Consider the following 72,089-nt stretch of genomic DNA (forward strand, 5'->3'; position numbering starts at 1 on the left):
GCAGACAGAGGGAGGGACTGGGACCCACTTTCCTGGATTTATTAATATAACTACAAATCTGGCTGGAGTGCTTTCTTTGTGAATTGCCCTACCTTTGTAAACAATGGCGTCTGAAAAGCAACACTAAACATGAGGCTGGAAATCACATTAGGACTTGAAAGGATTTGAGGCAGTTTTGTTACACTATTACCTGACTTCTGCTGCAGTGGAAATTTATATTCCACAAAGAGTTTAGCTATAGAAAACTGAAGTGATGCAGTGGATGGAATTGCAGCCATAGCAACAGCAGCTTACAGTTCAGCCTCACACTATGAAATATAGGCACCACAATTCCCACGTTGACATCACACTTAAAACCAGATGCAGTGATATAAAGACACGTTGAATGCTGTTGCTTGTTGTACATTTTACCCAACATAATATTGAAGACCCTGAATTTAAATTTTGTTAGCCATCTTGTACTTAACAATATATCAAGTTTCTGTAAAAATAAGAATAAATTATTTTGTATGCTTTCTTTTCGCCTTTCAACATGGCTGCTTATGAAGCAAGCTCAGTTACACTCTGTGTAGTTGAATGCTCAATGTCTGATTTTCCTTTTAGATATTTTTAAAGAAGGTTTTGCAAAGCATTTTCCCTCCAATCTGAGTGAGGATAGGATAGCTTGAGGACAGATCCCAGGAAGTTTTCCATACGGTTCTGCTCTGCCATTATTAAGTAGACTTGGCTGCTATATACATTTCCATGACAAACCTCTTTGTTGTGGGGATGGGGTGTGTGTGTATCTCTGTGTTGTGCAACACTATCCAGGTAAAGAAGTAATCCCAAATCAGCTCACATAACCAAAAGCAATGTTTGTATCATACACAAGGAGACAGCTTCAGTTTCAATGATTCACATTCAGGATGCTGAAATATACAACATTAACTTCTACTGGAACTCACACATTTTTATGATATTGGTGACAGGATTCCCTACACACATATACATCCTTCCTTTACCACTTTCTGAGTCAGGAATTTCCTTTCCTTTTAGCCAAAGTGCAGAGACTGGCATTTCTTTTGCATAGCAGAATAGTTCACTGCTTCCACTATGCCTGTAGAACAGATTGGATTCAGTGCTTCCTGTTCTGTTTCGTTGTATCTCAATTCATTTCAACATTTGTGAGTCAATGTTGTTTTGATCTATTCGCAGTTCTATTTATATTCATTGAGAAGTTCTACTTTGCTCAACAGGAATAGTTCAGGTTGTATTGTGGCTTCCCTTCAGGTATTTTGCTGCCTGAGGCCAAGCAAAACTGGAATCTTAGGCAGCCATCAAGGTGTATAGTTCAAGGAAAGTCAAACTATTCTACCACTGAGGAAGAATATCCAGCAAGTGCCTCTCTCTATCCCTGGTAGTAAGAATGCAAAAATAGAAAATCCAATAAAGAACAAGTTGTGGCCTTTTCTTAACATCCAAGATTTGTTTTTTGAGGCACTCTCCTCATTCTTCTTAAAAGTAACCAGCCTATCTATAGTCTGCATGATCTGCACTCAATACAGGTAGTCCTCAATTTGCAACCATAATAGAGACAAGGATTTCCATTGCTAAGCAAGGCAGTTATTAAATGAGTTGTGCCTGATTTTTTTTTACTCGTTGATTAATTTTCTGCACTGCCAATCTCTCTAATGCAATGACTGCAGATGGCTTTTTATGACCTTCTTACTGTGGTTGATAAGCAAATCATTGCAGTGAACTGAATCACTCAGTTGTTAAGTAAATCCAACTTCCCCCAATGTCTTTTCTTGTTGGAAGCTGGTTGGAAAGATCACAAATGGCGATCATGTGACCTCTGCATGCTGCAACCATAGTAAACGCATGACCTTTGCTGAGCATTTACATTTTGATCATGTGACCTGGGGACATAGTAATGGTGGTTAAGTATGAGAATTCAATGGTTTTGCCAAAACAGTATGTAGGGCAGAATCCATGGTTTTACTCAAAGAGTAAGAAGCAGAACTCCAAGATACAAACTGCCTATTTCTTTCATATAAGTGTACCATTGTCTCACTACCAAAAAAAACCTGTCCATGGAGCATTATGTTCCCTTATACTCTTCTCTTCACTTTTCAGTGTGGTTTGTTTTGAAAACTTCTCTGATTTTATGCTGTAATAAGAGCTAGTTTTGGTCTTGCACAGAAATATTTCCTTATGAATGATAATCTGAGACTCATTTTTTTTTTCAAAATATTTCACTCTTTGCCTTGGTGTTTCCTAGATGTATTTCATCCAGGTAGCAAGAAAAAGATGGATATGTTTACTAAATACTTTCATGATGGAGATAGTCTGGGCCAATGTACATTATTTCACTGCTTTGTTGCATTTCTGTTAGCTAATTTCCATATTGAATTTAAACATTCAAGAAATAGTTTTATACTTGTCAGTTCTACAAAACTTTACTTTAGGAGTTATGTTGCTTCTGTTATGCAGACTATCAGATTTTTTTTAACATGCCATCTTAAAATCCTTTTTCTGAATGTAGGCATAAATGTTTAAAAGAAATAAAGCATAAATAACATCAAAGCAAAAATATATGCATTTTTCATTACAGTAATTTGAATGTATTCCCCCTTTGCTCCAGAAAATATTTGTCACTTGCTGTTGTTCTGTTGTTTTTATTAAATATTCTGCAATATTTAAAGTGCTTCATGATTTGGGACCTTAAATATTAAAGAGCGCCTCCCAATGTATGAATAATTTTTATTAAGCCATCATCCAATTCCATAAGGATATATGCAAATTGTAGAAGTGTGTTTTTTTGTACACCAGGTTGTTCCTATTACAACAAGGAATGGGGTAGCCAGTGCAATAGGTTAATGTCAAAGGATGTTTCTTTCCTCTGCTGTGCTATTTAAACATAGACACACACACACACACACACACACACACACACACACACACAAACATAAACAGGGAGAAGAAAGAAACAGAGATAGGAACATTTTTTAACCCCCAGTCTATTAATATTGGTGGATATAAAAATGTTGTTCAGTGATAAAAATAATCAGAATTTATTACATATTTTTTTTAAAAAATTCTTTATATAAGAAAACTTTTTGTGGACACTTGCGTATTATTGATTATATTGGGTAAGGAAAAGGAGGGTAGGATTTTTAGTTTAGGTCAACATATTCTCTTGGCTGAGACTACCATCATCAAAGAATGGTGAAAAAAATCTTTGAATCATCCCCTTCATCATCATTATCTTAATCTTCATTGATCATCAACATCGTCATCATGCTAAAGGTAATCTGAAAAAAAATAATAAAAGTATTGCTTATGACTTTGCAAGTGAAAATCTAAAATTATTACATTGTATTTTTTTAATTAATCAAAAGTACTTTGGGCAGTACTTTTCATTAGTGTTCTGTGCTGCATTGTTTTAATTGCTTTAAATTAAAATGGCTTTAATGATTAATGATTAATCATTATTGATTAGTTGTATTAGGTTGCCTGTACAGTTCTGAGAGTCACTTTGAAATGATTTAAACAAAGGGGAAAAAATATCAGCCTGAGGTTTTATTTTTTAAAATCATTTTATATGATATTTGACACGTCTTTAGGATAATCAGCTTATTGTTTTTGCATTATAAATGAGAGCGTCTATATCTTTACAATAATAATTTGTGCAGATCTCCTTGAGCTATAGTGAATAGTTACTGAAGCCCTAATGTTAAAGGTAGATCTATTTTTTTTCAACTGCATTTTAACATAGGAAATGAAAGTGCACAAAATTATTTGTACACCATGATGAAAGAAATGAGCTTTTCCTAGCGTAAAGTCAGTTTCTAGGAAGAGATATGGTAGAAACGTTCAGTACAAAACGGATTAACTGAGTGAAATAATCTTTAATCTCTATCCACTTTTTCTTCCCCTAGGGAATAATTGAAACCTCTTGCCAACTCAATCTGGCATACTAAATATGATAATATGGCCCAGATTCTGGGTGTGTTGAGTTTATAATTGTTGCTAAGACCCAATGAAGCTTATTGTTTATAATGGACTACTCAAAGCTACCTGACTACATCTCATCATCCATGGTAGATTAAGTGTACTCATCCTTTTTTTATCTCTCCCTCCTACGTACCTCCAGCTAGTTAAGTAAGAAGGGAAAACTGTACTGCTCAGATTAAAAATAGGAGAGAAAGCTATTAAAATTGTAAATTTAAAATACAGTGAAAGCTTCCCTTCCCCTAGTGCCATATTTAAATCAGGTCAAACAAGTAAATATTTTGTTGCATAAACATATATCCAAAGTGATTCAATTAGCATGTCGGTATATCAGACAAAGCTATGCTATAAATAATATAATAGATTGGTTATTTGTGTCCTTTCTTTCACTATAGCAACTGGTGTTTGAGATTCAAGTTCTTTAAAAACTTAAGAGGATTCTCTCCTTCATGTGTTTCTAACACCAATTAAAAGAATTTAGAATTACAAAAGCCAATACGAATGATTTTTAGATATTTAAATGGTATAGTAAAGATTCTTTTCTAAGAAATGCTGGTATAATTTTGGTTTTTAAAATATGCTTCTTGAAGTTGAAGAAGTGAAAAGAGAGACATAGCAAAGTAAGAGTATTAATATTTTAGATAATATTTTGCCAATCAAGTTTCTGAACCATTTGGATTAGGTATCCCTTAGGTATTGGTGGAGTCACATAGAAATGGGAATTTAACAATGTGGCTACATTGTGTATAACATCTATGTTCTTCCTACCCTTTTGACTTGTTTATTATAATTAAATTTAGAATATTTTTGTATTTTTATGGTGTTATTGTATGCCAGCCAGATTCATGTTGGATGAGTGGCATATAAATATCATAAAGAGATAAACATGGTACTGAGGAACAGCTAAGATCTTTAGAACACTAATAGTGTTTATCATCTAGCTAAATTAAATCTTTTGGTATGTCTAGTTGCTTGTATTGCCATATCAGAAAAGAAAATTGAAGCTGGAAATGTAGAATTACAGTAGAACAGTGGTGGGATTCAATTTTTTTAACAATCGGTTATGTGGGCGTGGCTAAGTTGGGGGTGTGGTTTGGTGGTCATGTGACCGGGTGGGCGTGGCTAGCTGGTCATGTGACCGATGGGCATGGCTATCTGCATAGGGACTACAGAGGGCTGAAAAAAGTCATTTCTGACTGGTCCTCGCACTTTTGACCGGTCCTCGCACTTATGACCATCCTCACATTTATGCCCGTTGAGGCATTCTTAACAACTGTGTCACTCATTTCACAACTGCTTCTCTTCATCATGGTGACAAGATAGGGCAAAAACGTAAAATGTGAGGACAGTCGTAAGTTCGAGGACTAGTCAAAAGTGTGAGGACCAGTCAAAAATAACTTTTTCAGCCCTCTGAGTAGTCCATATGCACAAAAGGACTACCCAGAGGGCTGAAAAAAGTGATTTCTGACAGGTCCTCGCACTTTTGACCGGTCTTCGCATTTATGACTGGTCATCATTTATGCCCATTGTAGCATTCTTAACAACCGTGTCACTCATTTCACAACTGCTTCTCTTCACCATGGTGACAAGATAGGGCAAAAACGTAAAATGTGAGGACAGTCGTAAGTTTGAGGACTGGTCAAAAGTGTGAGGACCAGTCAAAAATAACTTTTTCAGCCCTCTGAGTAGTCCATATGCACAAAAGGACTACCCAGAGGGCTGAAAAAAGTGATTTCTGACAGGTCCTCGCACTTTTGACCGGTCTTCGCACTTATGACTCGTCATCATTTATGCCCATTGTAGCATTCTTAACAACCGTGTCACTCATTTCACAACTGCTTCTCTTCACCATGGTGACAACATAGGGCAAAAACGTAAAATGTGAGGATAGTCGTAAGTTTGAGGACTGGTCAAAAGTGCGAGGACCAGTCAGAAATAATTTTTTCAGCCCTCTGAGTAGTCCATATGCATAAAAGGATACAGCAATAGAGAGGGATGAAGGAAGGGAAGGGAAATTAGAGTAGGAGTGAGGGTAAGAGAGGGAGGAAGAGAGGAGGAGAAGGAGAAAGGAAGAGGAAGTAGGGAGGAAAAGAAGAAGGGGAGGAAGAGAAAGTAAGAAGGAAAGCAAAGAGAGAGGTGGTAGGTTTGAGGAGAAAGATTGCTGTACAATAAAAAAGATGAAAGGGAAGAAAGCCAACCCCAAACAAATATAAAGATATTAAGATAAAGAATGAATTGTTAAACTTTAAAGAATAAAAGAGAACAAATATGAATAAATAACAATAATTAGAAACACACATACAAACATACAATGTATTTTCTTTGAACAGAGTATTTGGCCGGTTCACAAATTTAAACGGTGTTTAGTCATTTCAATTAAATTTACAATTTCTATATTTCCTTTTTGCCATATTTATTCCTCATCTATTTTTGTAAAAAACCAGTATTACCCTTCATCTTCCTCTCTAATCTTAATCAAATTCAATTTTTCCCTTCTATTCTATATTATACCCCTTCCCATTGTCATCTATTTTTATATCCATCCTCACATTGGTTAATTATGTAATATTACAGTTGTTTAATATAAATTCAACATTTTAATATAAATCAATTAGTTATATAACTACCTTTTTGTATATTAATCAATATGAACATGAATATTCCAATTATTTCCATGCAATCCAATTTCTTACAAATCAATTAATTATATTTACCAATAATAATAAACCAAATAATTTCCCCCATATATTCCTCCAAACCACAACTTAACCATTTTTGCTTTCAACACAATATACAATGAATAGCATCTCAATTATTACAATTCCCTAGTTAAATAGAGCTTTTTTTCTTTTGTGTTTTAAAATCTTGAACTCTCCTCTTTTCCCCTAAATTTCCCATTGTTTGCATCTACCTTTTTTGGTGAGGAAAAAGAAAAGAAATCTGCTTGCCTAATTTTCCACCGCTGCAACAACAGCAAAGCCAACAGCCTGCTTTACTTTCTGTTTCATTTTTCAGCATAGCTGGGGTAAAAAAATCAGCACTCTTTGCAAGCAAGCAGCAGAGCCCTGAGCAAAACAGCTGAGAGCAAATCAGCTGAGAGTTGGGAGCCGATCTAAGCAAGGGATAATTAGCCTATGCTGAAGCTCCGCAGGCCAATAAAATTACAAAAAAACACCGAACCGTTTGTTAAATTGCTGGCTCGCCCGCCCCTCGCCCACCACTATTTATTGGCAATAAATAGTGGGGCAGAGGGGCGGGGCAAGGGGCGGGGCGAGCCAGCAATTTAACAAAGGGTTCGGCCGAACCCCCTAGAACCGGCAGAATCCCACCACTGCAGTAGAACCATGGAATGTAACAAGGAAACACTAAGGAGGAAGTAGATGTTATAACCTAGGAAACCAAAGTGAAGCAGGAACATCAGTTTGGTCCAATCTTTTGGACTTTCTCATTTCTAACATAGTCTTAAAAAACTAAAATGATGCTTAAAGACATGGGCATCATCATATGGAATATACAGAAATCATGTTGGGCATATTATGTTTTCAGGACAGCAAAAGTGTGAGATAAGGTTGTATGTTTTCTCCATATTGAGTCAACCGATATGCTAAAATATATATTAGGAAAATCTGGATCCACCCTGAGTCTTCGGAGAGGGGCGGCATACAAATTGAATAAATTAATAAATTAATAAGATTAGTGTGGTTTCAAATTTGGATAAAGAAACATCAGCAAACTGTTATGCTGATGACACTATCCTGATAGACAAAATGCAAAAGAACTATAAGGTCCAGTAATACAAGTAAAGGAGTACAGCGAAAAATGAGACTAAAGTTAAATAGATGGGTGGATATATAAATTTGATTAATAAATAACTTTTTTATATTGTACATTTTTTTGTTTTATTTACTGTTCTTATTGATTCTTGTTTGCCACTCAGAACTGCCTTTGGTGAGATTGGTGGCTATCTAAATTTGATTAATCAATAAATATAAAGAAGACCAAACTAATGGCAACAGTTCTTGACACTTTTAAACTTATGTTTCAGAAGACTCATGAGAATACAATGATAGCTGAGAAAACAACCAGATGGATCATTGAACAAATCAATCCAGAGTTCTCATTTGAGGTCTAAATGAGCAGATCACAATGATCAAATTTTGGATATTATTTATTTATTTATTTATTATTGCGATTTATATGCCACCTTTCTCCCTGGGGACTCAAGATGGCTTACAAAATGACAATTTCCAATACAAATTACAGTGAAATAAAAATTAAAATCAGCAACCCTATTAAAACAATTTAAAATTATAACAGTGTACCCCCAAACGGATCAGTTAAGTTGATGGAAGAGCCACATCTTCAGCTCGCAACGGAAGGAAAGAAGGTCGGGGGCTATCCTGAGCTCCGTGGGCAATCCATTCCAGAGGGTCAGGGCTCCCACAGAGAACGCTCTCCTCCTGGGGGCCATCAGCCAATATTGTTTGGCCGACGGTACCCTGCGGAGGCCCACTCTGTGAGAGCGCCCAGGATGATGGGAGAGTGGCTGGACATGGTCCTGCAAGTACCCCGGGCCTAAGCCTTGAAGGGCTTTATAGATAAGCACCAGCACCTTGAAATGAATCCAGAATGCCACTGGCAGCCAGTGCAACTCATGCAGGAGAGGTGTTACATGGGAGTATCTAGACGCCCCGTAACTACCCACGCAGCTGCATTCTGGACTAGCTGGAGCCTCTGGACGCATCCCAAGGGCAGCCCTATGTAGAGGGTGTTACAGTAGTCCAACCTAGAGGTAACGAGGGTGTGAGTGACCGTGGCGAGGGCATCCCGGTCTAGAAAAGGGCGCAACTGGAGCACAAGATGCACCTGTGCGAAGGCCCCCCTAGTTACGGCCATCAGATGGTCATCCAAGGACATCCGAGAATCCAGGAGGACACCCAAGTTGCAGACCCTATCGGAGGGAGCAAGAGTCTCTTCTCCAATCACTAAAGATGGAACCTCCAGATCCCGGGATGCCAGCATCCACAGCCACTCAGTCTTGGAAGGGTTAAGTCTAAGTCTGTTCTTCCCCATCCAAACCCGCACCGCTTCCAGGCAGTGGGACATCACAGAAAGGGCATCCCTAGGGTGGTCAGGGATGGAGATATAAAGCTGGGTATCATCAGCATATTGATGATACCTCACCCCAAAACCATGAATGATCTCACCCAGCGGTTTCATGTAGATGTTAAAGAGCAGAGGGGAGAGAACCAATCCCTGAGGCACCCCACAAGTGAGAGGCCTCCAGGAGGATCCCTGACCCCCCACCCAAACAGACTGCAGATGACCAGAGAGATAGGAGGAGAACCACTGTAAAACAGTACCTCCTAACCCCATCCCCCTGAGCCGCTGCAGCAGGATACCATGGTCGATGGTATTGAAAGCCGCTGAGAGGTCAAGAAGGACCAGGATGGAGGAACAACCCCCATCCCTGGCCCGCCAGAGATCATTTACTAGGGCGACCAATGCCGTTTCCGTGCTGTGACCACGCCTGAAACCGGATTGGGGTCGAGGTAGTCTGTTTCCTCCAGGAATTGAGGGAATTATGTGAAGAGCTAGCATTCTGGATAAATCTGCAGTGCTGTGGAAAGAAAGAGGAAAAGAGGATAACTAGCAGCAAATTTCATGAACTCAGCAGCAATAGGCACACTGCTAAATATTTGAAGGTCCTGGAGAAAATATTTGTGATTGATGAGAGTTGATCCTGACTTGATGACACAGAACCAATCAAGAGAAACTTGGATTGCCTAAAATTTAAAGGGCAATATATCCCATTAAAACAAATATTTATTGCACAACCTTGGTCCAGATGAGTTAGCAGAAGCTAAAACCCTCCATTAATGTATGGAATGTATTTTGGTTAATGTTAAGAATTTTAATAAACAAAAGTTATCACTGAGGCAAGGATTAATTTTGCAAAAGAACTCTAGAAAAGTTGTTTTAATGGAATTGAGTTGGAATATGACCTACCAACAAATGAATGTCAAGTGATTTTAAAGAATATTAAGTACCATATGTTTCTTATTTATATATTTATTTGTTGAATCAAATTATAAGAAAACTCAATTGCTGCAGCATCTCTAGGCAATGCACAAGAATAAATGAAGGGAACTTAAACCAGAAATAGATAGGAAAAAATGTAATAATGAAAGTATGAAGAACTCACATTAGGAAATAATATGATTGCACAATACACCCAAATAAGTCAAGCAATATCCATCAATTCAATTTGATAACAGAATAGGGTCTCAAACGACTCTTTCCTGAGGCCTGCTGTAAGAGCCAAAATTTCAGGCTTTCCTAAAGGATAGTAAGACTAGGGTGATATAAACAGGCAGCACTAGATAAAACAAGACCAACCCATCACTATCAATATGTCTTACTTTAAACTAGCTGTAGCTTCAGATGATCTTCAACAGCAGCCCTATGTAGACCATAGTCTTTATGTAGAATTCATTTTATTATCTTAAAATGAATCTATTTTAATCCTCGTGGTACAACAGATCATTTAGTGACAGTTCAAAGTTACAACATACCTCCCAAAAGCCACGTACAACCATGTTTTGGAGATAAGAATTTTACAAAAGTTACCTGCTCATTTGCACTTATGAATGACTAGGCAGCTTCATAACTTTGCAGAGATGCTGAAGCACACACCTCTATCTCTCCCTACCCCATCGTTGCCCTGCCAGGTCTCTGGGAGACAGGGCCTGCTTTGCTCTCCTGTTCCAGCCCTCACAATGCCTTGTTTACCTTCTAGAGATCTGCAGAATTCAGTATTATAGGCCATTCTTACTGGTCCATCTGGAGCAGCCATTTGCAAACTGACCTTGGCAAAGCAGCATTTTCCCCACTTTCTGCCTTTCTGCATGGTCTCTTTAACTCAAAAGAGGATAATGAGCCACAGTTTGTGCTTTGCAGTTTCTATATTTACTCGTGAAAAAAAATTTCAAATGGAAGGGGGAGAAACAAGAGCAGTGAATGGAGAATAGATAATGAAGATGTTAAGAAGAGCAATGCAGACGGACGGGAAAGAGCAGCTTTGTCTTCCAGGTGAGGTTTCAAACAAGGCAAAGCAGGTCCCTCTGCATCACTCTTTTAACACTTAACCCTTCATTGTCCTGTTTTGAGTTAAAGAGGCCATGCAGAAAGGCAGAAGATGGCCTATCATACGGAGATCTCCAGATCTCCAGAAGGTAAGCAAGATGTTATGAGGGGTGGAGATGGCTGTGGGGACCCCAAGGAAAGAAAGTAGAGAACAGGGGTATCTCAGGGGGTGGGGGAGGCCCTGGGAGGCTCAAGGCACCCCATGCACATTTAATGACCCCTACATTCAACCCTACATTCATTTAATGTATGCATTGGGTGATCCAGGATGAGAGTTCTTTCACTTAAGTTTCAATTAACATACTTCCACCTTACTACCAAAATGGGCACTCTCCATTACTGTCTTAAGTCGAGGATTACCAGTAATTGGACACATCACTGTATGTTTTTTTTTTTAAAAAAATGGTGGTTAACCTCTATGAGATCTGTTGTGCTGTCAATTTTTAGCTTAATATCCATAACTTTATTAATATATAGTAAAAGTTACTAATATAGTAAAATTAATAAGATTAATAATATTTAAATATGTAATGTACTGTAATTTGACTTCTATACCAACATTTAGAATTAACACTTTATGAACAACTCTGGAATTATTGAGCGTAGGACAAGCAAAAAAGATTTCTTGAACATCTGAAAGCTAGATTTATGTCCTGGAACTGTTATTTATTTTCTTTGTGTTTATTAATTTTCTTTGTGTTTATTAATTGGATTTCTACTAATATAATGAGAAATTTAACAAAATTATTATATGAGTTTTATTGGCATGTTTAAAAATCTACATAAGTGGTTTCTTTATATATAATTTATTCCAATTTTGTTGTTATTTCTTTTTACTATTTAATCTTCCTTCCTTCCTTCCTTCCTTCCTTCCTTCCTTCCTTCCTTCCTTCCTTCCCTCCCTCCCTCCCTCCCTCCCTCCCTCCCTCCCTCCCTCCCTTTCTGGTATATTAAAGAAATAAAAATAAATATATATTTTATAAGAGGTTGAATAAACATATGCACCTTTATGAACATTTCATTATTATAAGCAATTTTGAGGTCATTGTATACTTGCAGCTGGTAATTTAAATAATAAAATGCAACATTCTCTGTTGTCTGTATACTAAATTAAAATTTCCCTTTTGTGACGAAGTCTAGGAAACTTCTTTTCTTTGATTTTATGTATATCAAACTTAAAGCAGAACTAACAGGCAAAAACTGAGGGAGATTTTATTTGGCACAATAATTTTAAAATTTCTACCATTAGGTATCTTTTTCAAAACAATTTATTCACTGAGAAAAGTTTGAATTTCTAATGAAAGTATAGTCCATTACAAAGTATTCTGTAATAATTTCTAGATTATACAATAAAGACACATCTACATAAATAAATAAGCATCTTTACCTCCAGAGATTATTTTATGCATAATAAAAGATACATAATTTCAATCATTCTTGTAATAACCACCATTTCAGAGAAGTCAAACAGGCAAGTCTATACACAAACAATAAGCATTTGTTGTACAGTATGTATAAGATAGTGAAGCATATTGACAAGGCTATACATGAACATAGCATTCTTCTGTAGTCCAGTAGAACTTTGCAAGGAAAATTGTGATGTGCAAGCTAGTTTTCTGGAAAGTTTTTCTTTTATAAATAAACTTTACAGAAATATTTGCTAAGCTATTCTTCTGGACATCCACTGAATTCTCCAAGACAGAACTTTCAAATAACTCTTTTAGGAAATAGAACTTATTTTTGCTGGTTCACTGGCTATCTTCAAAGGTCTTGGATCATGAAAAGCATAAAATGGCAAAAGCATCAAAAGCATATATATTATTGACCTATATTTTGACCCCAAATATACTATGAGGTATGAAAAATGACTTTAGCTGGACATGTGCCTTGAACTATAGAAAAGCACATAATAATTTGAAAAAGTCATTTGAATGGAAATTCTGAAAGACAAAGAAAAGTTAAAGTCCCTGAAATTGTAATATTCAGGATATACCCACAGATTATTCCCATGAGCAGAAAAAGAAATAGGAAAATTTAACTGAGAAACAAGGCAATAAAATATTCTGAAAACATAAAAAGGTTGTCAGGAAGATGAAGGACCAGATTTAATGGAAGGGGCATTGTGAAGGACATTGCAAGAACACAATGGGTATATTTGATGCTCTGACACATTTCATGAGAGGCCATAGAAATCAATAATATTTTTCAACACATATACATGGATTGCTTTTCATAAGAAGGAAGCTAGGATGAATTAGCAGGTGTAAGAGACCAACAGTAATTAATATACAGAAAATAATTCAAAACAAGTTAAGATAATTTTAACTGATTATGCATGCAAAATAGGGCTATGCATTTTTAGCACGTGTTATCTGAACAGTTCTTAACAATAGGTACACATTTTTAATTTTAGTCTTCATTAATGTTTATATCATAACTGAATGAATGTGAAGAGGACAACATAGATGTGTAAACAACATCAGATGTTTCTTCTTTTCCTTTTTTTTAATGTATGTGCCAGATACACCAACTAAATTCCTTTCATTTAGTTAAATAATTGTTGCATTAACAGCTCTTTTAGTGTAGATTGCCTGAATCCACTGGATACTTTTCCTTCTTGAATTGGCTTCTTTTCATAAAATGTAGCAGGTTTTCATAAAATGTAAGGAATCCAACAACATCTAATCCTGCTCTGCATCCCCTTTTTCCTACAGCATCTTCAATATGTCATCCAGCCTCTGTTTAAACACCTCCAGCAGAGAGAAGTCCACCGCCTCCCAAGGGCAGTCTGGTCCTTAGTTGAATAGGTCTTACTGTAGGGATTTTTTTTTTCCCAATCAAAATCTACTTCATTGTAATTTAGCATGCTGTTTTTTGTCCTGTTTTCTGGAGCAATTTTGAACAATTCTGTCCCATTTTCTACATGACAGAAGACACTTGAAAATAGCCACCATATATTGCTACAGGCCAAAAAATACAGCATCCCCAATTTCCCTTCCAGACCCTTCTCATACTGTTTGTTTTCCTTTGGCATATTGTAGTCTGTCAGTATCTTACTTAAAATGTGATGCCAGAACAATCTAGATTCTGCAAAAGTCTAGATGTAGCTAATATAGATGTGGCTAGTGTGTGTGTGTGTGTGTGTGTGTGTGTGTGTGTGTGTGTGTGTGTGTTCCACCATAACTTTGGAATGCCTTGAGCAATTTCAACCAAACTTGGTATACAGATGACTTACTCTCTGGAAACAAATACTGTGGGGGTAAGACACCCCTAACACCCCTTGGGGTGTGTGTCGTGTTAAGATACAGCCTGTTGTGCCTTAAAATGGCTTCTACTGTACTGCCTTAAAATGGATTCTACTGTGCAGCACAGTGGAGTTGCCATGGTAATGGCTTCACAGTACTCCACAAGGGGACTCCCTCTGGTAAGGGGGAAAATCCAACATTAGAAATTATGTTTGGTCCGGACATTTTCAACAAGGCTTTGATTATTCTTGGGGACAAATGTGATCAATAAAACATTACTGCAACTTGTCCTGACTACACCACTACAAGAACGACACAACATACTTCACGCAGATTATATACGAGAAAAGAACTACAACATCGAACAGATTAGTTCATATATCGCGAACAAGAAGCCACTTCTAAATCATGATCAGAAAAAAAGCATACCAAATGATCATGCATCAGCTAGCAAAACAACAAGGTGATATCATTTTACTTGACACTTCTGGGGACAGAGGGAAAACATTTTTAACTAATTTAATTCTTGCCAAAATCAGGGCTCAGGGTGAAGTTGTTCTTCCTGTCTAATACAGGATTGGGATAAATAAATACCTGGGCAATGCCAGGTTATCAGTTAGTATAGTATAAAGAAGAAAATTGACTATGTTTTATCCTAACACTATAGTTTTTTATACTCCCTATGGCTGAATTTGCATTTTTGTTGATGTTTAATCCTGTTGGATCATATTCAGTGCATGATTCACAAGCCATACATTATTTCTGAGTGTACTTATGGACAGTGTAACATATACCAATGTGTTATCTTGCTAGGTTTACCTCAGAGTTCAAGCTTGTCAAGGTACTCCTAAATCTTAATGCTATTCTTTGAAGTGTTTGTTATCTCTTTGTGTCATCTGCAAATTTGATAATCATATTTTCTATCCCCCTAATTGATGTCACTTATAAATATGCTGAACAGCAGAGTCTAGACCAGTCTCTAGCAATATATCATTCAATACTTCTATCCTGCTTGATATAAAGCAATTGATGTACACTCATTGGGTACAATTGTTCAGTGAACTTTGTACCCATTAATGTTGGCATACTGTAGCTGCATTTTGACATCTTTTACAATTGAAATTCATGGGAGACTTGGTTAAATGCTTTGCTGAAGTCATGGTATACTATGTTGGCTTATTGCAATTTATTCTTCTGAAGCCCATTCTGGCTCCTGCCAAGAAATTTCTTGGCAGAATGACTAGAATGGAGACCCTGTGGCTCTCCAGATGTTTCTTTAATAATTGTCATTACCCTTAACTATGGGTTTACTACAGTGCTTGGTATTGATGAAAATTTGAAATTCAACAGCATTGGAAAACCACAGGCTCTCCCTGGTGACAATAAGAACTTGGAATAATATTCTGTCTTTTGCAAGTGGAATAAAAAGTACACAGATATTCTGTTTCCATGGATTAATGCAACATGATGGTCCCATGAATTTGGGGTAAGTTGGAAAACCAAGATTGGAAAGATTTAGTTTAGTGTAAAAACACATAGAATTATAGAGATTTAGAATTCTTTAGAATTGCTATTTACTTCTATTTACTAATTTCAAATTTTATTCTAATGCTTTAATAATTGTAATGTACTATCAACAAAGATGCTTAAAGTAAGTATACTAAAGATTATTTTACTTTGAAAATGTATTTCATTATTCCTTAATGTAATTACTGCTACTTTGAAAAATGAAATTTTATGCAATTTCTAGTACCTGCTTTAATAGTTATCAAACTATTTTACTAAGTGATAAGGTTATTTTCCAATAACATTGCTTGATTTTTTTTTTCATGTTAATGAATATAGTATGGGTTTTGTTTTTGGAGTTTGTTTGCTCTTTGCCCTATTTATTTTAATGTGTATTAGATGTTAGGTGATTTATGCAATGATAAAATTGTTTCATATTTACTATCCATTATATTATTTGTTGGAATTATTGAGCACAGCAGGCAATTTAGGAAGAAAAAATATTACTGTTACCTATAGCTTTTACAGCTAGAATTGTTATTTCAAAAAAGGTTTTCCTTCCTTGTCTCTTTATCATGGTTCCCAAATGAAAGCATTGTTTTCTATTGTTTTTAAAAGCTGGATTGTTTTCAATTAAAGTGATAATTTATGATTTCATAGGAAAACAGATTGTACTTCAACTGTTTGTACTTGAATGAAACAGCTTTGATGATTAAAAAAATAAATGACTGCCAACTCTTACATCTCTTACAAAGATTTACAGATTTTGGTTCTTACACTTAAACAATTGGAAAGATTAAACAAATGGAAGATTTTGTAACTTGATTTGTAACTAACTTCCTACTGATCAACCCATAGTTTTAATAGGGAAAATCAATGAGATTCTCATATTTTAAGATGAAAATCAGGATAGGTTGACTTCTACAAACTGAAAAATAAACCATAAGGCATCTTAATAAAATGACACGATACTTGCATTAAGTGTAGCTAGAAATAGTGTCTTTACTCCATGGCAATATCATTGGTACAAATCCTTTGATGAGTTACACTGATGAAGAAGTTTTAGAAAGACTTTTATCTTTCAGTAGGTACTAATGTTCCATGTGTATTTAAAAACTCCATACAGTCATTCAAGGAATATACTTACAGACAGACAGACAGACAGACAGACAGACAGACAGACAGACAGATGAATATTATTAGGTCCATGCACTCTTTAAAAGTAAAGCAGAAGTACTCAGAATTTTCATGAAAACAGAAGCATTTGGTTATTCTATTAAAAAAGGCTCTTTTTCCCAAGAAATCTGAAAAAAAAAGGTTAGAAAGCATTTTCAAATAATTTTGAAGCTTTCACAAACCAAATAAATGTTTAAAGAATGGATAATTACTTAGAATCTTCTCCTCAAATGGAAACTCTCTCAAATCTTTTCAGAAATAGCTCACCTGGTTTAGAAAATTAATATGTTTATATTCCTCAAAAAATCAAGGAGAAAGACCTTTGGTGTCCATGAGGAAGCAAGTCCCAAAGCCTGGTTTAGACTTAGAGATCTTAACTAAATAATGTGTATATATACATACATACATGCATATATGCATGAATACATACATACATATATACATACATACATATCAGTGATGCTATTCAGACGATTCTATCCGGTTTGGGCAAATCGGTAGTGGCTGCTGCGAGAGGCTCTGCCCAGGTGGGATCCCATTTTTGATGCTCTGCGCATGTGCAGAAGGTCCTGAGAATGCATAGAGGTGGCATGTGTGCACGCTCCCATTTGCAAACCAGTAGCAAAGGTAAGTGAATACCACCTCTGATATACATACATACATACATACATACATACATACATACATACATACATACATACTCAGGCTCTAACTAAAAATGTTATTGAGTTCTCTGGTAATACAATTTCAACTGAATATGAAATCATACTTTGAGTCTTTTCATATTTCTTGGATATCTACTTTCTGAATGAAGATGCTGAAATAAACCCATCATAAAGATATGAACCGATGCACTTGTGCTTTATGCATAGCAACAGGGGCATACAGCCAATCCATGCACCTGTGTCAATGTGTTTAAAGCAGATCCTATAACTTTTCTTTAACATGAAGACCTGAACTGCATAAAACCATGGGTTATTATTATGCCTGTCATGTCAGAACTTTTCAGGACTATTCAGAGTGAGGTGAAAGCATATTATGTAGCACTGTAGCATCTGGCCTCCCCTGATATTCTGATTTGCCAAACACCATTTGCCTGAATACAAAACCTCAGACAGCAATCTGTAGCCTTAGAAACACCCATTCACACTCATATCTCAAAGGAAGGATCCTTTCAAATTGAGGGCCTGTTATTTCAGGTGCTAAACCTTTTCTCCTCAGTCCTGGCAATTCTCTGGGCAATAACAAATCTGATCCAGGATAATAGAAATACAGAATGCCATGAAAGATGGGAGATGAGAGATATTGCCTCCTTTAAGAAACAAGTTTGGTGTAAGACTTTCTTTAAACTCTGAAAAGATTAAACTAAATGCTCCAAGGTGTCCTTTTTCAATTTCATTCAATTCATCGACTACGTAATATGGACTCATCGATTTTTTTTATTTCAAGTGGTCCAAGAACACTTGATTCTTATAGTGTGAATGAGGCTACGAGACAGTTACCTATGACATACTTTACATGTATATATGTATGTATGTATGTATGTATGTATGTATGTATGTATGTATTTGATTTTCAGTGCTGTCCAATTTGTCAACCAATTTTGGTGTCTCTGGAATCCAGCAGCCCAGGCAGAGAGGTTACAGAACAGGCAATGGCAACTCTTCCCTAGAGCACAATTTCAATTCTTGTTTGTGGAGCAGGCAGGGCCGGATTTAGATTGAAAGAAGCCCTAGGCTATTCCACTTATGAGGCCCTTTCACCAGTGGTGGGATTCAATTTTTTTAACAACAGGTTCTGTGGGTGTGACCTAGTTGGGGGTGTGGTTTGGCAATCATGTGACTGGGTGGGCGTGGCTAGCTGGTCACATGACTGTGTAGGCGTGGGTAGCTCGTCATGTGACCGGGTGGGCATGGCTATGTGCATAGGGACTACTCAGAGGGCTGAAAAAAGTCATTTCTGACTGGGCCTCGCACTTTTGACCGGTCCTCACACTTATGACCATCCTCACATTTATGCCCGTGCAGCTTTCTTAACAACCATGTCACTCATTTCACAACTGCTTCTCTTCACCATGGTGACAAGATAGGACAAAAACATAAAATGTGAGGATAGTCGTAAGTTCGAGGACTGGTCAAAAGTGCGAGGACCAGTCAGAAATAACTTTTTCAGCCCTCTGAGTAGTCCATATGCATAAAAGGATACAGCAATAGAGAGGGATGAAGGAAGGGAAGGGAAATTAGAGTAGGAATGAGGGTAAGAGAGGGAGGAAGAGAGGAGGAGAAGGAGAAAGGAAGAGGAAGTAGGGAGGAGAAGAAGAGGGGGAGGAAGAGAAAGTAAGTAGGAAAGAAAAGAGAGAGGTGGTAGGTTTGAGGAGAAAGATTGCTGTACAATAAAAAAGATGAAAGGGAAGAAAGCCAACCCGAAACAAATATAAAGATATTAAGATAAAGAATGAATTGTTAAACTTTAAAGAATAAAAGAGAACAAATATGAATAAATAACAATAATTAGAAACACACATACAAACATACAATGTATTTTCTTTGAACAGAGTATTTGGCTGGTTCACAAATTTAAACAGTGTTTAGTCATTTCAATTAAATTTACAATTTCTATATTTCCTTTTTGCCATATTTATTCCTCATCTATTTTTGTAAAAAACCAATATTACCCTTCATCCTCATCTCTAATCTTAATCAAATTCAATTTTCCCTTCTATTCTATATTATACCCCTTCCCATTGTCATCTATTTTTATATCCATCCTCACATTGGTTAATTATGTAATATTAGTTGTTTAATATAAATTCAACATTTTAATATAAATCAATTAGTTATATAACTACCTTTTTTGTATATTAATCAATATGAACATGAATATTCCAATTATTTCCATGCAATCCAATTTCTTACAAATCAATTAATTATATTTACCAATAATAATAAACCAAATAATTTCCCCCATATATTCCTCCAAACCACAACTTAACCATTTCTGCTTTCAACACAATATACAATTAATAGTATCTCAATTATTACAATTCCCTAGTTAAATAGAGCTTTTTTTCTTTTGTGTTTTAAAATCCTGAACTCTCCTCTTTTCCCCTAAATTTCCCATTGTTTGCACCTACCTTTTTTGGTGAGGAAAAAGAAAAGAATTCTGCCTGCCTAATTTTCCAACCTTGCAGCAACAGCAAAGCAGTTTCAGTTTCGTTTCTTTGCAAGGAAGCAGAAGAGCCCTGAGCAAAACAGCGGAGACAAATCAGCTGAGAGCCGGGAGGCCAATTAGCCTATGCTGAAGCTCCGTGGGCCAATAAAATTACAAAAAAAAAACACCGAACCCTTTGTTAAATTGCTGGCTCCCCCGCCCCCCCCGCCCCCAGAATCCCACCACTGTGTAGGCCCCTCTTGATCTTGAGGCCCTAGGCTGAAGCCTAGTTAGCCTATAGGAAAATCCGGCCCTGGGAGCAGGGTTCCTGAAAACACTCTACAACTTGGAGATAACATCTCACTTCCCTTCCCCTTCCTACTCAAAACTCCTCTCTTGGCCCATCCCAATTTTTGGTAATGCAAGCCACATTGGCTGTCTCAAACAATGGATAAAGACAAATTAGCCTGGAATTCAATGGCAGCAATCAGAGTCCAGGACATGAAGCATTTGGTGAGCTAACTTTGAGGGCAGATCTTCAGTTTTGGACATCAGAATTACTTCCAGCCAGTGAAGCAAATGTTTCCATGTGCAGCCAACCCTTAGGATCCTGTTGTATTTTGGTTGTGATATTCTTGTCCCTTCTCTTCAATACCTCAGTCCAAGGCATCACTTCACCAATAGATCATATTCACCCAAACAGCTATCACAATTACTCTTCTGAACTGCAGCTTATTTGCCCCTTCCCCCAATACAAACACAAGTACTCCAGGCAAAACAAAAGGCATTTTATTAAGATTGGGGAGGGGGTTAAGACTGTGTAAAGGGTTTCTGTGCCCTTTACACAGGGCACAGAAACAAATGATACATACATTTGCTATATGTGATGTGTCAAAAAACAAAATATCAAACAATGAAAGACATTGATTTGAGATGAGAAAAGACAGGTACCCTTAAAATATGTTGTATCTACTCCTTTCTCACCCAGGTTTATTTATTTAACATCTAAAGGATTTTAGAATTCAGACCTGTTATTTGATTGACTGTCCCTGAAAGAGCTAATTGTTGCACATCAAAGGAAATGACTTTGACTCAAAGGAAAAAACCTGCTTTCCTAAGCTTCACAAAAAAGCATGGATGCCATGCTAAAATGCTAATATAACCTTTATTAAAATACTAATAACGAAAGCCTAAAATTCTACATAAAACTCCTAGCTATTCCCCCTCAGGCCATTCCTGATCCTGGTACTCAGCAGCCATTGGTAGGGTCTGGCTGCCATTATAGCCCCTAAAATACATTGTCAATAGAAATGCCAGTCATGGAACACAAAGTAAATGCTATTGCCCAATATCTCAAATCCCTCCAAGTCAGGCACCATCCGAAATCAAAAAGACCTCAAGGAACCAGAGCACCAACACCAACAGTTCATGAAATTGTTCCAAATAGGAGATAGACCAGATATGTGGTATCTCAGATAGCAGAAGTAGGATCACAAGCAGTCTTGCCAACCTTATCATTGCTGACTCGCTTGTCCCCCTGCCATTCCCAACTTTAGCTGTCCATAGCTCCTGTTTCCAGGTTCTCCTCAGCATCCTGAGCTCTCATGAGGCTTCACACTGGCTACCATGGCCCTGATCCAGATCCAGGACAGTCTCCTCTATCATTTATTGCCCCCCCCTCCATCCTTTGCTGCTCCTAGTGGTTTGACATTGTTGTCTTCTTCCTAGGAGTGTGAAAAAGTAATCGGCCTAAAGTCACCCAGCTGATTTTATGCCTAAGGCAGGAGTAATGGTCTCCTAGTTTCTAGTCGGGTGTCATATCACCAAACTGACCCTCAGTCCTTAAAAATTGTTTGTATTTATTTGTTAAATAATACTGCATGTAAAAAAATGATTTACATAATAGCTTGTACATCAAAGAATTCTGCACTGAACTGCAGGGAACTCTGAAACAAACATCAAAGGTATTACCTATATTATTGGAGATTTCAATGAAAAAGTGGGAGAAATGGAAGAAACAGGAATCACAGTCACTTGATGAATAAAATGAGGCAGAAGAAGATCTGATTCAGCTATGCCATAAATAACAGCTAAGCATAATGAACATGTGGTTTGAACACCCAATCAGCAACTATACACTTGGACTTCACCAAACGGAGAACATTGAAACCAAATCGACTACATATTACGTCAAAAGAAGTGGAAAAGTTCTATCCTTTCCATGAAAACTTTTCCTAGTGCAGACTATGAGTCAAATCGCAAACTGTTAGCTGAAAAGGTAAAGTTCAGGTGTTGCCAATGACCACCTATGATTCAGAAAGTGTATGTTGAGAAGATTCCTCTGGATATGCAGTTGAAGTTAAGAACAGATTTGAACTGCTGAGCATCACAGAAAGACAAACAGATGAGTTATGGGAGGAATTTAGAAAAAAAAGTAACAACATATCACTGAAGTAACCCAAGAATATATCATATACAAGAAACCACCGAAATTATCCAGATGGATATCAGACGCTACAATAGAGGCTGCAAAAGACAGAAGGAAAGCAAAAACCATTGGTGACAGGGAAATAATGCAAAGACTAAATGCAAAGTTCCAGAGAGAGGCAAGAAAAGATGAAGAAAAGTACTGGGCTAAGCAATGTAAGAAACTGGAATAAGCAGCCATGAAAAGTCATACCTATGTGAAGAAGGCCAGAAACCCATTTATGGCAAGAAAGGCTATGGTTAGAGGATGTGATGGGCAGGAATTGTATGACCAATAAGCAATCAGAGAATGATGGTGGGAATATGTAGAACAACTTTACACAAATGAAAAACAAGGCCAAGCCATAAGAGGAGAAGCTGAATCTACCAGAAATGGAACCAGATATCCTGGAAGAAGCAGCAGTGTGGGCCTCAACCTGTTGCCTAACTGCAAAGGCCCAGGAGCTGATGGAATTCTTGCAGAGTTGCCGAGACCACTGACAGCAAAAGCACTGACAGCACTTTGCCAAAGTGTATGAAAGTCTGGTCAGTGGCCAAAATAATGGAAAAGTTCAGTGTTTATCCCAATACCAAAGAAAGGTAATACAAATGACTATTCCAACTACCGAACCATAGCCTGAGTAAAAATTCTCAGGTTATGGTTTGGTGAGTCAAATTCTCTGGAAGATAATCCAGCAATGAATCTAACCGCTAAGAGAGAAATGCCTGATGTACAAGCAGGATTTTGGAAAGGAAGATGAATGCATGATCATATTGCCAATATACATTGGATGGTGGAAAAAGCAGAGGAATAACTACTGTATTTTTTGGACTTTAAGATGTACTGGTGTATAAGACGTATAATAAGATTTTGAAGAGCAAGAAATAAAGTTTTTGCCCTTCCTGGCCCCCCAGGAGCACTCTGCAGGCCTCCCAAAGCATCTGTGTGCCCCATTTTTGTGAAAAATTGGTCCATTTTTTCCCTGTTTTTCACAGAAATGGGGGCATTTTTGCCCTCCCCAGCCCACAGAAACAATCTGCAGGCCTCCCAAAGCCTCTGCGCACCCTGTTTTTGCAAAAATGGGATGTGCAGGGCTTCAGGAGCCAAAAATGGTTGTATTCGGAGTATAAGACGCGCCGGCGGGGGGGGAGGTGTCTTATACTCCAAAAGTAAAAGACTTCCACATGTGCTTCATTGACTACACAAAAGCCTTCAACTGTGTTGACCATGACAAGCTCTAAAACTGCCTTTAAAAACTGGGAATATCACCACACCATATTGTGCTCATCTAGTCATTGTACTCTGATGAGGCAGCCACTCTGGAAACACAAAATGGTTCAGAATTGGAAAAAGCACTTGACAAGGTGGCATCCTGTCACTTTTCTATTCAACATGTACACAAAAATAGTTATGAGAAATGCACATTTGGAGGAATCTATCATTGGGGTTAAAATGGTAGGAATATCAACTTTCGATATGCCGATGATACAAAATTGCTTGTGGAAAGCAAAGAGGATCTGGAGTGGCTAATCTTGAGAGTCAGAGTTGAAACTGAGAAATTTGGACTGCACCTTAACATCAGAAAACAAAGATAACGACAACTGCAGAGAACACAAGGTCAGAGTGCAGATCGACAATGAGAACATCAAAACAGTAAAGGAATTCATCTTCCTGGGCTCCAAAATCAACTGAGCCCTGAGATCAGAAGGTGTTTAACACTTGGAAGAACTGCAATGTCTGGCATGGATAACATCTGGAAGAGCAAAGACATCAGCATCACAACCAAATGCAGATTAGTTAGTGCAATACTTTTTCCAATTGCTACTTATGGCTGCAAAACCTGGACTCTGAAAAAGGCAGATAGGAAAAAGATGGACATCTTTGAAGTGTGGTGCTAGAGGCAACTATTACATACCCTGTAGAGCAGGGGTCTCCAACCTTGGCAACTTTAAATGTTGCAAAGCTGGCCGAGGAACTCTGAGAGTTGAAGTCCACAAGTCTTAAAGTTGAAGTTTAAGTCCACAAGTCCAGAAGTCTTAAAGTTGCCAAGGTTGGAGATCCCTGCTGTAGACCGAACCTCACCAAAAATATCACTTGAAGCCAAGATCGCCAAACACAGGCTATCTACTTTGGTCATGTCACGAGAGCTGACTCACTCGAAAAGTAAATCAAGCTGGGAGTGATCAGTGGTAAGAGAGAAAGGGCTGCTATAGTATCTCCTGGCTGGACACTATAAAGGATGACATTGGATGACCATGGCAGATGGTCAGCTTGACAGTCAAGCATGGAAAGTGCTGATCCATAGAGTGGTCAAGGACTGGACATGCTTGAATGGCTGAGTATGACGATGATGTATTCTATTCTAAATTTCAATTGGTCATATATTTTATTTCCTTCTCAGTAGTGGTTTATTTTAGTTGGCATCTCATTTTACATTCCCCCCTGCCCCAAATATATAAAAAGTACAAATGTAGCACCTTTGTTTCATATCTAATGTTTCTACTTTTCTCAAAAAGCTTAGGGCAAAGGATTTCTGGGAGCAAAAAATCTCAGCACCTTTTAAATCTATCTTTCTTAGAAGAAGAGTAAAGATTTTCTTTTATTTTCTTTTTTCCTTTGAAAGGGATTTTGATTTTCTAATCTAAGTCTCACTACAGTATTCAGCTGTTCCTTTGACTTTTTCCTGACAATCCAGGGAGGAAGATAACTACAATAGATAACATGCAATGCTTTGTTTGTTTGTTTGTTTGTTTTGCAAAAGTAGCAAACAAGAAGGACCTGGGTCTTTTTTTTTAAAACAATATAAAACAAAGCTACCTAGAAACAAGAAAAGATATGAGAGATATCAGGATCCTAATCCCTACTGCTTAAGTAGATTCTCTAGCCAATATAAACGGGTGAAAACAGCTGTCGTGAGCATAGCAGCCTGTAGCATCAAACAGAACAGTCCCAGTCGGATACAAGAGCACAGCTGTTGCTCTCTTTCCAATGCTGGGAGGGACCTGACCAAATGCCAGCTAGAGATGTTTCCGAAATACTCTTCAACTGAAATTCTCCATGGATTTGAAGTTCTAAATTACCTTGTCTTGTTTTTTGAAGTAGAAACAATGCTTTAGGAAATTTCCATTGTTTATTGGAGGATGGGAAAGAGTAGATTTATTTATTTTTTTTGTATAAAATATGTCAGATTTATTTCCTAAGATCTCTAGGTAGAATTGAAAATGGTATCTCAAACCCTGAAACCCACTGCAAACAGAGATACAGTAAGGTTGCAAAAGGCAGCAATCTGTTTCTTCTCCTAGTGGTGAAATGAGCATCTTGTCTACCATACTTGAGAAGGTTTTGGCTCTTGGACCTCCTTTCTAGTATTGCCTCAGGATGGAAATAAATAAAGATTCCTTCCTTCCTTCCTTCCTTCCTTCCTTCCTTCCTTCCTTCCTTCCTTCCTTCCTTCCTTCCTTCCCTCTGCCATCCAATAATTAAATAACTTCTTGTTCTTGAATACTTGGGCATTAATGCAAGTCAAAAATACTGCCTGGCATTTTGATACTATCAAGAATCTTTTAACTGCAATTATCTAGGCTTGGTTTAGAGGAAGGGAGGGATTTCATCATTAGGAGAATGATGAAATCTTACTGTATATCTGTTGGAAAGGGGTTCCAGGGTTTGATATACCATTTTCAATTCTACCTAGGGATGGAAGGAAGGAAGGAAGGAAGGAAGGAAGGAAGGAAGGAAGGAAGGAAGGAAGGAAGGAAGGAAGGAAGGAAATATGTATCTTATCCTATCCTGAAGATTGTTAAAGGTAGCTCCTTTTTATTTCTATTCAAATTTCAGTTTTCTGTTCAAGTGAAAAGCCTGATAATATACCTTTAATCATTCCTTAGTAATAACAAAAAAGTAAATTGACCTTTCTTGTATATGTCTTACTAATTTTTTATTCAAATATCAGAAGTAGCCATAATAATGTATGTGAGGAGATATTCCAGTGAAAATAGGAAATGGATATTTTGTTTCACCAACATAAGAGTTTTGTAGGCCAATGATGTTTAATCAGCCAAAGACCATCAATATGATACTTTCAGCCCTTGTGTACTTATTTTATGCAACAATTTCATAAATTTGGATATAACTATTCAAAACCTGTTATTTATGTTATCAGCATAACATGCACCAAAATTGCACAGTATTTGCTACTATACATCTTTTCCCCTTTTCTTTTCTACGCTCTTCTTCCTTTCAAACCAAGAATGGGACCAAATTCAATAAGTTGTTCTTTCTTTTCTGTCCTTTCGGAAACTTCTATACTTACTTTTTGTTTTAAACTGATTCACTATTATACCATTAACTGGGATTTGTGTACATGCCTCTCTGATTTCAATCTGTGGAAAAAAGTTAAGATCTATTAAGGGGAATACAAAGTGGGGAAAAGGTTGTAATTAATAAACAAATACAAGAAATGGTGGTTATTTGCATTAATGAAGGCAGCTGAGACAGTTATAGTGCTTTCACTTAAATTATTGAAAAACTGATGATAGAGTCATATTTCATCTGTGTTTTTAGGTTCTACTCAATAGTAAAAAAAAAGAGTTAAAGATTCTGTTTTGCTCTCATTGTACAAAAGCAACTATGACTAATAAGAAGAATAAGCATCCCCCAAATAAATTGAATTCCGCTATGCTGCAGCACAGTTTAGCTATATAATGTTTAAGGCACTTTCCACAGCTATGCCCATCTCTCTTTATTTCTACCTAGGGAAATTACGTTTTCAAAGGATAAGACAGTAAATCTCTAAATCTCCATATTTACTCAAGTCTTTGCCTCTGCAGGGCAAAAGCTGCCAGACCTATGAATTTACAATGTTTTTATGTTAATGATATCCTCCAAGGAGTAACTCAAGATGAAAAGACAAATTAATTTATCCAGTTTTATCTGCCCACTAAAGTTTATACTTTGTTCTAGGAAGCAAATTCAAGGAATCAAGATTGTATCATTCAACTAGAGTGACTAAAATTTGATCAATGATACACAATATTCTTGAACCAAGCCCATTTGCTATGAGGTTGAGGAGACATATTGAGCTTCTCAAAATAGTCCTTCTTAGACCTTCAAAAAGAACAGAATGAGTTACATCATTTCCATTTTGAATGTTTTGTATTTCAGAGAAACTATTTTAATGCAATGATTTGAAATAACGTATTGCTGCATGAAACTTCAGATAGAGTGATCTATTAATATTTCACCAAGAGGCAACTGCAGAGCATCAGTGTATGTTTTGCAAGAAAACAAATCTTAGAAAGCAGTCTATTAAGAGACCTTGATAAATGCATAGAACAGGTTTTGTTGAAAATTATATGCTCATTTTGGAGTTTACTTTTTCCCAAAATTCTTTACTGCTTCATTGATTACTTGGATCTACTCTTATGAATTTTAGCAGACTAGTGATGAGTTTGGGCAAACTAAACAATCTGTTTGTCTACGGAGTTTTATCACAATTCTCTAGCTTCTGCTCTACTCTCTTCAACAATCACAAAGCTCATGAAGTGTCTATTCATGTTGTTAATAGGAGGGATAGGGTAAAATCCTCTTAGTGCATTGTCCACTCTGTTCCAACAATCTCTCTGTCAGACTGCTTGGTATGATTTCTCATATAGCTATAGATATCTTCAGACGTCTGATCTATAAGAGTTTAATGACCATGATAGGACATTGGAAGCAGTGCAAAACGTCCTAAATTCTATGGAAGTTTTTTTCCCCCCACAAAATAAAATGGACATATTTGGTCTTTATTTTAACCATTAGGTAGAAGGGTGATGAAGTTAATTTTCCTTTAAATTCATAGGAATTCTATGAAGTTATAGGAAGCAACATCACTTATTCCCTGTTTTTATTCTTATAAATCTAGAAATATTCCTGGTTGTCCTTGATGGATTTTCTATTCACTGAGGCCACACTTAACCTCTGGAATGGGAAATTGGCTTTAGGGCCTAAATAATTCCAATTAATTTTCCATTGAATACATCCTATATAACTCTACCAGACCTTACTGTATTTTCTGGTACAATAATTTGTTTTAACCTTTCCTTATTTCCTTTAGTGGGATAAGTAAGTATTTTTAAAAGTATTTTTTTCAGATTAGGATTCCATTTTTAATTGGGATTGCATCATTTTCATTTTTCTGCTCTGTTCCAGGTATCACAAGAGATTTTTCATTTGGGGGATGAAGCAAGCTTCCATCGTATGCAGATAAATGCACTGTTCTTTATTTTTTCCAGGATCTAGAAAACATTATTGGGGTTGCAAAACTCTCTGGAATCAGAATAGCCTGATGAAAGTGAATATATTAATATATTAAATATATTAAAGTTAAATCAGTTAAAATTTTGCTTTGCAACTCTTTCTAAAATTATCAGCTATGGGTCTAAAATCAGCTTATAGCATGGGAGACAAACTCGTGGCATTCACGTTGCCATCATGTGACATTTTGCAACGTTTTTCCCATTCGTGGAGCTGGGGTGGGCATGGCCTATGCGTGATGCATCCAACCTACAGACCACCAGTTTGACATGCCTGGCTTATAGGATCAATCCAACTGCAGTTGACAATTAGCAGGAAGATGTCACCGAGAAACAGACCTCTAGAATGCAATACACTATTTTAAACTATAACATTTTACAATGGCTAACATTAGGAAAGGGTTTGCTGAAGTATTGCAGTATATATTTACAAGGAAGGCAGCATGAGAAACTGTATTTCAACGGGTGACAAAGGAATGGAAAGTGAGAGGGAAATGCTAAGAAGAAACAAATAGATTCAGTGCTTCTTGACAAGGTAAGACCACTGCAAGTCGGAAAGAACTTTTACAATAATGGCTTAGCATATAATACGTCAAGAAGAAGGAAAGATATAAACATCAAAAATTTGCATAAAAGCTTCTGCTTTGAAGATTTAGCACTCTGTACCAAATTAAGACAAAAATAAGCACTACCATAACAGTAACACTTTAATATAGGTATCCATTATCTAATGCTTATATAATGGAAGCCAAATGACTTCATTATTATCACTGCTATCATACTGAATACCAAATTAACTCATGATAGAAACACACTTCCTTTAAAAACTGTTACTGCAACAATAATGGGGTGGTAAAGAGAAAGACTGGGGAGAAAGACTCATGCAAAGATGGCTAATTTGATCTCAGTGTTAACAAGTAATCTATTATTAATCAACTGTTCATTATACTTTTAGATTGTACTGTTTATTTGGGCTTTATTTGTACACAATTCATTTCTGTAATCTCTTGCTTTATTGTATTTCATTCATATGTAAACAGCTCTGTTGTGCTGGTAAGCGCCTACAGTAAAAGTTGAGGTTTTGGGGTGGACAAATCTAGTTGAGTGTTGATTTAGAAAAAAAGAAGATATAAATGTAAAAAACAAACAAACAAAAATAATTAATGGAATTGAAGGTTTACCAGAAAATGAACTGAATGCTGTCTATGATTATTAAAAACTGAGAATGTCAACAAATATAGAATGAAAAAAGTATCTCCATATCTATCTCTCTTCCTCTCCTCTATTTTAACATTCTTCAGCCAACCTTTTGGATTTTGATTATTTCTTTTAAGTTAACTTGGATAATGGCAATTCAGTGTTCTTGTAGCAAACAAAACAAAAATCTATCAAAGCAGCCACTGCAATTTGTGAGTTCATACATACAAAATGCACAGATCAGGATCAGGTGAGACAGGATCTGGAAAATCAATAGGCAGTGAAATGTTGTCATGAAGTAGCAGAATGAACTATGATATTATATCTTTGGCATTTGGGGCAGGGAGCCTCTTTAGATAAGGAAGCAGAATGCTCACACAGCAAGCAACTAGAAATTATAGCTGACAGTGTGATTGTTATGGATAGCTAAAGCCAAAATGTTAGTGAAGGAATGCTGATCAATGTTGTTGGCCCTTCACAAAGGTAATCACTGATACCAGCTCATTAGTTACTGCACACACTTGTGTATAAAGCCTGTCCACTTAGATTCCTGTAGTAAATGGGAAGCCGCTGGAACATCATTTTGTTATGCCATAAGCCATTAGGCCTACCTAGCAACATGAGGGATTGCTGACATTTTATATTATTGGTCTTTCTAATGGTGCTTCTACCAATATAAATGCAGTTTATGCTTCTAGCATTCTTATGGGCTGTTTCTTCTTTCTAAAAGGAATTTCTTATAAGGCACATTAGAGAATCCTCTCACAGCTTAAATCCAGCAAAGATAGCTGTAGTTACATGTTTAAGACACTGGTGAGCAAGCATCTATTCTTATCAAGGATGGAGGGATTACTAGGAAGGCCAGATACTACTTGTTGTCACTAGAGATACACAGCAGAATCAATAAAGATCTGAGATCTTTCTTTAGCAGCTTTATCATGTATCACTAACCTCACTGAAAGGACATACGGTTTTGGTTTAGAAATCGTATGCCAAATTATTGTTAAACTTTTTTTTTTATCAAGGATTTGGAACACAAAGGGAAGGGAATGTTGACAACTTTACAGATAACAAATTGGTGTGACAATCAGTGCCTTGGAAGCAGAAATAGATTGGGTTAGGAAAAATTGACTGAAACATACCTAATGAAATCAAATGTATGGATGTGAGGTATGTGGGTCAGTGTGTGGACATGGGGAAGGGAAGAACTTCTAGTTTGGTAATTATGCTTGTAAAAAGATCTTGAATCTGAATATATGCCAATACTAGACTAGACTAGACTAGAATATAATTCTTTATTGGCCAAGTGTGATTGGACACACAAGGAATTTGTCTTGGTGCATATGCTCTCAGTGTACATAAAAGAAAAGATATATTAGTTAAGAATCATAAGGTACAACACTTAATGATAGTCATAGGGTACAAATAAGCAATCAAATCATATTAGGAAACAGTCAATATAAATTGTAAGGATACAAGCAACAAAGTTACAGTCATACAGTCATAAGTGGGAGGAGATGGGTGATAGGAACGATGAGAAGATTAATAGTAGTGCAGACTTAGTAAATAGTTTGACAGTGTTGAGGGAGTTATTTGTTTAGCAGAGTGATGGCGTTCGGGAAACAACTATTACAATCTGGCATCCAGAAGTGCTAAACATAATTTTAGGCTGCATGAATACAGCTTCCAAATTATTACAGTTGATGTTGTAATTTTATGTTGTGCTTCATTGTTCAAACTTCAGCTTGTACATACTCTCCTGTTCAAGACATCACAATTTAAAAATAATTCAGAAACAGTGAAAAAGGTTTAGAAAGAGGTGAGAAGAATGTCTATTCACAAGAGTAAAAATTCAGTCTTACAATGAGTGATCAAAGAAACTGGGTAGGTTCAGCCTTGAAGAAAGAAGACTGACAGGATTATGAAAGCATTTTTTCAAATGTCTGAAAAAAAAAACCCATGACTTCTGCATATTAGGCATAGGATTATGGTATTAAATTATAAGAAGACAAATTCCAATTGAATGTTTAAAAAAGTCCCAAATGTTAAGAACAGTTTATTATTTCAAGGATGGTGGACTTTTCATCGAAGAATATGTTCAAGGAAGACCAGCCCAAGCACTAAGTATGGAATACAACTCGATGGTGTATGATTTTCTGATTATTGAGGAAGGTATTACCACAAATAATTCAAAATAAGACGAAAACTATTTTACATGCCCCTGCTCCCACCAACAAGGCCGAACTTCAAGCTTTCTTAGGCCTTTTAAACTTTTATGCAATTTTCATACCACACAAGGCATCTATTGCGGAACCTTTGCATCATTTGCTGAACCGGGGGACAAGTTGGAACTGGCATTCAACTGCAGCCGCTGCATTTACTAATATCAAACGTATACTCGTTTCAAACTCTGTCCTCGCTCACTACTGCAAGTCCCTACCCCTCGTACTAGCATGTGATGCTTCTCCTTATGGGGTGGGAGCAGTCTTAAATCACAGTTTCCCTGATGGCCGTGAAGCCCCTGTTGCATTTTTCTCCCGGACTTTGGCTTCAGTGGAGTGAAATTATTCACAGCTAGACAAGGAGGCTCTAGCATTGGTAGCTGGAGTCAAGCGGTTTCATCATTACCTATATGGTCGACCTTTTACACTAGTGATGGATCATAAGCCTCTGCTTGGTCTACTAGCAGCTGACTATCAAACTCCGCAATTCCTATCCCTGAGATTCACCAGGTGGTCTGTGTTTTTATCTGCCTATGACTACACACTCCTGTACGTGCCAGGCAAGAATCTGGCCCATGCTGACACCCTCAGCCGGTGCCCCATGCCAACGTTGCTCTCTGACCCAGCTCCCGCCTCATCAGTCCTGATGATTGAAGACTCACCTTTTGTTTTGACGGCGGCTGACATTGCTTGAGTTTCATCCCATGATCCAGAGATCTCCACAGTCATGGACTGGGTGCTAAGGGGGTGGGCCTGTGGACATGAAGTGGAAACCATACACTATCCATAAAACGGAATTATCTACCATGGGGGGTTGTTTATTGTGGGGACACAGGGTGGTAATTTCAAAATCTTTATGGGATTCTGTGTTAAAATCATTGCATTCCGGACACCCAGGAATAGTCCGAATGAAGGCTCTAGCTAGAACCTATCTCTGGTGACCTACTCTTGATCAATGTATCACCAACTGGGTGGCCAGTTGCTGCCCTTGTCAAGAATCTCGGCCAATGCCCCCTAAGGGTAAGCCCAGGGAATGGGAAGACCCCACTGGCCCGTGGTCCCGCCTTCATATAGACTTTGTGGGGCCATTTCATGGTCAAATTTTTTTTAGTGGTGGTTGACGCGTACTCTAAATGGATTGAACTGATACTTATGCACTCAATATCCTCAGAGGCCATCATAAAGGCCCTTCATACTCTATTCTTAACCCACGGGTTGCCTGACCTATTGGTGTCAGATAATGGGCCCCAATTAACTTCTACCACATTTGAGTTGTTCCTTGCCCAATTAGGTATCAGGCATGCCCTTATCTCTCCTTACCACCTGGCCAGTAATGGCCTTGTAGAAAGGGCTGTGAGATCCACAAAGGAGGCATTACGCCGCATGGGACCAGGGAAATGGCATGACCGTATAGCGGAGTATATGTTAGTGCAACACACCACCCCTTGTCAGGTTACCAATCGGAGTCTGGCAGAATTACTGATGGGTCGCTGGCTGCATACAATTTTGAATAGGTTACACCCCCGTTACGCCCCTGCTAAGCCTTTGGATTCAAGTAGGACATCTAAACCTTTTGGTGTGGGTGATAAAGTGTACACCAGGAATTATGGGGGTCATAATGGCCATTATGGTTACCAGGTAAGGTGGTGGATATTACAGGTCCATGCTCATATAAGGTTGATATGGGACAAGGCAAGGTTTGGAGACGTCACCAAGACCAGCTACGGGTCAGATGGGGTACTGAACATGATATAACAGAAAGATAGAACCCAGGCAGGAGAAAGTTTCAGCCAGGGGTTAAGGGGCATACCAGAAGCTGAGAAGCTACCAGACTCTGAGCAGCAGAGTTTGAGCCAACAGATTACTTCGGACAAGACAAACCCCGAGGAAGAAATTGAAACACAGGTCAAAAGCAGTAACGTACCTGTAGTTATTAGAACTTCTGGGGAAAGTAATTCCTCGCAAGAGTCTGTGAGTGAGGCAGGGTTAAGACGTTTGATCGGAAGCCGGTGCCGACCGGCATACCTCCAGGACTACACATGCGCCATCCAGGTGGAAAAGGGTGCAATGTATTAAGTCTGCTGAAGTAGGAAGTAACATTCTGTTCGTTGATTGGTTAAAGTAATGTTCTGTTGGTTAATTGGTTAAGCCGCCTGACAGCTGGCTAGATAAGAGCTGTCAGGCAGAGTTCCAAGCAGTTTTCAGTTATAGCTGTGGCAGTTAGCACAGCTGTTGTTAATAAATGGTTAATTACATGATCTTCACATTGTCCATTGTCATTGATCAAGCCAATACATTTCATGTTAAGAACAGTTTATTATTTCAAGGATGGTGGACTTTCCATCGAAGAATATGCTCAAGGAAGACCAGCTCAAGCACTAAGTATGGAATACAACTTGATGGTGTATGATTTCTGATTATTGAGGAAGGTATTACCACAAATAATTCAAAATATTGGCATAAATAGCTTTGTTCATTCAAAGTAATGGTAGTAAATACAACATAGCACAAAGAATTCCTTCATTGCGCCAAAAGTAACAAAGGCATCTTGATTCAGGTGATGAATTGCCAGCAAGGCAATTTTGAGAACTGAGCCTAATAAAAAAAAAATCTTTCTATTGATGTGGTGCTATTTGTATTTCATCAACACTCAGGGTTGGATTTTAGGCAGTATGGTAGACATTTTGAGGGTTCACAACCTGGAAAGTAAAAAATGTATCAGCAAAGAAACTATTTGAAAATTCAAGGCTAGCCCAAGGAGGTAACTCAAACTTTGTAGAGGCAACTTTGTAGAAAAGTTAACTGTGAAAGAAATTAAATAACAGCATTGCTTTGATGCCAATCTCTCAGGAATGTTTTTTTTAAAAAAATATACAAATTTTCAAAGGGTTATAGCCCTGGAATGATATAAAGAAACAGGTTTCTAGAGTGTATCTGTAAAATAATTTATGCAGCATAAACACACAAGCACTAGTTTCTATAAAATATCCTTCCTTAACATCTGCATAGCAAGCTAGATTTCAGAGCTATCACTTCCCCTCTCAGTATATGAATGGCAAAAATGTCATCTCATGTCAGGTATTTCTATAAGCATGGGGTGCTTGCCAAAGGGGGGGGGGGATAAAAGGCAATTCCAAAGTGACAAACTTATTTAAATTCAGAGATTACTTTCCCCCATCCCGGTTTTATATTGCAAGTCAACAACCTTAAAAGAAAAGTATCTGAAGACCACATGCAGTCTGTACCCTGATTTGAAAAGCCCATTGCAAACATTCAATTTAAACAACTGATAAAAGTGAAATATTTCATTCTGACAGTTTATTATGTATCAGAAAGGGAAAGTCAGAAAAACGTCTGAATGACAAAAGGGTGGGGGGGGGGTAACAGAAAGGAAAATGGAGAATGGAAGGAGTATTCTTATGGTTTCAACTGTAGTTTGCTAAAGCTGTGCTCACTTTGATGTAGATTTTTCTAAGAAGTAAACCCACCAGTAGATTCATTTCCTTAAAGAAAAATAGAATAAATTTCCCACCAAATTCTGTTACAGCAGTTGTGTTTGACTGATGCCATGCACACACAGACAATTTCAATAGGAGAGTCTACAAGTTCCAAAATTGTTTTAGAACCCTGACTTTTTTGTTTGTTTGTTTGATGCCTTCAAATCAGTGATGGATTCTGATGCAAGTCTTGGAATGCCACCCAATGTCTCACAGTTGGAAGAATCTATAAATATTTTATAAATAACTAAGCAATCAGAAGCTGTTAGCTCTGTTGGCAGACTTTTGCAGTATACTTTTTCTCTGCTAGATGTCTTGCGGACTTGATTGATGAAGTTGAGGACTGAATTCTCTTTCTTTTGAAATTGGGGTTGAATTAAATGGCCTGTGGTTCTTTTCAGTTCTAATGCACCAAACCAATTTAGGATTTAGTATTCATAGAGAGTTAGGTCTCCATGTATAGCTCTACTGGTGTAGTAAATTGTATACACAAGTGGCTATAGAACATATAGATTCATTCCAATATTATTATTATTGATTCAATTTGTTATGGCCATCCATTCCAGTAAACTCTGAGGTTATCTTGGGTTAGTGTGTAGAAAGCCTCAAAAACTTTGCAATAATTCTGAGAATTGATTCTTCCTTTTGCCACGTTCATGGCTAAGTTAGTCATTTATTAGGCAAATCACATCATACATCTTAAAACAATATTTGAGGGGTTAGAATAACCACCGGGTAACACTCCTGAAATTTTATGGAATAAAAAGAAATGGAAACATTGATGAAATATATCACATGCAGCGACACCCAGACAGGATTTGTCAGAATTCACATTATACAATGATGAGGACATGTCCCAGTGGATATTTTAGGCACTTTTCCTGAGTTTATTGTTAATTACTAAACAATCAGTTCAGTTGATTCTTAAATTACAGCTATGAAATACTGTAGCATGCATCTTTATATAGCTATGATTCTGTCCATTCAAAGCAGGCTAAAATCTATAAGGAATGGGGAAAAAAGGTCTTTTTACTGCGTTCTAGCCTGTTGGCAAAGTTTGCAAATAAGGGAGTGTCTGACCAAAGATGTTCCACTCACAACAAAACTATGCAAATTTATAATAAACAAAAAGCAACAAGCCATGGAACTGGAGAACAACAACAAAACAGCTTGCCATCTCCACTATGGGATAAATTATTATGAGCAAATGGAAATTCAGAATCTGGGTGAAATATAGATGAAAACTATAGATTGAAATGTTGAGGAAAAGATTTGAAATTAGTTACCTCTAGTTATATTGTTGAGGGTTCAGGCCATGTTTTGAACCCCAGTTGTTAACATATTCCAGTAACTTTCACCTGCCAATGTAGAGCTCTTTGCATATAAGCTCTTTGAAGTTAAACAATTTATATAAAAAAAGAATTCTACAAGGAATAAGAAATTCTCCATCAGTTTCTTATATCGGCTCAGCATTATTTAGCCTTATTTGTGGCATATATTCCCTTTGACTCTCAGTTCCTTCCTGTGGCATATACATTTTAAAGCACAGTTTCCAAATTCTTCCTTCTCGCAATTCCAATATCTAAGTTCATACTACATCTTTGAATTCTGCTGCAGGTTAGTCCTCCAAAGATCTTACAATTAAATGCCCACCAGTTACATGGAGAAGATTATCTCAGATCCACATTATAACTCCCAAATATCATTATTCATCTGATTATTTATTTATTGCTCTCATTATGATTACAATAGAATATAATTCCCCCATATTCTGGGATTATATGATCTCTGTTTATGCAACAATGTAAGTATTTTTTTCAGCAAGACTTTGTCAAATCTTTATCAAACTTTGAGAAAGAGTCATTGATGTGGACACCCATGTCCTAGTCACCTCAAAATTGGATTATTGCAAATTGTTCTATATGGGGATGCCCTTGAAGACCACTTGGAAGCTAGAGTGGGTTCAAATGCAGTGGCATAAGCATTAATTGGCTTCATAGTCCTAGGTGGCATAGGGGTTGGATATCTGATACACTGCTTAACTACAACTGTTTCTGTTTATCCAGTACCATCCAGCAATGGCCCAGGTTCCCTCCATTAAACATTGCCACCTTGGGGAACCTAGGAAGTGGGGTGTCTCTGTTGTGTCGCCTCACACCCACCCCCCACCCCCTGTGGAACATAATTCCCTGACAAATAAGGTTGGCCTTTCCTTTGGAGTTCTGGAAAGCTCTGAAAACTTGGCTTTGGTCCCAGGCCTAAGGTTGATGTTTATTGTTCGTTCAATGTCCCTTGTTTTGTGTTGTTGTTTTGACATCTATTAGATTATTTAGTCTGGGCAACCTCTGTGAGTCAATGTTTTTAACTGTTTTTATATATTTTTTTTAGTTTTGCACACTGCCCTGAATTCATTGGCCAGTTCCAGCTAATACATTTAAATAACTAAATGATTAAGCTTTTCAATTAAAACAAATATGGTCCATGAATAAGTCATAAGCAATAGAAATGAAAAAGCAATTGTAATAATAACAATAATAATCAATACAAGTTTGACACTTGATTATTGCTTTGGCAGCCTTCTCAAATGTATTTACTACACATTACTATACTATTAAGACCCAAGAGATATTTCAAAAACATTACTGCCAGAAATTGTGAAATTAACTGTGTATATCCAAAGCAATTTTTCCCCTTCCTCTCAACAGTACATTAATTTTTCACCTTCTCCTTCTGAAACCAACAGACTTTTGAACATTAATATTCTCAGTGCAACAAATCAGGTTCTAATGCAAGCTCCCTGTGCTGCCTTTGATCACAAGCAATAACCAGACTTTTAGTTCAGAATATTTTGACAACTTCACACTTACTTTTTTCATTGTTTTTCCTCAGTAGCAATGATGTCATCACCGAGGGAAGTTACATAGCATTACCTACAAGTTATGAAAGTATTAGATGTCCATTGTCAGTTGTCCTTGTTTGGGGTTTGAATTTTAGGTAGAGAAGCAACTCCCTTCCCAAAAGCAATGCATTTGTGAGACCTCTATGGATCATTTGATGACATGGACTAAGTGAAATGGCTGCAACAAAGTTCTGCACTACGTTTATGGAAAGAAGCCTCAGGACAGCTCAGACATCAAATATTGTCCTTACTCATGACATTCTCTGTCTCATAGAAAGATACTGTATTCATAGAGAATCATAGAATGTAAAAATTAGAAGGGACATTAGAGATCATATAGTCTGTACCAAGTGATTAACTCATAGAATAACAGAGTTGGAAGAGACCTTTATTATTAGGTTGTTGTTCTTGTTGTTCTTGTTGTGGTGATGATGATAATGATGATTCATTACCACAGTATTCCCAATGGATAGTTACTGCTTGTTTGTTTAAGCCACCTTTAGTGAAGAGACACTACCATCTCCAATGGCCATCTGTTCTACTATTGACAACTCTTCCCATTAATTTTGTTCTGTTAATTGAATTTAAATCTTCGTTATACTTCCTTATAATTTTAATCCATTGTTTCTTATGCTGGCTTCTTCCCTATTTTCTACACTACAGCCCTTCAGATACCTGAACACAGCTATTATGTCTTTCTATAGTCTTTTTTTTACATGCTTTTTATATGGGATATTGTTGCCTAAATGCTTTTCATTCATTCATTCATTCATTCATTCATTCATTCATTCATTCATTCATTCATTCAATTTACCCACCTCATGTTTATAAGACTCAAGATGATTTACAATGAAATAAGTAAAACACACAAAATGCAGAATTTAAAAAAAACAAAAACTAAAACACAGAGCAGCTAGGTATTATCCAACCAAATATCCGCACAGCCAGGAAATATTTCAAAGGTGCTTTTAACAGTTCCAAGAAGGCTCCACACCCATTTGCACTACTCAGGCAACCCAGATGACATTGATAAACCTCCAGTTGGCCTCAATGATTTTCTAAAAGAATGCAAATGACCAGCTGTCTCCAAGGAGTATAAATCCTTTCATTCTCCACCATCCAGTCAATGCTGAAGAAGCTTCTTGGATAAGAAGCGAAATGTCTTCAAAGAAAAACCAGAAAGTCCAGTTGCCTCTTGAAAAAGCACCTTTGGGACAACCATGACCTGGATGACTAAGAATCTCCATAGACAGCCAGGTAATGGATTCTATCCCATGCCTAGGGACCTAGATTCGGGTGCAAAACCAAGTTTTAGATTGTATCTCTATTTTTTTCCTTTTTTAAAATGTATATAAGCTACCCAGAGTCATTCTGGAGCTACAGTCTCTAAATCCAATAAACAAACAAATATTCTTCATGAGTTTTTCCTCCCATGCTTCTTACCATTTTGCTTGCTCTCCTTTAGACACACTAAATTTGTCAGCGGTCTTTCTAAAAAGTGGTATCCAGAACCAGTTGCAATATTTTAATTTGACCACACTTGCTGGCTTCTGCTTTTTGTTCCAGCTTCTGAAGATCCTTCTGAATATTGATTGCTATCCTTTCATTTTGTATAAATATAATAGCCATGTTTTCTACTTCTTCATCCAAGCCATTTATAAATAAAATTTGAACAAGTACAAAGATCTAAAAGGGATCTTTGCTACTGATGCAGAATCTATAAAACCAGCATATAATGATACAGGTCTATCTGATATGTATTTTTCAATCAGATGATAAAGAATTAAGCACTGATCTGTGGTACCTCTCCCCTCTCTAAACCCAGCTTACTCTTCAGCAATCATGTTCTCAAGATCCAGCCACTCCTTTAAATTGTCTTGGAGGTGTTTGGCATAGAGTTTGATGATTATATTTAGCAAACTTATTGGTCTGTAATTGGCAGGGTCATCTCTCTTTCCTTTTTTAAAAATTGATCTCTGGTCCAAGACTATAATAAATTGATTGATTGATGCAGAATCATTGACATATGGCTCTGGGTATAATTGTTCAATTAGCTCCATTTAATGATAGCATAATCTACCCCACATTTTGCCATCTGCTGTATTAGAATCTTAGGGGCAACTTTGCGAAACGTTTAGCTGAAGTCAAGGTTCATTATATCTACTGCATTCATGTAAACAAGTAAACTAATCACTATATCAAAATGGCGTTCAGATCTGTTTGACATGACTTACTCCTGATAAACTAATGCTGGAACTTGTCAAGCAATGCCCTCAAACTGACTGCTGAACAAATTCAAACACAAGAATATTGCAGAGTTCTTTCTTTCTTTTTTTTTTCTACTGTATAAATGAAAAGGATAAATTCTGATGGATCATTCAAAAGGTTTCTCTGTTTCCCACTGCTACAGTGACCAACCAGATCTCCCAGTTAGCAAGATAGTTTATGATTGCCACTTGTCCAAAGGCCTGCTGAATTGGTTCTGAACAAGAGATCTAACTGACACCAATGTGTTATTTATCCAGGTAAATAGAATGTTGTGGTGTTATTAATTAGAGATTAGACACAATAAAATCTTTAGAGATATAAGATTGGCTAGAAATATTTATATTTTTAAATGAATAAGCAACAAGCATACATAAATGGAGAAAATTCTCAATTTCTTTTCTTCCATTTCATTATGCCAAAATGAAATGCTTCAAAGGAATAAAACAAAACACCCGCTACCCATCATCAGAGATGGCAAATCTTTGACTCTTCAGACAGCTGCCACTATCTCTGACTATTTACCAATGTGATTACAATTGATGGAAGCTTGAATTAAACCTGTCTCAAGAGTCCTAATTTATTTCTTCTGTCCTATTTTGAAGAGATCACTTTTCTTCAAAACTAGTTTTGTGTTATCAGAAATTCTCACCAGGTGAATGAGGTTACTTTTAACAACTTTTTAAAGCACAGTACCAAACATTTCACACCTTTGGTTTCATTCTGTTTCTTTTTTATACAAAGAATATTAAAACCTTTGTTCAATATCTGAATTTATTTTGTAATGGATGTTGGATACCAGATTGGTGGCGCAGCAGACTAAAGCACTGTTAAGTAACACCAGGTGCCTGCAATTACTGCAAGTTCAAATCTCACCAGGCTCAAGATTGACTCAGCCTTCCATCCTTTCGAGATAGATAAAATGAGGACCCGGTTTGTGGGGGCAATAAGCTGACTTTGTATAAAAAAGAACACCGCTTGGGGGGGGGCGAAAGCCCTATTAAGCAGGTATATATAAAAGTATGAAGGCTATTGCTTAATGCATTCTAAGCCACCCTGAGTCTCCGGAAAAGGGCAGCATATAAATCGAACCAATTAATTAATTAATTAATTAATTAATTAATTAATTAATTAATTGCTCATTATGAGCAGCTATTTTTTCCCCACTAACAATTTTAAAACTACTTTTACTACTGCCACCAAGGGTAAGTACAAAAAAGAATGCCACTTAATATGTTGGATCAAAATGTTTATGTTTATGTTTTATTAAATTTGTATATCGCCCTTCTCCCAAAGGAGTCAGGGAGGTGAACAGCCAAAATGAAAATACATACAGTAGAAAAATTAAAATAAATTAAAACAGAATTAAATCAGTTTGGCTTCCCTAAATTTTTAAAAACCCTTTACCCATAAAACAGCCCATTAAAATTTTAAGCCAGCCCGGCTTGCTGGAATAAGAAGGTCTTCAACGCTCGACGGAAAGTACGGAGTTCCGGGATCAGTCGTATTCCTGGGGGTAGCTCGTTCCAGAGGGCGGGTGCCCCCACAGAGAAGGCTCTCCCCCTGGGGGTCGTCAGTCGACAGCACCCTGAGGAGACCCTTTCTGTGGGAGCGGATTGGCTGGTGGGGGGTTATTGGTGGCAGAAGGTGGTCTCGTAAGTATCCAGGCCCTAAGCCATGGAGCGCTTTAAAGATGAGAACCAATACCTTGAAGCACACCCAGAAGACCCAGACTATCAAGAGCCTTGATAGTACAGTGGTTTAGTGCACCCTGTTATTAACACAGCTGCCTGCAATTTCTGCTGGTTCGAATCTCTCCAAGGCTCAAGGTTGACTCAGCCTTCCATCCTTTCTAAGGTAGGTGAAATGAGGACCCAGTTTGTGGGGGCAATAAGCTGACTTTGTATAAAATATACAAAAGAATGAAGGCTATTGCTTAACGCATTGTAAGCTGCCCTGAGTCTCCGGAGAAGGGTGGCATATAAATCAAATTAAAAAAAAAAAAAGACCACCGGGAGCCAGTGCAGCTTGCGCAGGAGAGGTATTACATGGGAGCGTCATGTCACCCCCATAATTACCCACGCGGCTGCATTCTGGACCAGCTGGAGCCTCCGGGTACTCCTCAAGGGGAGCCCCGTGTAGAGAGCATTGCAGTAGTCCAGGCGAGAGGTGACAAGGGCGTGAGTGACCATGCATAAGGAGTCCCGATCCAGAAAGGGATGCAACTGGCGTATCAGGCGAACCTGATAAAAAGCCCCCCTGGCCACAGCCATCATATGCTCTTCTAAAGACAGCCGTGCATCCAGGAGGATACCCAAGGTACACGCCGTCTCCGTGGGGGCCAATGACTCACCCCTAATAGCCAGCGATGGCACCAGCTGGCTATATCAGGATGCGGTCAGCCACAGCCACTCGGTCTTGGAGGGGTTGAGTCGGAACCTGTTCCTCCCCATCCAGACCCGCACGGCCTCCAGGCACTGGGACATCACTTCAAGGGCATCGTTGGGGTGGTCTGGGGTGGAGATGTACAGCTGAGTATCATCAGCGTACAGATGGCACTGCACCCCAAATCCACAGATGATCTCACCCAGTGGCTTCACATAAATGTTGAACAGGAGAGGCGAGAGGACCGACCCTTGCAGCACCCCACAAACAAGGTGCCTCGAGGTCGACGTCTACCCCCCAGCCAACATGGACTGCAACCGGTCGGAGAGATAGGAGGAGAACCACCGTAAAACGGTGCCTCCCATTCCCAACCCCTCCAGCCACCCAACCCCTCCATGGTCGATGGTATCAAAAGCTGCTGAGAGATCTAATAGGACCAGAACAGAGGAACATCCCCTGTCCCGAGCCCTCCAGAGATCATCAACCAACACAACCAATGCCGTTTCCGTGCTGTACTCAGGCCTGAAGCTGGACTGGAACGGATCCAGATAGACAGTTTCATCCAGATACTGTGGGAGCTGTCGCACAACCACACTCTCAACAACCTTCGCCACAAAGCAAAGGTTGGAGACAGGATGGTAATTTGCCAAAACAGCTGGATCCAGAGAAGGCTTCTTGAGGAAGGGCCTCACCACTGCCTCTTTCAAGGCAGGAGGTAAGAAACCCTCACTCAGAGAAGTGTTTATAATCCTCTGGAGCTAGCCTCGTGTAACCTCCCGGGTAACCAGCACCAGCCAGGAGGGACATGGGTCCAATAAACACGTGGTTGCCTTCAACCTCCCTAGCATCCTGTCCATGTCCTCAGGAGTCACAGGAGCTCCAACTGCATTCCGTTCCTCCTCCCTAGGATGACCAAAGCCACATTCCTTCCCCTTCCCTATTTCCCTCAAGGCCCTGTACAACAAAGCAAGTGAAAGCTCATGAAAGATTCCCCCTCAAGCCCCCACTCCCAACAGAATGGCAGAGTCCCAATAGCTTTCTATGGGGCCTGATACATTATTTACTATGCTGTGCATATTTTGTTCTGAGGTTTTCAATAATTAACAGCTTAACAATTTGACATCCCAACTCTTTAGAAATCATCTTGTCATTGACTATCTGCAGCAGTGATGGGTTTCAAAATTTTTTACTACCAGTTCTGTGGGTGTGGCTTGGTGGGCGTGGCATGGCATGGCTTGGTGGGCATGGCTTAGTGGGTGTGGCAGGGGAAGGAAACTGTAAGATCTCCATTCCCACCCCACTCCAGGAGAAGGTTACTGCAAAATCCCCATTTCCTCCCAATCAGCTAGGACTTGGGAGGCAGAGAATAGATGGGGGCGGGGCTAGTCAGAATTTTTACTACCGGTTCTCCGATCTACTCAAAATTTCCGCTACCGGTTCTCCAGAACTGCTCAGAACCTGCTGAAACCCACCTCTGATCTGCAGCTCTTGCAGAGGGTCTAAAGGCAAAGTATTGATCTCAAGACTTCAGTGCTGCCCAATGTTTCCTCCTCCTCCTCCTCTTCCTTGATATGAGCTAAATGCCATAATTGTTATGTGAAACATTGTATTCAAGAAACATTTTATCAAATGTTTGATATATTGTATCAAAGGCTGGACCTGCGGCCTTTCAATAGCAGAGCAAAGGAATGGGAAACCAAACTTTATTTTTCAAAGCCAGTCCGGATACAAAGCCAGTTTGATATATTGTATCAAACACTGTATTCAAGAAACATTTTATTAATTAAAAAATGGAATAAAGTATTAGTGCTAAAAATTTAATCCTACATCTAATAACCTCTTATATTTTTATTAATAACTAGCTGTACCCGGCCACGTGTTGCTGTGGCCCGGTCTGGTGCTTCCGCTGGGCTAAAAGAGCAAGGCTGAAGTTCCAAACTCTCCACGAACATTTGGTGGGCGTGGACAACTCGATGTCACTCACTTTCATCAGTCATATGACAGCCCCCGAGCCACGCCTACGCAGCTGGTGATTAGGGCAGAGAACCAGTTGCTAAAAAACAATGGGAACCACAAAATCCTCCCTCTCTGTCTCCCCCTCTCTCTTTGTATCTCTCTATGTGTCTCTCTCTTCCCCTCTGTATCTCTCTATGTCTCTCTCTCTCCCCCTCTCTCTGTATCTCTATGTCTCTCTCTCTCCCACCCTCTCTCTCTGTATCTCTGTATGTGTCTCTCTCCCCACCCACCCACCCACCCACCCGTCTCTCTGTATTTCTCTCTGTATCTCTCTCCCTCCCTCTCTCTCTGTTTGTCTCTGTCTCTGGCCCGGCCTCTTCTGCATCCCCCGCCATCATCCTTACCTTTTCAGGCCAGGCCTTCGCAGCTCTCCACACCACAGCATGTTATGTTAACAATGTATTTGTTTCTACTCTCCTACCTATCTTAAGCTAGAGCCCATTACTTTAATTTACAACTATTTATATTTTATAAAATTATGAATTTCTATATCTAAGTTTCTATTGCTATGTTTGTAGCACTATATTTTTCTTATCTGGTTTTGAGCTCTTTAAATCTTTCCAATCGAATCCAATCAATCTTTAATACAGGTAGTCTTTAATTTACAACCACAACTGAAACCAAAATCTACATTGCTAAGTAAGAAATTTCTTAAGTGAGTTTTGCCCCATTTTCCCACTTTTTTTTATTGCCACATTTGTTAAGTGAATCACAGCAGTTGTTAAATTAGTAACCCTGTTGTTAAGTGAATCTGGTTTCTCCATTGACTTTGCTTGTCAGAAGGTTGCAAAAAGTGATCACATGACCCAGGAACAGTGCAACCGTCATAAATGTAAGTTAGTTGTCAAGCAGCTGAATGTAAATCACATAACCATGGGGATGCTGCAATGGTCATAAGCATGAAAAATGGTAATAAGTCACTTTTTTAAGTACTGTTTTAACTTTGAATGCTCAGTAAGTGAATTGTTGCAAGTCGAGGACTACCTGAGTCTCCTGTATCTGGACTGCTGATATTGATATCCAGCGCCAGCTGGATATATCGGGATGCCGGAAGCCACAGCCACTCAGTCTTGGAAGGGTTGAGTCGGAGCCTGTTTCTCCCCATCCAGGCCCGCACGGCCTCCAGGCACTGGGACATCACTTCAAGGGCATTGTTGGTGTTGATGGATAGATAGATAGATAGATAGATAGATAGATAGATAGATAGATAGATAGATAGATATGATAGAAAGATATGCAGAGAGACACGGCTTAGCAGTGTAAAGTGGCTGAAAAAAGTGGAAATGCAACTTTAACCCATGTTAAAAAAAAGTATAGTTTCTAAATTACTGTAAGAAAACACGTCTCTTTATTTCCTATTGATTAGACTTCACCCTGAATATTATTATTTTGTAAGCCATTCAAAGTCACCTTGAACTGTGAGATACAACTGTGAAGAAATATTTAACCTTTAAAAATAAAATGAGAGAGATATGATAACACCTAAAAAAAACCCACTAAAAGGATGTTGTGACAAAAAATAATGAATACTCTTAAAGTAAGGCAAAATCTGATTGAGTATTAGGAAAGGGTTTGGATGATAATAACAATGCAACTATAGAAGAAATCACCAATGGGGCTGATATTCTTTTTACTCAATGTGTTGAAACAGAAGTTGGACAGCTATTCCATGTGAATGACTATATTGGACTGTGGAGTGTCCTAACTGAGTGGGAGGCGGGGCTCACTAAATTACACATTGCTTCCAACTCTATGATTTTTATGTCATATTATGACAAAGCCATCATCTGATAGATGTTTTAAAATGTACTAAAAAAAGTTCAAAACTCATAGCAAAAGTTTAAACCTTAAGATGTCCATGTTAAAGTTAATGTACAAATGTACCAGAATTCCATGACATATGTCTTTTCAGATACAGCATTAGGTGTTTATAAGGTTCCCCAACAACCTACATATACAGTCAGGTCCAGAAATATTGGGACATCGACACAATTCTAACATCTTTGGCTCTATACACCACCACAATGGAGTTGGAATGAAACAAACACAATGTGCGTTAACTGCAGACTGTCAGCTTTAATTTGAGGGTATGTACATCCAACTCAGGTGAACGGTGTAGGACTTACAGCAGTTTGTATATGTGCCTCCCACATGTTAAGGGACCAAAAGTAATGGGACAGAATAATAATCATAAATCAAACTTTCCCTTCTTAATACTTGGTTGCAAATCCTTTGCAGTCAATCACAGCCTGGAAGTCTGGAACGCATAGACATCACCAGACGCTGGGTTTCATCCCTGGTGATGCTCTGCCAGGCCTCTACTGCAACTGTCTTCAGTTCCTGCTTGTTCTTGGGGCATTTTCCCTTCAGTTTTGTCTTCAGCAAGTGAAATGCATGCTCAATGGGATTCAGGTCAGGTGATTGACTTGGCCATTGCATAACATTCCACTTCTATCCCTTCAAAAACTCTTTGGTTGCTTTTGCAGTATGCTTTGGGTCATTGTCCATCTGCACTGTGAAGCGCCATCCAGTGAGTTCTGCAGCATTTGGCTGAATGTGAGCAGATAATATTGCCCGAAACACTTCAGAATTCATCCTGCTGCTTTTGTCAGCAGTCACATCATCAATAAATACAAGAGAACCAGTTCCATTGGCAGCCATACATGCCCACGCCATGACACTACTACCACCATGCTTCACTGAAGAGGTGGTATGCTTAGGATCATGAGCAATTCCTTTCCTTCTCCATACTCTTCTCTTCCCATCACTCTGGTACAAGTTGATCTTGGTCTCATCTGTCCATAGGATCTTGTTCCAGAACTGTGAAGGCTTTGTTAGATGTTGTTTGGCAAACTCTAATCTGGCCTTCCTGTTTTTGAAGCTCACCAATGGTTTACATCTGTGGTGAACCCTCTGTATTCACTCTGGTGAAGTCTTCTCTTGATTGTTGACTTTGACACACATACACCTACCTCCTGGAGAGTGTTCTTGATCTGGCCAACTGTTGTGAAGGGTGTTTTCTTCACCAGGGAAAGAATTCTTCGGTCATCCACCACACTTGTTTTCCATGGTCTCCCAGGTCTTTTGGTGTTGCTGAGCTCACTGGTGCATTCCTTCTTTTTGAGAATGTTTCAAACAGTTGTTTTGACCATGCCTAATGTTCTTGCTATCTCTCTGATGGGTTTGTTTTGTTTCTTCAGCCTAATGATGGCTTGCTTCACTGATAGTGACAGCTCTTTGGATCTCACCTTGAGAATTGACAGCAACAGATTCCAAATGCAAATAGCACACTTGAAATGAACTCTGGGCCTTTTATCTGCACATTGTAATTGGGGTAATGAGGGAATATCACACACCTGGCCATGGAACAGCTGAGAAGCCAATTGTCCCATTACTTTTGGTCCCTTAACAAGTGGGAGGCACATATACAAACTGCTGTAAGTCGTACATCGTTCACCTGAGTTGGATGTACATACCCTCAAATTAAAGCTGACAGTCTGCAGTTAACGCACATTGTGTTTGTTTCATTCCAACTCCATTGTGGTGGTGTATAGAGCCAAAGATGTTAGAATTGTGTCGATGTCCCAATATTTCTGGACCTGACTGTATATAACTGTACACACACACACACACACACATATCAACAATATATCAACAACTTCTGATATGCAGATGATACCACTCTAAAGGCAGAAAGTGAAGAGGAACTAAAGAACTTCTTGATGAGGGTGACTTTGTAACCTTAGTCACAAAATCAGCTGGGTGACTTTGGGCCAATCAGTTTCTCTCAGCCCTAAGAAACAGGGAAAGGCTACAGGGATTTGTCCAAACAGTCACCAGGAGTCAAAAACAGACTCAGAGACATTTTTTACAGAGTACACTCGCTAATGGCCCATCTTTGGGACAGATATTTATTCTCCTCAGATCAGCCGCAGAATAACTGAAGTGCACCAGGTGGCTTAATTTTAATCAAGTAAAGAACTGAATTCTTCCCATGAATGCCTTTAATTAAGTGACTCAATCTAAAACTTTTTTCACTGTTCAGAAAAATCAAGTCTTTCTCATTCTTTTCTGAGTGCCAACTGTGGTCTATTTAAGTGCTATCCAAAATGTAATCTTATTTCATTTCATAGATAAATGGGAAATATCATAACAGCTCTTCAAGCTTTTCCAATAGGTGACTTACTTAGGGCTTTTATTTATTCATCAGTGTTATGTTGACTAATCTCTAAGATCAATGTTTTAGTCAAGTGCATAAACAGTAACACCATTTGAATTGTGACATGAAAATGAATTTTTTCTGTGTGTAAGACAAATGGAAAATACCCAGTGGTGGGATTCAAATAATTTAACAACCGGTTCTCTTCCCTAATGATTTCTTCCAACAACCAGTTCACCAAACTGCTCAGAAAGTTAACAACTGGTTCTCCTGAAGGGGTGCGAACTGGCTGAATCCCACCACTGAAAATACCTATGTGGCTTCAGCAGAATTCCAAGCTTCCACTACTCTTTCTGTGAATCTGGACAGCCATTATAAAGTGGTGCTAACACTTCACATGATCTTGATTCTAACGCTCTGTTAATGCTAAAATAGCATTGGCTTTTTTGGCAGTAGCAGTACACTGCTGCCTCATATTTAATTGGTTGTCTACTAGGAGTCTTTGATCTCTCTCTCAGTTACTGCTATTGAGCCAAGTTCTACCTATTCTACACCTGTACATTTGGTTTTTCTTGCTTAAATTTAAAACCTTACTTTTCTCAGCATTGAATTTTATTTTGTTAGATAGGACCCAGTGTTCAAGTCTGTCAAGATCATTCTGCTTTTTGTGCCTATCTTCTGGGATGATGGCTATTCCTGCCAACTTGGTGTCATCTGCAAATTTAAGGACTTGCCCTTCTACATCTAAATTGTTTATGAAGATATTCAAGAGTTTTATATTACATATTCTTGTTACTCTTGCACATTTACCACAGTAAAATGATGGTAACTCCCCAGACAATGGTCTCCTTGCTAACAATTTGCATGCTTCAGAAATGAAGTAATGGAGATACAAACTCCTCCCCTTCCTTTACATCCAAGATCTAATATAATCTGTTTCTACTAATGGATCTATAAGCAATGTTAGCCTGTATAACAAATGGCAAGAGGTAAATATGGGAGATATCATAGATAACATAATCTCTGTTTCCCAACATGCAAGCTAAAATAAGAGTTTGACCATTTTTGCATTTCTTACAAAATTATAATGCATGTTCTTGATTAAGTTATGCAGTAATGCATGTAGCAAGAAAATATATCATATAAAACATGTAAAGTTGTGAATCACACAAACATACATGTTATTTTATCACAATCTTTAACTGGTACTCAATAAAAGTATGACAGTTTTACAAAGCAAAAATAATAAATAATCAGCATACACCAAAGAAAACTCTGGGCCAAATCCCAAAGCATCATTTGGCAGACATCACAATGCACAGAATAAAGTTGGCACATCCAAATCTGCAACTGCCAAAAGTAAGGAAATTTAAAATAGGCTAATAGGTTAATCAAAAGCAGATACGCTGATAAGTACACAATGCAATAAATCATGAGTTAACAACTCAGTTTCTCCTAAGACATAACTCTGGTTCCCCACAGGAATTTTAGATCTGTTTTTCAAGACTGATGATGGTAAAACATTGAGCAGGGTTACATAAATGTTCTTCATTGTTTTAGAGTGGACAAATAGATAAGGCTAGTTGAAAAAAAAAACAGTTGAAAAATCCAACAGAATAACTGCTCCTTATTAATTTAAGCAAATCCAGTTTATAATCAGAGTCAACATTATTCTTCTGATGCTTTGTGAAGCTTTTTCATTGCCAGAGATTATAAGACTTTAAGTGAAAAACCAAATGAAGACATTTTACATTTTAAAATTGTACAATTACAGCGAGAGGTGCTAATATTGGAAAGAAACCTAGCTAAGTTGGTGATTAGGAAGAGACAAGCTAATCAGAACTACTTCCAATCATATTCTTTTATTAGGACACATGAAGTATTGAAAACATGACCCGCAGAAGTTTTTGGTTGGACTATTTCCAGCTTAATAAAATTACAGAAAAAACAACAGAAGCTGTACGACAGCTAGAGAACTTTTGCTCAAAACTTTCATAGCTGCTAGAATATTGATAGAATAATTCTTCCAAGCAGATTTCTTTATTATTCCACACCTATAAATGGAATCATGGCAAACTAAAACACTCTACTATCTACACAAAGTATATATTCCGAAAATTATTATGGAGGGTCTGTCTTTACCATCTTTCTTTCACACAAAATATCTGGTCTGAGTTGCCTCTTATTCATCTGAAATGCACCCCCTTCCTCCAATAAATCTAGCCTACTAATTCCATCACAGGTATATTATCCACATTTATTTATTTATTAATAGAAAGAGAATATCTGAGACATATATGTGAGAATGACCATTGGGATGACATCTTTGGAATCAATCAATATCAATCAGAATAGAGGTAGAAAGAACTTTGGATGTCTTCTAGTCCAACCAGAGGTGGGTTTCAGCAGGTTCTGACCAGTTCTGGAGAACCAGTAGCGGAAATTTCAGAGAACCGGTAGTAAAAATTGTGACTGGCCCTGCCCCCATCTATTCACTGCCTCCCAAGTCCCAGCTGATCGGGAGGAAATGGGGATTTTGCAGTAACCTTCCCCTGGAGTGGGGTGGGAATGGAGATTTTACAGTATCCTTCCCCTGCCACGCCCCCAAGCCATGCCCATCAAGCCACACCCACAGAACTGGTAGTAAAAAAATTTGAAACCCACCACTGAGTCCAATCCCCTACTCAAGCAGGAGACCCTATACCATTTCGGATAGGTGGCTGTCCTGTCTTTTCTTAAAAACCTCCAGTGATGAAGTACCTGCAATTTCTGAAGGCAAGCTGTTCCACTGGTTAATTGTCCTCACTGTTAGGAAGTTTAATTCCAGGTTGCTTCTCTCCTTGATTAGCTTCTATCTATTGTTTCTTGTCTTGATTTTTGCTCCTTTGAAAAATAAGTTGACCCCCTCTTTTTTGTGGCAGCCCTCAAATACAGGTAATCCCTGGTTTATGAACATTCCCTTAGTGAACATTTGAAGTTACACAAAAAGCTCCTCCTAGCATTTATGAACAAGACCTGAAACTACGAATCTTGCAGCACCACGGCAGTTGTTCACCCTTATGAACAACCACAGAGTCTGTGCAACATTTATCTTGCATGTTGCCAGCCAAAATGGAGTTTCTGAGGGGTGGATTTGACCCTCAGCAGCTCTGTTCAGGTGTCCCGAGGCCTTGCCTGGCATGTTGCTGGCCGAAATGGAATTTCTGAGGGGCAGCCCCTCAGAAGCTCCATTTTGGCCAGCAACATGCCAGGCAAGGCCTGCAGAGGCCTGAATGGAGTGTCGGAGGGGGGCACATGGCTGAAAGGCTGGAGAGGAGACTGCTTGCTAGATCTTCACAAGGTAAGTGACCTGGTGTGGCAGGTTGTTGGGTAGGGGAAGCAATTGTGGGGAGCATGAAGTATTTCAGTGCATCAGGGTGGTCTTAGGCAGGTGGCGTGTTCCATCACTAGGCCCCCATCACCTTCCCCATCCTGAAATACCTCATATGAACTTAATGAGCCTTGCATTCGATTAGCAAATGCATGGGCAAAAGGAGGGAGTGATTCCATTCAAGGTATGAGATTCACTCCCATGAATCCTTGGGTTACGAATGAAATGGGCAGACTCCATTACATTTGTAACTCGAGGACTACCTGTACTAGAATACTGCTATCATATCACCCCTAGTCCTTCTTTTCCCTAGACTGGCCACACCCAATTCCTGCAACCGTTCTTCATATGTTTTTGTCTCCAGGCCTTTAATCATCTTAAATGCTCTTCTTTGCACTTTTTCTCAATATCTTTTTTGTAATGTGGTGACCAAAACTGGATACAGTATTCCAGGTGTGGTCTTACTAAGGATTTATAAATTGATACTAATACTTCACATTATTTTGATTCTATGTGTCTGTTTATACAACCAAGGATTGTATTAGCTTTTTTATAATCCAGACAAATTTGCACGGATATTCACAGTAAATAGGTCTGTGGATAGATCAATGTAAAATTTTGTGTGTTATACACACACCATGGGTGAAATTCACTTACCTTCCCTACCAGTTCACAAATGTGCACACTGTGTGCATGCTCACTTTGCTCGCACATGCTGTCGTCCGCACATGCGCAAAGCCTTCTGCACATGCGCAGAGGCTGAAATCATCGCAAAAAAGGGATGTCATGACATCCGCGCGGGTGGGTGGACCTCCTGCAGCCGCTGCTACCAGTTTGCCTGAGCCAGATAGAACTGGCTGAATTTCACTCCGATACACATACCAAGCACACGAAACCCAGCAGCGAATATTAATGTAGCAGAGCTGAAAGTAGAAACATGTCTTTAAAATTCAAATGATGATTAACAGGCATTCTTTGGTTGCCACCCCCCAAAAAGATCAGAGTAAGAAGGAACATATCCATGCAACCATCAGGCCCAACACAGACAGTTATACAGACACAAATGACACAGATGACATAGACAGACAGACACACAGAGAGAAATTCTTACATGTGTAGAAGTGCTCTATCTAAAAATACTTCTTCCAATCTGATCTGTTGAGAGTCCTTCTTATCCCCTTTAAATACTGCCCTCTTGGACACTTCTTCCTAATAGCAGCTTCATCTTCTCTACCTTGAATTTAATGGCATTAGTTATCATTTCACTGTTACTATATCCATGCACTGGTCAAAACACAGGCAAGAAAAGGCAAACTAGCCATTTTACAGATATGGCACCAGAGCTGGCAAATTTATGCTGTTTTTATAGGGAATTAGAATTCCGATTCATAAAAATGTTCTGAAAGAATAGAGGCTGGACCAATATTTAAAGTTTTCACTGGACTGATGAATATTGGTGGTATTTATCTGTCTGTATATAAGACATATTCAGCATCCGACTGTCTTTTCCATACACAGAACAAATGGTGAGAATTGAATTTATCAAATCAAAGTGAATGAAAAACATTTGTTACTACCTATCAAATTCCAAAAGTAAATGTTTATTACTTCCATTCATGGTTCATTGTATTCTTCTTCTAGATTATAGCAATGGAGAGGCTATTCCACACTGAACAACCGAAAAAAATCTGCTTTAGCTATAGTTACATTTATACAGTATAGGGGTAGAGATCTCTTTCATATACTTACATACTTTTGGGAAGAACTATGAATTATGAGCTTTGTCTGTTTAGGATAGCTTTTGAAATTGCAGTAAAGGATTACACTTCACTTTTAGTTTTAAAATTGCATTTAATTTTCACGTTTTTCTAATTCTTTTTTTTTTCTAGAAAAACTTTCTGAAATCAGATACATTCCAATTTTGGGGAGGTTTAATTCTTACAACCTTTCCTCATCTCTGCCCCACCTCCCTAATTATGGGAGTTGGAATCTAATATAGTCAAATGGTGTCTGGGAAAACTTTGAATAAGCCCTTAACTTTATCTGGAAAATTCATCTCTTCTCCCCCCCACCACCATTTTTGGAGAGTGCTTAGATACAGTAATTGATGGTACTAAAAATGAGGAGTTTGTGGGTAACATAGTTAGATAATTGTGCAACTGACCCGTTTTAAAAATTCATGGATAATATAAACATTTTCCACACTAAACAGACAAACAAGCTCTTATTGGGTTGCAAAATCAGCAACCAACTTATTTTTCCCTGGTTTATAATTCCTATGAGGTTTCTTAAATATATTTGCAAACATTTAAAGATTTTGCAGATGGAAATCAAAGTTACATTTGTTGTGCTGCTTCTTTCTCTCTTTCTTATCTCCTCCACCTGTATAGGCAGTATTACTTTTAGGAAGTGAATAAAATTTAAGTTTCCATGTAAAATCAATATTAAACTTGTTTTAAAATAACAACAGTAAAAACAGTATACAAGCCCAGCAAAATCAATTTCCCTTCTGAACCACAGTTCAAATACATTTTTTCCTTTTCTTTTATGCCTTCTTCTTTTTTTGTACATAGCACAAAAGTGGTCCTACCATCAATTGAGCTATAAAACATAAAATTGAAGTCATTTCAGTTCCAGTCTCATTACCTTTAGCTGGATACCTGGGAAGATAAACAATGTTTTTAAAATGGCATTTTTAGACTAATGAAAGTTTCTAGGCAGATTACGGCACCAAAAGGATTTCAGCAAAATACTATTGAAACTTTCTCTCCCAGATATGGAAATGCAGATTATCAGATCTAAAGCTTGCAGTTTCAATCCGCAGATATAGACCTTGGTGAGGAATTGTAATAGTCAAGTATCAAGTACTGCAGAAATATAACTTTCTGGCTTTCCTCTGCCTGGATCAAGAGTGATATGAATTACAGTCAAATTCATTTGACTCAGAACCGCCAACTCATATCAGTTGGGAACTTGCTTCTTTAGGAGCATAGGTCTCACTTAATGCAAAGTTCATGGATTCAAAAGCTAGCTGAATGCTGAGGAAGAGAAATCACTATTCACTCAGCCGCCAGCTATCATGGTGATAATATAAAATGTTCCTGAACCAGAAGGATGGCTGGGAAACATTACAATTTTTTCTGTGGCAGAGTTCATACATTGTGTTAAGTTATAATTTGAGAAAATGAGAAAGAAAAATTAAAACTATTCTTCTTCTCTTTAACCAGTAAAGCCCTAAATATAACACAATTACTTAAAAAATTGTTTTATTGATCTGGTCGCTTCAGTTACAATTTGCCTAAGAAGCCTTTAAAAAGCCACTGAAAAAGTGAAAAATGAGGGTTTATACATCTTTTGAGCCTTATTTTTTTTTCCAGTAGAGGAGGGTTGACGTAACAGGCCATCAACTAATCAACTAAATCCTGGAATTTTCTTCAGAGGATCAAGTTTGTCTACTTCACTGGACAAGTGCTATCCTGAAGTAGCAAGTTCATGACTTTGGTGTTTTTCAGGACTCATGGTTCCTGCAGAACTTGCTAGAGTGACTCATGAATTGATCACCATTAATTTGGGCTACTGTAACCTGTACTATATGAGATTGCCTTTAAATGCTACTCATAAACTCCATTAGGTTCAAAATAGCCCATATATTAGCCAGTACTTAACAATGGGAGCACATTATGCTTTTGTTACAAGCCCTGCATTTTTTATCAATAGATGTATGATTAACTTATGGTCTTGACCTATAAAGCCCTTTACTGTTTAGTGCCAAATTACCTATACAACCATATTCTTCTATTTCTTTCTATTCTTCTATTTGGTTGGACCATTTCAATCTTGCTAAGAAAGTCGCAGCAGGGATTTTGGTAGAAGTGTCTGCCCTTTGGAATGGCTTCTCAATAGAAATTAGGTCAACTCTCATTTAAACCATCTTTGGAAAAAGCCACACTAAGTAAGGCAGATGACCTTGATGAAGATAGGGGAGATCAAAGCAATGAAGGAGAAAACCTATAATTCCAAGAAGCAGCAGCAGAAGAGAATCAGGAAATATGTAGATGTCATCTCTCTAATTCATATAAAAAGTGAAGGAGATACAGCATAATCAGACTTGCAAGAATGCTGTCAGACTCACCCAGTAGACCAGACCAAGAATCAGCTTAGTAGGAAGGTTAAAACTAATTTTATTAGGAATGGCTATAACAACAGAATCTTGCAAGTCTGAGGTGGGTGATTTTCATGCAAGAATAAGGGGTGATAAGCATAAAATAAGAAAATGGCATAAAACTTGACATTGATGAATTTTATCTTACTTTCCCTTATGCTTTGAATGAGAGGTCTTAAATTCCTGAATCTACTTTACAAATGGAATTTTCAAATTTTGAGTAGCTCTCCCCACCTCCCACCCCGAGTTTCTTCTGATATTTATAATATTTATTGACAAATAGAACAACAATATTTAACTAGTCCTTCCTAAAGGTGAGGGGATAAAGAAATGTGCTTTCAGCCTTGCAAGGTTTTGTGAATTAGTTCATGTGAACGTGCTACTTATCTAGACTACTTTGCAAGGCTAACATCAATCTTTCAATCTGAAAGTAGCTTTCTTCCCCTCATTTTTACACCCCAAGAAATTAGGGGGAGCCCCTCTGAGATGTATGCCATACCCTCATACCTTCTGTGGACTCAGCCACCTCTTAACTGACCCTGCCTACTCTGTAACTTTTCTTCCTGTCTCCCAAATTTATTCCCACATACTATTTACAGCTAGACTGTCCAAAGAAGAATGAGAGAACTATCATACTAGACTGTCTGCTTTCTATCCAACACCTGCTAATTTTCCAGTTAATCTGAATTTCAGTAATGTTAAAAGAAATCAAATCTCTGATCCTGGCTTTCTCCTCAGGCAAAACCCCAGGAGAGTATATCCTTGGAGATTTATTAAAAGCTAATTTTTTTGGGGTGGAAACCTATTTTGGTTTAACGTATTAATAATGTTAACTCCTCAGGTCAGCTCCCACAGGGCAGAACACAAGCATAGTGATCCCAATATACAAGAAAAGGTGATTGCAGCCAGTCAGAGAATTATAGTCAAATTAGCCTGATTAGCATTCTGGCCAAAATTTATGCAAACAATCAAGCTAATAAATTGGAGGACTGGAACATTGATAACAATGTGCTTGCAGAGGAACAGGCAGGATTTAGAGCAGAATATTCAACCATTGATTATGGTTTTTTATTGGATTATTTGATTTAAAAATGTAAAACAATCCCACAGGAAGCACAGGATTTCCATCCAGAACAATTAATCAGTGGAACAACTTTCCTCCAGAAGTCATGAATGCTCCAGCACTGGAAGTTTTTAATAAGATGTTGGATAACCATTTGTCTGAAGTGGTGTACGGTTTCCTGCCTGAGCAGGGGGTTGGACTAGAAGACCTCCAACTCTGTTATTCTATTCTATTGCATGAATGATACATTTTAGCTCTTAAAACCCTCTACAACACAAATATTATGAGTGCAAGAGCTTCAACTGACTTTTGCATTTGACCAGCTACCATAGATCTCATAAAATTTTAACCAAGGATTGGAAAGAATTGGTTGTGTGACAGCTGTTCCCGTCCTCCTGGTTTTCAACTCCCATACTCACTAGAAATAAAAGTCTTAGGCCAATACATCTGGAGGACAGTGGATTTGGAAGGCTTCCCAGGAATGCACTAATGGAACACTGAAGTCATGGCTATTCACTAGCTTTTGTGTAAAAAAAAATGAAGCCTGACACCGTCATTGTTTCTTCTTATGTTTCAGATATAATTGAGAGAGAGGTTTTGCCTGGCCACCACAGGCAATCCATGTGCAACGTATCCTGCAAGCAGAGTGTACACTGACTAATAAAAAAATTCCCTGAATTCATAAGAAATATCATTCTGCCATAAAAATAGCATCATCAAGTGTCAACTCTTAGGTAACTTATTTACTGCCATAGCATTTTGAGCAGTTCTGTTCCCAGCAGTGCATGAGACTCTCTAAAGAAAATAGTATTGAACTTTGGCAAACAGAGAAGTAGAAACATAGCATTCAATTGTGGATTAAAGGAGGTAAATTCTACTGTATATTGATTCAGTCAAATAACATGTCTGTAAGGATTAGGCTTACATAAAACAAGAAAGCAAGATATATTTTACATGTGAATGTAAATAGAATTCAGAATACCAAGGAGACACTTTTAATTCTAAACTATGTATGTTCCATTTGCATTACTGCTTCTATTAATCCCTTAAAAATGCACTGAAGAGTTTTAAATATACAGGGGATATTCAAGATACCTCTTTTACTGATTGTGCATGCCTACAGCCCTTCAGTTCGTATCCTGGTAACTTATGTGAAAAGTCTTTCTATTCTTATGTCCCATATATTTTACAGTATTTCATTTGCCATTAGGTTTCTTTTTTTACTACACAAATTTCTTTCAGCAATTTTTCTAAACAGAAGTAGTCATTTGGAAACTCTATAGGAATAAATTGAAAAAAAACTATCTAATGTAAAGCATGGAGATAGTGATAGACATTTTACTGAAACTTCTGAGGAAAACTATGAATAGATAGGAGCAGTAAAATACAGCATTTCTGATATAGCTTTAACTACCATCAAAGCTCCACAAAAGTAATCTGATAGCTGCCACCTGTTTAGCTGAATGAAACTTTTTCCCCCAAGAGAAATACTGAAAGTTTATAAGTATAGTTTGATTGGGATTAGAGATCACAGGCAGAGCATGTAATCGGAAAACAACCAGAGGATCTTAGATGACAAATCTTTTCTCTGTTCAACTAAAATAAAAGATAAGGAAAATAAAAATTGGACTTAAGTCATTGGCTAACGTTCTGAATCTTCCAAAGTCTGTGATCGCCATCCGTTTCCCCCCAAAACTCTACAAACTGTGAATGGAAGTAGAAAGTGAAGGGGGAAAAAAGGGGGGGAGGATGATAGGAATCGATAGAGAAAACCAGTTTTCAATATAATATATGCATTCAGCCAAAATGCTGATAGTGCCTTTTCAGATATTTAAACTAAAAATGCAATCATTTCACAATAGATCAAGATACACAGGGTCTTGGAAATGCTCACACATGCCTACATGCCCCTCTCCAATTGAGCTGTATCAATACTGCAGACCTACATAGAACTTTGGATATCATATTTGTACTTTGCATTCAAAGTGTTTTGGTTGTAGGCCAATATACTGTATGAATAAGTGGGAAATGTTTGTGTTATTGTCTACTCTCAACGTATTATACAGATGAAAAAGATATGAACACATAACCAGTTACAGATTTGATTTACAATCCCTTTTCCCACTCAAGATCTTAATAATCTTGCTTGGGTTGTTGTGCTTACTTCTGAATGAAAATCATGGCACATATTTAGAGACAAACGAGATCGTCCTTTCAACATGCATGGAACAATAGATTTGCTTTGCAAAAAAAAAACAAAAACCTGCATTGCTTTGTATTCAAGCATGATGAAGTTCAGCACTTTGGGCTTGAAATAAAGACCAGGTTTTGTATAACCCAGTCATGAAATCACAGTTAAATCCTCCTGCATGTATACCCTGATCTGATAAACTGCTATCTTATTTGTCAGGACCTGCCTAGTGTCCTGTATTCAGGAACACTAAAATATTAAATGCAAAATGCAGAAATCAATTCAAGAAGTCCTCTGTGAATCGTCTGGTGATGCTGTGATAAGATTGAGATGGGCAAAATCTAGTTGTCATAAAGGCCACTCTCATTTCTTTATGGGCTTCAATATTATTTTCTCTTTGCCCCATTTCTCTGCCTGTAAACTAATGTAACCACAGTGACTTGTTTTAGTAACATCATCACATTTTGTTGTAACATATGAACAAGACTTTCAGCTATACGTTAGGCATTGGGGTCCAGGGACCTGGGTAATTCTTTTTTTGTAACCAACACTACTGTAGAGTTTGATTAGTGATGAAGAGGAATGTTTTTAAGGGGGCAGTTTTATGGTCACATTGTTCCATACTTGCCCATCTGTACACTTAGACTGACAGGAAATGTGCCTCCTGTGTAGTTTTTCCTTTCCTCTCTTGTTTTTAATGTCAACAAGATTATTACCAAGTTCTGAAATGATTTACTACACATTGCTAACAAAATAGCAGGAAGCTTTTTCAGCATTTTCCTAGCTCTGAGTTGTACAGTAAGAATATTTATGAAAAGAATGTTTGAATTTTCCAAGTTTTCATGCGGTGAGTCTTTACAGACAAATTTAATATCAAGGCTTCATATTTCCATTTGTCACCAAGTTAAAAGAAAATAGCATGGGGTCCTCCATACTGGCAATATAGAACTAACTTACTTCTCCTAGACATACTGTACAAGTTGATCTTAAAAAATGTGCCTTAAAAGCAAAGTGGCTTGACAACGTTACAGTGGATTCAAATGTGGAGTGCTTTATCAATTTATAGATTGATCCATCCATTCATATACTCTGTTGCCAAAGCTCTGAAAATGTATACACGTATACAAGATTTTATACTTAGAGAGAAAATATACCAGGTATAGGTTCAGTATTTATATATATATAACACTATTCAGCAGAATAATAATAAAATGAGATAGAAAAACTTTGGCTAGGCTAGGGCCTAGGCTAGGGCCTAGTGGCTCAGCAGACTGATAGCATTGTGATTAACACCAGCTGTCTGCAATTACTGTAAGTTCGAATCTCACCAGGCTCAAGGTTGACTCAGCCTTCCATCCTTTCTAAGGTAGGTAAATTGAGGACCCAGTTTGTGGGGGCAATAAGCTGACTTTGTATAAATATATAAAAGTATGAAGGCTATTGCTTAATGCATTGTAAGCCGCCCTGAGTCTCCGGAGAAGGGCGGCATATAAATCAAATTTAAAAAAAAAAATTAGTGAAGATATTAAATAAAGCATTTTCTGTCAAGCCCTTATCAGATTGGCACAATGTTTAGCTATTTCATATCTTTCAGTTCTTTCAAATTAAAATGCCCAGAAATACTCCAGAATGGAAAAGGGTCTTTGTTTGTTTTGTTTTGGGGTGCTTTTGTTTTGGTTAGTTTTGACTTCTGGTGACTATTTTGAGATGGAGGTTGTTTGGCAGCCTTCTTCTTGATGCTGAAAAAATAATGACTGGCCTAAAGTCATCTAGCTAGTTTCAGTACTTAAGAAAGGACTGGAACTCAGGTTTCCCAAATCCTACTTCAGTGTGTTAGCCAAAAGACCAAACTGCCTCTCTCCTTTTGGCCTATTCATTTTTTCAAATTATACATCAAAAGGCTAAAAGGAGGAAGTAGCAACACAATTTCCCAAGTAAGATTTATCCCATATGTTCTGGCCAGAGTCCCATGGCCAGAGTCCATAGTCCCACATTACTCTTAGAATAAATAAATATTGAGAAAGATACAGGAAAGGCATTTGAACTCTAAGAAATATATGGATATGCAGAGGGAGGCACAAAGTAAGGAAACTACTAGAGTAGGTCTGGATATTAGCTATCAGAAATAAGAACTCTCATGGTAATACACCAAGACCAGATAGGGACTAATGGATAGCAACAAGAGATACAAAATTTAACGTAGTGTGATTATCTGCAGCAAGTCATATTTGATCAAATAATGTAATCTGACAATGAAAGGTAAGGTGATATGAAAAGGAATGTGTGATGATTACTGCTAACAAAAGATAAAAGAACAAGTTTTACAAACTATATTGTAAAATTGCACTGTCCTGAGCACCTACCTGTGCTATGTAGTTGTGATGTTGTTCCCCAACAATTCATGCTGAATTCAGTCAGCTTAATTATTGGTAGTTACGCATGTTGGTAGAAGTGAGAGAATGTGTTTGAATTTTCATTTAACAAAGTTATATCAATAAACCTTTATTATTTCTGAATCTTAGTGTCTTTGTTGCTCAGTTCATAAATTTAATCTGCTTTTCCAAAGATTGGTAACCTGTCCACTGCATTATTGCACTCCAAACTATTAACCTAAACCATAAGAAAACTGAATTATTGCACCCCAAACTATTAACCTAAACCATAAGAAAACAAGGGTCATCTCCTTAGAGCAGGGGTGTCAAACTCAAGGCCCACGAGCCAGATTCGGCACACGGGGTGCTTAAAACTGGCCCACGGGGCCAGCCTAGAAATAGCAAAGGACTGGGGTGCAGTGCCTCTGGCAGCCAAAATGAGGCACTGCAAAGGGGGGGCATGCAAAGTCTCCCGTGCCCCATTTTCAGCCTGGACAGCCTCCTGCAGCACCCTGCTGGCCAAAACAGGGCATGGGGGGCCGCCCCCACCCCCACCTCCCATTTTGGCTGGCAGGTTGCTGCAGGAGGCTATCCAGGGTGCTGGAGGAGGCATCCATCCTGTCTCCCCCCTCCCCCCCACCCTAGCCGGCCCATGGATGCTGATCCAGCCCTTGAAGAAATCCGGTTTGACACCCTTGCCTTAGAGGAAAATTTCCAAGTAGCAGCTATATTGAGGAGGTTTGGGTGCAAATGAAATAATTTGTTCATTGCAAACCCAATATTCCTATCTAGAAGAATAGGAAACTCCAGAAGAATTCTGGAGTTTATGTCAATTCAAATGGATTGAGCAATATGACAGCATTGCTACGCTCTAAGATAAGAACAGGAATTCTTGAAGGAAAGAACAGAATGTGTCTCTCTAGCATTCTATCCCAATTTTAATGAAAGTTTAATCTTGTTGATAATGAAATTGTACCTTTAACAGTTATGGGATGCAAACAAGTAACAAAACATGCATAAATTTGAACTCCCAATATCTCAGGAACTGCTGCTTGTTTCACTTTGTGTAGTGATAGAGCTGGTCTTCATCACAACAAGGACAAAGGGGTTTCTGTGCATCCACCATTTTTCTACTGCTCTGTCACCCCTTTGAACTAGATCACACCACAAAGCCAATTCTATAACTAACTTTATTGAGATAGAATAACAGAATCTTGCAAGCCTGTTTATATTTAAATCTTCATTGCCTCTTATATCCCAGGGAACCAGGCAAGAATCAGCCTGAATCTCTTTCTAATATTGTGTCTTTTCCCAGGATGCAAACAATGCTTCTGTCTTTGTTCTTTCTGCAAAGGCTCCTGAATATTCCCTTCACGGCTATCTCCATGGCTCTCCAGAATGAGTACTGAAAGTAAAAAGAGACATAACTACCAATAACCATTGTCTAAAGTGACCAAATATAATTGAACAAAAATCTGAATTTATACTTGTCACCTAAATTAAATAATTGTAAAGCAGCTTTTAAATGAACACCTGAGGATTAGCTGACTTTTTCAAGACACATCCAGTTCAGCATGACTCATCCATTTCAAATGAATTAATAAGCATTCCATATTTCAAAAAGGAGGACAGAAATGTATTATTTAGACAAAGATACTACTGAGAGACAATAAAACCAATTAAAAGCATCATTAAAAAAAGTCTTGGCCCATTTAGAGAAGCAATTAAGACTTTTTTTTAAATAGACAAAACATAATTGGATTTTATTTTTTAAAAAATCTATATTTCTCTCATAGAACCTTCTGGATGTAATATATGGATTTTTTTTAAATTTTTGTATTTTAACAACTTCATTGCATTACAGTGTTGTGGTCCTTTATTTTGATAAACTATAACACTTGAAAATCAGAGTGTAAATTTTTCAACCAAATAAATTATGAAAAATCCACTCACAACTTTGATATAGGTTATCATACAGAGAGAAAGAGAGAGAGAGAGAGAGGTGGATGGATGGATGGATGGATGGAGAGGGTCAGAGGGAGGGAGGAAGGGAGGGAGGGAAGGAGGGAGGGAGGGAGGGAGGGAGGGAGGAAGGAAGGAAGGAAGGAAGGAAGGAAGGAAGGAAGGAAGGAAGGAAGGAAGGAAGGAAGGAAAGGAGGGAGATGGATTCATCTTGGCCACCTGTTCCTTTAATTTTGGAAATGATTTTTTTTTTCTGGTGGAAATTCTGTTGGAAGAAGGGTTAGGGAATTTTGCAAATATTGTCTTCACCATGGCTCTTCTACATGAACCAGTATTCCAAGATTATTAATAATGAAATCTGCAATTAAGAACAATTTCTAGATTTTCTTAAGCAAACAACACAATTGGAAAAGGCATCCTTTGTCTTCATAATATTTAAGGTTTAAAGGATAATATCACCTTGGCTGAACAGTGAGATGAATTCAGCAGTTAATCACTGCCTATTACTGCATGATTATCCTAAGGATCAGACAAGGAGACCTTTTGCTGCTCAGACCCAATTCTGCTGCTAATGATCAGTGAAAAAGAACAAAAAAAGCACTACAGGACAAAAGGCACCCCTTGAATTGGCAAATGAAAGGTACATTGAATCACCATGACTTCATCATTCAGATGTTTCAGTCTACTCACCGGACATGATTTTAACTAAAGAAAAAATTAACTACCTGCATCTTATAATTGCACTGATACACATGCGTGCATACATATACCATACATTTTATATAATAAAATATTTTGTACAGTTTTAATTTATTGTTAGTAATTTATATCTGAATTTTATTTTACTTATGTATTCAATACATTTATAAAGCCACCCATTTTATGCTGAACTCTAGATGGCTCCCAATCAACAATTAAAACAATATCAGTAAAAACAACATAAAACTATTAAAACCAACATCCTCATTAAATCCTCTAATATGCCTCACCTTCTCTCAGCATTTGAGAGAAAAGCTAGGTCATCAGTGCTTTTTGGAAGGCTAGGAGATTGGAGGCCTGCTGAATTTCAAGGGGAAAGAGGTTCCACTGGGCAGGAAATGCCATGGAAAAGGCACTCTTCCTAGATCCCATGAGATGGCAATGTTTAAAGGAAGGGACTAAGAGCATGCCCACCCTCTCTGATCAGTGAATGTCCTTCGGGAGAGATGGTCCTACAGATAACTTGTCCTGTGCTATATAGGGATTGAACTGAGCCTCAGTGGTGCAGTGGTTAGAGTGCAGTACTACAGGCTATTTCTGCTGACTGCTGGCTGCCTGCAATTTGGCAGTTCAAATCCCACCAGGCTCAGGGCTGACTCAGCCTTCCATCCTTCCAAGGTGGGTAAAATGAGGACCCAAATTGTTGGGGGCAATATGCTGACTCTGTAAACTGTTTAGAGAGGGCTATAAAGCACTGTAAAGTGGTATATAAGTGTAAGTGCTATTGCTATTGTAATATAGTAAAAAACAAACAAACTATCCAGAGTCTATCAGTACCGTGAACATAATTTCTAGGTGGTAGGATTTATGCAACAGGATGTGCATGCATTAGGAAAAGCTAGGTTTTTGGTTGTATTTCTTATATTTATACTCTTACAATATTTTTCCTCTGAATTTATACTTGTGCTTTCATTCTTCTACATTTATTGTGCTCACTTGCCCACACTCTCATTTTATAAAACTACTTTACCCAATTAGTCTGGGGCAATCTGGATTGGGAAAACCCTTCCAGAATACATTCATTATGTTATTTTTCTAACCTACATCAAGGAGGCAGAACAACAACAACAACAACAAAAAAAAAAGCAAAAAAGAAAGAAGGATGTTGTATTGGTCTCAGTGCTAATGTAATTTAATTTCTGCTCAGTGTGGTCACAATCAACTCAATAATAAGTCTCAAGAGAACTCCCACATTCACTGCAGCTCTTGTACATCAGCACAAGGACACATAACTGTAATGGGAAAGATGCAGTCAGAGATCATGGTGCCAAATTATGTGTCAGAGGCATGACACAGCTAGATTTGTTTCTTTGCTGCAAAGAAGAATGAAGCCATGTATATAGAGTATATAGTGCACAGTAATTAAAGCCTATATATAGGTTGATATTCCAAGGGCAAATTCTAGATTTTTTCCCTAGAAATTTCTAATTCTGGGTCTAATTATTCCACATGTCCTTCCTGGCAGTTGATGCCAAGGTCACGGGATACCATGGTTTTTTTGAGACTGGGAACCACTGATTCCTGATTGGCAATTTCATTCCTGAAAGATGTGAGAAAATCAAACCAAAGCAATAAGGACAGGTTTCTTACCATAAGTCACAAATATTAGTTTAACAAGGAACCCTTCCAAATCCTAGAAATATGACATGTTTCCCAACCCTAAAGTTTCAAAAGAAACATCCTAGAAAATAAAAGTTTGGAGCTGACATTTGTTTATTTCATGAATGACTGTGTGAGCATGCATTAAATACTAAACAAGCCTTCGTGGCATTGTCTCTTACCTCATATCCGTCTGTTGTTCCACACTATCAAAACCACCGTGAAAGTTTGATCACTCTGCCTGCCTGGGAATAAAATAGATGGCTAAAATTGCATATACTATAATATCAACCTTTCCCCAAACAGCACTTTGTGATCTAAAAAGCTTCATGCGCTATGATGTGCTACATTAAATATCAACATAAGGTTTGATTCAGCATGGGGCCATATTTTTATTGCTTTCCTTGGTCCAAAAGGCTAAATGTTTAGGCCTCTATAAGACTGTGAGTGAAAATAATAGAAACAAGGGAGAAAGAACAAGTTAGGAACTAAGGACATATAGTCAACTGTGATTTATGCTGACATTAATTAGTATTGCTCAATTGATTTGAGAATTTTCTTTAGCCATGATCTAGTTTTCCTTAGTGAGAGGATTTCTTTTCCTATGAATAACTAAACCATCTTCAATTATTCACCTGCTTTCCTCTTTTCCCTTCTCCACTACATATTTCCAAGGTATAATGTGTCATATATGCATCTGAAGACAGAAAGCAATCTGCATATAAATGAAACCATCTACTTCCCCCCCCCCCTTACTTGGATTTATTGGAGGTTAAATCCTTTCTACACATTTTCTAGGAACAATTGCAACTATTTAGTGAAAACCATAAATCTATAGGTCAGCTTTCTCCAACTTGGTGCTCTCTAGATATATTGGATTGCAATTCCCATTATCCCCATCCAATATGGCCATGCTGGGTGGCAATTTACCTTAATGGAATTAAAACTTTACTACAACTGTGTACTGTATGAACGGAACATTTTGTCTTCTTTTATTCAAAATGAAAGATCTAAAAATTTTCCCTCGCTGTATCCACAAGATATTATTTAATTAGTTTAATTTAATTTATAAGACGATGTTCTTTATAAAACAATAAAGAACATTAAACAATAAAACAATAGAAAGGCCTTGCTGAAACAAGCTGAATCTATCTAATCTAATATTCTTCCTGACTGAGTTTGGGAAGCTTATAAGCATTTTTACTGTTGCTCCAACACAGCTACTATTCAAAGTACTGTATATTGTTGTGATTGAAAGCCATTCATACATTGAGCCATTTGTCTGCCACCACATCTGATAAGCATGTGTTGTATGAAGAAATCCTTCCCTCAGAGATAAGGAAGCCCCCCCCCCCCAAGTCTCTTGGCCTTCCGCAAAGGAGTCAACACTTAGCTATGCAACCTTGTGTGGAGGCCACAGAGGACCACATAACAGTGGGGTGGACTAGTCTCCTGTAATAATTCAAAGTTAAATGGCCATTATAAGATTTTTTTTTATTCTTTGATGTTTAATTGCCATTATTCTATACTGTTAAAAATGTTAACCCCTATTTATTTTTTTAATTTTATTGTTTATTTTTCTATGTCATTTTACTTATTGGCTATATTATATTGAACACTGTCACAGCCCCTCTTTGAGGGATATGAGTAGTTTAGAAATATGAAATATACATAAATATTTCTTTTATTAGACCTGAGTCTCTTAGGTTTTCCAATTTTAAATGTTTCCAAACATTTTAATTTAAACCCTGGACTACAATCTTAAGGCAAAGATGGTATCCAAAATTGCAAACATTGTTAATTTATGACCTTAATAACAGGAAAAATAGTTCATTGAGAAATCTGCATATTGTATAGATTTGTAGACATTAGGTAAAGGTAAAGGTTCTCCTCGCACAAATGTGCTAGTCGTTCCTGACTCTAGGGGGTGGTGCTCATCTCTGTTTCAAAGCCAAAGAGCCAGCGCTGTCCAAAGACATCTCTGTGGTCATGTGGCCGGCATTACTAAATGCCAAAGGCACACGGAACACTCTTACCTTCCCACCAAATGTGGTCCCTATTTTTCTACTTGCATTTTTTACATGCTTTCTAACTGCTAGGTTGGCAGAAGCTGGGACAAGTAATGGGAGCTCACCCCATTATGCGGCACTAGGGATTCAAACCGCTGAACTTTTGATTGACAAGCTCAGTGACTTGGCCACTGAGCCACTGCGTCCCCATTGCACATTATATTAATGGTATGCATATGTGTATAAACTTAATATTTCAGTACACATTCAAAATTTATATTTTATACTGGAAAGTTTGAAATGTTAAACAGTTACCTTGGTTTTTCAATTGACTTGCTTGGGGAACAAGAATTGTAGCTATTCTCATGAGTGAAATATTAAATAAATGTTGATCATTTATTTTCAAATCTGAACAAAAAATACATAATGTCAAGTTTCCAACTGATGAACCCAACCCAGCAAGCATTGATGATACGATCCAATCTCTTAATGCAAAACTTTATTGAGTACATCATTTCGGCACAGCATGAAAGCAAAACCAGCTCTGGCTAATTCCCGGGCACTTCAGTATAGGCCCCAAATTGTTTATTCATCATGACTACATGTAAATGCTTTTTCAGCACATTGCAGAGTTTTCAGGCAACCTGAGCAACTGGGAGCTTTCCCTTTCCCTTCCCCATCTCAAACTATAACTGTATTTTTTTATTTTTAAAAAACCTTTTGAGGAAGAAAGAGAGCTGTTGAAGACAGAGATGGTTCCCAATATCAGGATGAAAAGAGGTGGACTTTTAATCCTGATTTACAAATATCATAATAGAATAGGTACTGGAAGAGGCAGGAACTTTTATGTACTATTGAAAAAGTGCATGAAGGCATCATTTCAGACATAATGTTCATATTCAACTTGAAATATAGAGGGATGCAAATAGAATAAGACTTGACTGGATAATATTTCAGAACAAGTTGTCCTCTTTCCAAAAGAGCACCCCGCTTTGTAAAATAGAGCAAATGTCCATAATAGTAACAGATCACCTAAGTTAGTTTCTTTTTTTGTTTGTTTGTTGCTTGGCCTCAGTGAATTCCAATCCTCTAGATAAAATTAGCCAGAGTTGAGGAGCAAAAGGTGAAGAAATAGTGTCAGTTTTAAAGGCTCAGAAAATGAAGTTATAGAAGGAATTGGCTGACAAGGTTCAAATGTTCAAAATCTGTTAGGAAGGAAAGTAAGAATGGCAGTACATTCAATGCATGAAAAGCAGATTATTGAACAAACATTATTGAAAGTTCAATGAGAATGGGATTCACTCGATGATCAGCATTGGAGAAAAATGAAGTTCAACATTACAAAGAAGAAAAAGTAATGCTGTAATGCTGAGAGGTCACAATGGAAGATCCAAATGTAAATTCACTTACCCCTCTTTTCTCTGTCAATGATCCCTTATTTAATTTTGAAAAACCTGTGAACATACTGGTGTTCTTCTGAATTTTATTAGTTCTTATTTAAATTCTTAACATTTTTGTACTTTTTTGTACTCCTTAATCTGTACTTATACTTCAACGTGTTAGGATGGTATGCATACAAGAGAACCCTGTGAAAATGTTGCATAGAGCTGTTCTTTATGCCTGAGGGGTCTGTTTTTCTGTGACCTTTGGAGACCTGGGTCCAAAGATATTCCCTTACATGATGTTCTGGGTAGTCTGCCAAGTTTCTCTTGGTTCTTCATTTTTAGACAAAAGTTTATTCTATTTCCGCATTAATTATGATTACATTTAAGAAAGCCTTCAAGAAAATGAATATAAGGGAATGGAATAGAAATGTCTCTGTGTGTGTTTCTGTGTGTGTGTTTGTGTGTGTGTGCGTGTGCATGTGCATACCTCATACTTCTTCATATTTTTGTCTTCATTCTTCTTGTATCCACCATTCTGTAGATTGTACAATTGAAGATTGCATCTTAACCATTGGACAAATGTGGATCTTAAATTGTTTTCTGATTTGTGTATCGATTCAAGAAATGTGAATTAGGTAACTCATGTTAACAGGTGAACACATTTTGCTCTCATCTTTCTTCCTGAAGTCTACAAATCCTGTCAGTACTGATTTCAACTGACAAATTGAAACAGGACTTTTAAATATTCCTTCTCTTTCTTCGGAGGGCGGGTTACTGTTAATTCTCTCTGTCCCCCTTTCTCCCTGTCATGATTCTTTCAGTCTTTGTACTCTGCACAAGAAATGCTAGCATAGCACTTTTGTACTTCTGAAAAGAAGAAGATCAAATCTACACATCTCTCTCCTCTTTATCCTGCATCTTCTTTTTCTAGACTCTGATAAGAGCCCAGGTAACTTGTTCACTGATCAGACTATTCATTGTTTTGATTCTCAGTTAAATATACCCTATATACATTTCATTTTTGGAAAAGAAAAAAAGCCCCTCACAATATCTGTCTCAAAATTTTCAAAGCAGGTAAGAGGATAAATAAAATAATAATTAATAAAAGTGATGAATATCAAAAAGCAACTAGAAGTCGTGAGCCTAGGATGGGTTAAATTTACAGTAACAAAAGAAGAAATGGGTTTGCAGCCATCTGGAGTGTGCCTACATACATACAATATACATTAAAACTATGTTGCAAAGCAGAGCAAATTGGATACTCTTCCTCATGCAGAGCCCCACTTTTGTTAGGTATGGTGAGGTACCTACCTGAGGTAACACTGCTTCTGAATAGCTCAATGAATTCCATAGAATCTATCAGACTTTCAATACAGACCAACCAAGAAACACAAACCATGAGTGCTGAGTTTTTACTTTCCAAAGTAGGGAGGGTGCCTTCTGAGATACTTCCCATCATCCTTTTCCTCATGTGGGCTGAGATACCTTTAGCATGGTAGTTGTCTAGTCTCTGGCTCTTCCTCCTGCCTCCTAAAATCATTCCCACATACTATTGATATGATTTTTTCTCCAAAACCTAAGCAGCCAAGTACAATGTA

The 72,089-nt window shown here is 37.8% G+C and overlaps 1 long non-coding RNA gene across 1 annotated transcript; it reads right to left on the reverse strand.

The window, feature by feature from the left end:
• Positions 1-3,063: 3,063 nt before the first annotated feature.
• LOC117666111 (uncharacterized) lies at positions 3,064-34,425 on the reverse strand. Its single transcript, XR_004591625.3, has 4 exons — positions 34,323-34,425; positions 33,061-33,151; positions 26,996-27,065; positions 3,064-3,293 (listed from the first exon to the last, which is right to left on the reverse strand). It is a non-coding gene; the product is annotated as an uncharacterized LOC117666111 (long non-coding RNA).
• Positions 34,426-72,089: the final 37,664 nt, after the last annotated feature.

This window comes from Pantherophis guttatus, chromosome 1 (genome assembly GCF_059756535.1).
Source record: "Pantherophis guttatus breed Tessera chromosome 1, ASM5975653v1, whole genome shotgun sequence".
NCBI lineage: Eukaryota > Metazoa > Chordata > Lepidosauria > Squamata > Colubridae > Pantherophis > Pantherophis guttatus.